Genomic DNA, 72,089 nt, shown 5'->3' with positions numbered 1-72,089 from the left:
TTTTTTGGAGTTGGTAGACTGAGTAGTGTATTTTCTTTTCTTCAGCTGTTATCATTATTACTCAATTACAGGGGAGTAAATTGATTTTCTACTAATTTCAATTATATTCCAAACCTGACTGAACATTCATGTGAGCTCATAAAAGACGGAGAGTAAACTTAAGGATTTGTTTCAGAGTTATAATTGTATGCCCTCGTTGTAATCAACGTAGAATTGAGGATCGAGATCGCAGTAATTCTTATCAATGTCCTAGTTCGTTCCCTTCTTCCCCTCGTCACAGCTGTTTGTAGCTGATCTAATGAAATCCACGACAACTAACCTACTTTGTTTCAAAACATTCTTCAAATTGTGAGGGTTACCATGTTGGTTTTTTGGTTTCTTTTGCGTATGCTAACGATTTTCATCAAAGCTACCAACACTACCTCTTCCTGCTTGTCCTTTGCATTACATAAGTTATATTTTCACAATGAATGTGGTATGAAAGAACCAGATATTAAGCCTAATCGAATAGCAAGGTGGAAACCGTATCAGAACTTCTATAAGTTAAATAATGATCCGGAGGCCTTCTATTAGAGCAAAGAACTGCATATATCCTCCCACCTCAATTTAAGGATCTGTCACATCACTAATATATACTTTTTTTTATGGGTTCTACAGTATGTAATGACCAATGGTTACTCTGATTCTTGATTATTCTCTCTAGGGATTGCTACATTAACCGTAGAATATGAGACGATTAGAATATAAGACAATGTTACAAACTTTCTTTTGAAAATAGGTCAACATTTACGAGAATTAAGACTATGTATGTGCAAGTTGCATTTCTTTTTCGATGCACATATCCCCCAAATAAGGAATATACAGTGTAATAGAGATGTATCCGCCCCAAAACTTTTACGTCCAATCCGAAATCTTAAGGACGCGTCCCAATTGTGGGCAACTTTCTTCCCAAAGAACAATCTTTGTTAAATTACGTCATGTGTACCAGACAGTGACGTTATCATCAATTCCGGAGTTTTTTATTGGTGCAATTTATCAAAATGAATTAATTGTTCAATTTCTAATAATCAAAGAACGATTTTTCAATTCATTTGCAAAAATTCTTTGAACGCGAATAACTTCACATATAATGATGCTAGAAAGCTAAAATGGATGTCATTAGATCCGGGTTTATTTCATTATTTTAATTTAAATAATGGGAACTGGATTTATTCAGAAAAACCCTATCATTTTATGAACTCTTTTTATGAAAGAATAATCCCTCTAAAACCTCTTAATGCAAGGTATTTAAGAGATACAAGACAAAAACTAACAAAATACCGTTTAATTAAATACCAAAGTTAGGTTTATTCAGATTAGGGACAATGGGGAACCCGTCTATTTGATATAATTTTTAAAACTGTGTTAAACAAAACTTTAAATATATAGTATCATTATGAAATCAAAATAAAACTTCTGGGATCTATAAAACTTGTTTTGATCATATACGATTAGTTTTAAAAATAATTTCTGATGATATTTTTTTTTTTTAATTTCCTTTCATAAATTAGATAAATGATAAACTTAAATGCCAATGATTCTTCCATCATATATTATCACCTATTCCCATTCATTGATCATTTGATGCAAATAGTTCGTAACAAGGATAAATAGTCTTTTAAAATTTACGTTGGGATAACGTAATATTTATTAACAGATGATGTTTGTATTATTTTTATTATAAAAAGAAGGTTGAGAGATATACTGAGATCAATAAAGTACGACACGTCAAAAAAACAGCTGTCAAAATTTCATGACAATTTATTTTCGTAAGTTGATAATTTTTTTTTAATTTCACACTGTTTCTTGATGGTGTAAATACCATTCAAGCTAAGTGATGGCTTGAAAAGTGTCATGGGCACTCTGCTCCATAAAGACGATAATTTTTTTTTTTTTTTTTTTTTTAAATAATAATAATTTTGAGTGAAAAAAAACATGTCTTCTTTGTTAATCCCGGGACTTTTCAACTCAGGTGTTAGTTAACATTTTTGGTTATCTTAATGTATCCCTGAAGTTGGAATAAAACCTAAAATGGAGTAAAAAATGTCCATGAAATATTTGGTTGTACGTTTATTTGATGTAAATACCATAAATATACCAGAAAAATTTCCTATTCTTGATTTCTGCTCAAAATTGTTTTTTGTGTTAATACTCAACATACTATAAATACAATTTAAACAGGGGACCCAAATAGTCTACTATGTGACTAATTGATAGATTCTACATACAGAGCTGAGGAAGCACTAAAACATGGGATTCATTGATGACTTTTTGAAATTAATAAAAAATGTAGTATAAAATCTTTTTTCGAATTAATTATCAAGTATTTGATTCCCAGTTCTGACGGACCTACTCTATCAGGCTCTGCGCTTCCGTTTTTGAATGTATCTACAACTTAAATTAAAAAATAAAGATTTTTTTGCTGCTATATGTGCACGGTCAACCGTTCTCATTTGCTTGGGCATGTTCTTTTTTACTTCCTGTCCAGAGCATCCGGGGACTTTTTAGTAAATTCATATAAAATGAGATTTTTGTATATAGGTTTCTCAATTTTTAGGATGTAAAAAGAGGACCTATTCGTGCACAATAAAATGGTTGGTTTCCCTAATTTAATAATATACTTTAAAGATTTTATGTAATAGGTAAATAAAAGTAATAAAAAAAAATTAACTAATTTCAAAATATTTAATATCTCCCGCCTAAAACCAACACTAATTAGGTCACATGGTCTTTTTTTTTTACCATACCATAATTTTAAATCATCAAGTAATGGAGTGGTCATGCCCCTTCTGTATCGTATCTATCTTAAAGTATTACAAAACTCGGCCTTATTTAAGGACTACGAATACAAAATTTAATACTGGCATTGTTATTATTATTTTTTTATTTTTTTGTCAGTTTTATTCACATGGAACTATTTATTTTCTTTATTTGGTTCAAAAGGATTTGATCAAAAAATGATATTAATTTGTCCAACATAACCAAACAGTTGGTAGTAAGCAAGGCTAATAGAAATAAAAAGTTATACGATAAATCACGTACTATTGATATTTGACTTCCACCAGGCTTTTTAATATTGACGTCATAGTGTATGAGTGGTTGTGTGTTTTGTTAAAATCTGTCTCTTTTGGCCAGAAGTCGGTACAGTTCATCAGAATGAAAATTTTAGTATGATGTCAAGGACGATGATTCCGTTCGGTTTTTTGTCAAAATATGTCTGTCTTGTCCAGTAGTCGCTACGGTACATCAAATTGAAAATCCTAGTAAGCCCAATTACATGATGATGTAACATTGTATTTCTATTAACCTTGGTAGCAAGGATAATAGAAATACAAGGTTATACCATAATGTGTGTACGTCTTCCACCATGCTTTTTAATATTGACGTCATGGAGCAATATGGGTTGCGTTTTTTGTCAAAATCTGTCTCCCTTACCCAGCAGTCGGTAGGATACATCAAATTGAAAATTATTGTGATAGTGACGTCCTAGACTATGATTGGTTGCGTGTTTTGTCAAAATATGTCTGTCTTGTCCAACAGTCGTTACAATACATGAAATTGAAAATTCTAGCAAGCCCAATTACATGATGGTCAAAACTCGTATATTTATAAACTTTACAAAGTCGATATAAGTCCACCTTAATTTATATTCATGAAGCAAAGTATGCCTGTATCTATATTGTACATAAATATCTATGGTTTCCGTAACTCATTTTTGAGTCAAACTTGATCTAAAAAATAATAATAAAATCGAGTGCGCATTACATTATAAGATAAAGAAAAAAAGAGTATTTGACCAGAATTGTCAAAAAGTGATATATAAATATGAATGAAATCCCACAGGTCTTCCGGTCAACTCATTTAAGAAGAAAAGAAAAATAGAAGTACTCTACAAATTTAAAAAATGAATGTGACTTTAAATGAGGCTTAATAACAAAGCTAGAGTACTCCTTGGCTTATCAAATCATATCCTTTTTTTTTCTCAAGCAGTTATTATTATTATTTTATTCTTGAGGAGGAAATATTTAAGTAGGTATTGAGTAGCTACGTGTGAGTGTACTCATAAAAAATAGAGAGTAATATCGAGTATTAATTTGGGAGATATCTTTTATATTATTGATGCAAATTTTCTCTGTTCCGAGACAACTAAAAACTACGAGCAATATGAATTGAATAGATTTGTGCTACATGTGATTTTAAGGGAGAGCACCATGAAATTTTATTTTATTACCAGAAACACCAAAATTTGCAAATCCAACAGAAATGTTATTTTGGGGAAATAGCATATTTTCTTTCATTTTTGGGTTTCTAAACATTTTAAAATTAAAATTACCAACATTTTTATTTTGCAGATAATATTTCTTATGTGTATATCTTGCATATCTTATCAATTAAGATACATATCATTTTGATAGTTGAATAGGCTATGTACAATGTGGAATATTACATGTATTAAGAATGAAATACATAAATGGGAAACGTTCTATGAATACTAGTATGATTAATTACACAGGTCGACAAAATGCCCATTTTGAAATCCCGTTGTTACCATTATTGTATCACACAGCTTTTCATCCAAAAAGAAACAAAATAAAGGCCCGAAATCATCTGGTAGCTAGCCAAATAAGTCAATCATCCCAAATGATGTTTATATTTAAGTACTATCACTGTTATATTATTTCTTCACCATTTTAAAATTCATTACATATCATTAAAATCCCCATAGTATTTTATTGGATACTATATTATGATATTGCTTAGTAATATTCTATTAAAAATGTAGCTATAAATTTGTATTTCTATATGATAGCCATAATTTCTTCATATAGATAATAAAATGGCCAATGTGTATATACTATAAAGGACGAAGGATCCACACGAAATTGTACCTTATAACAGCGGAATTGTGTTAACCATTGTGTTAGTGATGTAACACCGTGAAATGGTGTTTCCAGATAGTAGTAGTACAATTTTTTGGGGATTTATGAAGGAGGAACAAATGAAATGAAGATAGAAAAGCTTTCATTTATATTTATATGTTGTGTACATGTTGGAACATGCAAAAGACAATAACGGTACAAGTTGCAACATGTAAATACGTCCCATACAGCTTTATTTGATTACAACATTAGTCAGTTATTATAATGGCAAGTAAGGCTGGTATTTAAAAATAAAATAAATCCAAAATTATCGTGGAAATATTCATTATTTGAAGAATATTTGGATAGAGAGCAGATTAGCCGCCATGACGTTTTATTAAATTAGCTGCAAGCAACCGTAAGAGGAGGGAAATAAACACATATTAATCCGTATATAGCAACTATAAAAAAAAAAAAAAAATCGGTCAAAATTCCCAAAAAAAGCCCCACGGCCCAGCCCCCCACCCCAGTAATAATCCTGCAAACAACCATGATGGCTTCACCATTATATAATTAATTTATAATTTCACTAGAAAATACATTCTAGAACCTGTAGCTGAATTACTCCGATGTTAATCTTCAATTTTACTTCCAGTTCGACAAAGACTTAGGTATTACTTATAGTTCGATGTTCTGACTTCAAGAATTAAATAATAATGATAAGAGCTTTGGAAAATAAAAACCCTGTTTCAATTGCCGACTAGAAACAGCAGTCTTTAGGACATAATTTATACACTTTTGCTAATTGGTAGCATTTTTAAGCTAGATTGTTTTTGTTTTTTTTAGTTGGCAAACAGAACAGTGTTCTTTCTGTTCCTAAGCTGTTATCATTATTTATTTAATTTCTGAGGACTGAACTTCCTTTTCTATTACATGCATACAATTATATATACAAGAACAGATAAAAACATTAGAAATAGCTCATAAAAGACAGACAATAACCATGAGTATTTGTTACGAAGTTATAAGCGTAAGTAATTGTTGGACTCAGAGTAGAATTGTGGTTATACATCGGAGTCACTCTTGCCTATCGCCTTATTTATTTATTTCTTCACATACCCCTTGTTACAACTGTTTTTAGCTGATCTAACGAAACGTCATGACAGCTAGGGTGCTTTCCTCCAAAATATTACTCAAATTGTAAGGGTTAACATGTTGATTTTCGGGGTTTTTTTTTTGGTTTTTTTAACATGCCTATTATACACACAATTTTCATTACTATCAATAATTAACAAATGAACAATAGTCTTCAAAATTTCACCCCTTCCCCCTTGGATATGAAATTGTGTCCCCCTGATTGTTTTAGTTAAAAAAATATATAAATTACCTTTATAACCCGAAACTAGAGTTTTTGTAACCTACAAACTAATTTTTTGAAAATATTTTCTTTCTATTATAGTGTTATTTGTTACCTCGCGTAAATAAAAGACGAAATAATAAATATGGATTGTAGATACATGTTTCTAGATTCAAAAAATATTATAATTATTTCAATATGTTTTTTTTAATAATTATAAGAGAAAATGCCTTGTCAGTACATTTTTTTTTTTATCACAATCATAAAAATGATTGTTTGTTATGAAGTTTGTAGATGATGTAAGAAATTATTTAAAAAAAATATGTTTATAGTCTACACAAACACATATTTCGAGTTACATATAAAGGCCATTTTGAATCCTTGGGCAAAAAATTGTCGACAATGGTTATTATACCCTTCTGATTGGCTTAATATAGACTTATATATTTCTAACATGATGTCTATAGACTTAAGACTCTCCTTGATGATGGTCATAGATTGGTGTATTTTTATATTTTAGGATTTTTAGAAATACACATCCATCATTTTGCAATATATAGTATTATAACTGGAGATGGTTTTTTTGTAAGAGCGCAAGGAGAAGGCGGAAGCGAGACATATAGTACATCTGAATTTTTGTTAATATTAGTTGTCTGCTTTATGATTTGGAGGGAAAAAATCAGGCATATAAACGGAACGAAACATTTTTGTAAAAAAATATACTAATCATTTATTCAAAGGTTAAATAATTTATATTTATAACATGAAAGGTGATATTTCAAGGAGATATTATGGTCGATTATAGGCTTTGAATACAAATTTCTGGGATGAATTGAGATACCAGAGAGTGTATACAGTTATTTAAAACCTCTTTTTTATATATTTGACTTAAATTGGCCCCACTATTATCTTAGAAATATAGTTTATTAATTTTCTAATTCTATAAATGTGGCGAGGAATTTTGGTTATCTAAAGAAGAATTTACGGTGCCCACAAAGGATGAATCAGAATCACTTATTCATTGAAATGAACTATAATTTGTTGGAAATATATACCATGTTTAATTTTGAGAAAAATTATTCTAGCTTCCTTTCGGGTTGACGTGCAACAAATATACAATTTTATTACAATGACTCAGTACTATTAAGAGTTGGTCATAAGTTATATGTAATATATTTTAATAATTAAATATGACTTAATTCATCTTTATTTATGTACATATGTGATTAAAAGGAGATCAATATGAATCACAACGAACATAACTATTCTACTTTTGTGAAGATAAAATATTGATAATTTTAGTCAGCTATTAGTGTTTTGAACTTTAGTTTGATTTTTTTTTTTTTGATTCCCATAGACATTTCAGACAAATAAAAGGCTTTGGCTCCCCAAACATACAAGAAAACTTTCTCGTTTTTCTATATTCCATCTAATTTAGAAAATTAATTTGGAGTATCCCACTTTTTTATGCCTCAAAATTATTCAGCTTAATTTAACGAGGGCACTAGTGGATGTATGTACACTGTACCAGCCTGGTACTAAAAAAAATAAATTGGAACTATGAACAGAACACGGAACGAAATGAAAATAATGGCAGAATGATGAACGAAACTTTTTTATAATGGAAAGCCAAAACAACGGAAGGCTTACAATCCCTGAAAAAATATATCAGTGCCATAAAAATGAGTCTTCTACATTTAAAATTGCTTTACTGCAGGGAAATTATTATGAATATTTTTAATTTCATGTATTTTGATTTATTATGATTTTAAAATCAAAATGCACCAAAGATAGCCGAGAATTCTTCTTTAAGAGTGATATATTAACACACACACACACGACTTATTAAATAATAAAGAAAAAAGAGCACACTCATCCACCGGACTTTGTTTCCTTTTCTAATCGCTATGCTTATTTTTTCTTTACATACATCCCCTGTTTAATTATAATTGTGTGACCTTTAAGAACTTAGATAACATTTGTTAGAATAATATTTGACAGATATCAGATTTTTTGTTTTTTTAATACTGACCCTTCATAATATTCATTAAATAAATGCTGATTATATCAAAATATATTTCACTATAATTTTACAATGGTCCATCGATATATCACCCTCAGAAGTTGGGACTTGAGCTAAAGATAGAACGGAACAACATTTTCTCTGATTCGGGTCTGTTTGGATCTTTATATGTAAATATTCGAGCAAATTTCGGGTACCCAAGCTTGGGGATCAAGATCCAAAACCAAAAATAGACATATATTTGTAGCATTAGGCCCAATTTTTGGACATAAATAAAATAGGATTCGAATTTAGGTTACATTTTAACGGATTACTGATATCGAAACAATGAATAACCCAATGTTTTATTAATGGATGATAATTATAAGTTATTATTAAAATTATTGTTATAATAACATTAGGCACATCATTCTCTGTCTTGTATCTCGCAACCTCTCATCAAAAAAGAAATAGAAAAAAAGGCTCAAAATCACTTCTTCCCACTATGGTATTATTATACAATTTCATTGATAATTGTTCATAGCTCAATAAGAACTAATTCCTATCCAACCAATCAAGAAAAATAATTAGAGGAAAATAAAATAAACATCGAGAGCTGACAACCAAATGCAGTGTATATTTTTGTGTTAGTGAGGTAACGCCATTGGAATAACCATGCGATGCAACTGTTCATGTACATAGATGTGACTCCAAACACTAATCAAGATAAATAGAGATAATAACTTTGATATGGATAATATCTATTTTGTATAACTAGGTTTAAATATTAAGCAATACTATAAGGTTTTTAAGATCCAGAAAATCCCTTGGATTTTTTATAATCCGTCAAAATTCAAGTACCTGAAGCAAGTTTGCGTCAGAAATCTTTACAGATAACATCAGCTTACTTATACGATACCCAGGTACTTTGAATTCAGCTCCAAGACTCTAACTTGAACTCGAGACTGGCGACTCGAAAGATAAAACTCGATATTTTATTGACTTTCAAAACAATTTGGAACAAATTTTCTCATAATCCTTTGTATTAAGAAGTTTATGAAAAGTACTGTAAAACTGTAAATGTTAAAATACTAAATACTTGGAATATATATTTCCCACGGGAAATTTTTTTCAGTCACATCATTTTTTTAATGAATTGAAGTACTCTTTTAAGTAGATGTTATGAGGAATAACTCAAATCCAGTTAGATTCTTTGATTGAATCATGGAATTCTTGAGACCTGGAATAATCACGCATAAATGTTATTCCCATATGAGGGGAATACAAAAAGAGTGATTGTTTCAAAAAAAAGAGCCAACGTAATTTTTCATTCAATTCCTTGAAGAGGGGATACAATATACAAAAAAACAAGCTAAACTGAGTGTCTGATTATTTCATGTGTCCAACATTATATCTATAATAATTATAGACTTGAAATGAATTCGAATGAAATCTAAAGACTCGAAGAAAATATTGAGGACTTGTACCTGCAAGTTATATTATAAGGACTTTTTCCCACCTCCTATGCTGGATGAAAAAATTATTTGGGTAATTACGCACACTTTATTAATTTTTAGTTAATTTATTTTGACTTCAATGTCAAAGCATTTTACATTATACAAATAGGGCTCTGAAACAAATTTTGCTCACTAATGAGAGACATATAATTACCTACATAAGTAAGGAAGAACAACGGATTTATTTAGAATATAAGTAAATACTTTGCACATTGCATTGCAAACTTCTTCTTGAAATATTAAAATATGCATCTAATATGTACAATTTATAAGTATGTATATATGCAATAGAATATCCCTCACATGATTTCTTAGAGTTTCACACCTACGGAAAATTCCTGGAAAAATCCCCCTTTAAATTATTTAATAATATAAGTTTCATTTTACTAAATATCACTAATTCATTAAATTTAATGTCAATTACATATAAACGAATCACTCCTCTGTTTAAAGTTTTTCCGATTTATGCAAATGATGATGCATATTCATCGATAATGAATGATTCTCAAATAATGATGATAAAAATGAGTCTAGCTTAAAATTTATAATTTCTCCTTAAAATACACAAGAAAAAATACTTTTTTTTTGTAGGTATATAATTTATTTTTATATTTGACAAAATCTGTTTCAAATTTTTTCCTTAGAGTAATTACATGGATGTACGATTAATTCGGATTGTTTAGTAAATAAACACGTGTTTTATAGATTATTTAACGAATATTCCTTCTTCTTCTTTTTTAATTAGAAATGTATGTCATCAAAAATTTTTGACGTCAAGTCCCATACTAAATCTTAAGAAAACATCCCAATCAAACCCCAAAAACCATCTCATGGAACAATAATTGCTAAATGACATCACCATACAGATCAGAACGTAACGTCATCATTAATTTTTAATAGATTTGTTGGGAATATTTAGAAGAGAACATAAATGCGTGGTTCCAAACAGCTTTGGCTATCTTTGGAGCTTCAGGACTTGTATTCTTACCAGGAAGTTATAGTAGGTAAGAATTGGTTTTCAATGTTGTCTTAGTTGTCTGAAAGAGGTAAGCCTGTCAGACTTGAGTAGATACACTTAATTTTTTTATCTATTATGTAGTTTAGGGGCTTGTGTAGACCAAGTAACGGGGCAACTATTGGAAAAATCAAATTCCAGGAGTGCCAAAAATTGTCAACAGATTTTATAACCTTGCAAAACTCTCGTGCAACTTTTAGATGGTATCCCAACTACACACATAAACATTATTTAATTACAAGCGCCTAGAAGTCCTCATCGAGAATCAACCTTGAGAAATAAAGAGATTCAATTACTTCCAGTTTGCTTTGGAATTTAAACAACCTAGTGCCCAGTCTTTTACTCTCAAATCCTGGTTATTTTTTGTCATATATCTTCTCTGAAATAAGTGTATCTCATATGATGGGAATTTTTTTTTCCCCATCGTTAACCATTCGGACGCGAGGACTATTGTTTTTCAAGGTTAACTTTGAGTCCACAGATTTTACTTAACCTCTCCAGTGTGAGATTAACTTATTTGATGAGCTTGTTAAGGTATTTGTAGAGCTTTTATGATTGTTATGAGGTCATCTGCATACGAGAGTGATTTATCAATTTTATCAACAATCTGAAACCCCTTTAATTTTTCTATGTCCTAATATTTCTATCGACAATTAGGAATAAAGATGGGGATAAAGTATACCCTTGTCGACAACCCCCTGTGCTAAGAAACTTGGACGTACGTCCCCCTATTTGGATCCTATTAGGGACACTCCCAAGTATCATGGCCATCATTCTCACAAATGTGAGAGTTCGAGCAATTGCCAGAAAATAAATCAGTCAAAAGCTTTCTCGAAAGGTATCAGGTAAATTTGCAAAACTTTTACATACTACCTTAATCTTATAGATCATATCCTGAACAGTATATGGGTTGTCTTCAGAGAATTTATTTCTCATAAAGCATTTCTGTTGATGTGGGAGGATCCCCATTCCTTATTCCCGTCAAAATTTTGTAAGATGTATTGAGCAGAGTGCAGTGCCTACAGTTTTTAATATCAAGTGTATATTTTCATCTGTTAGGAACCAAGACTAGATCCTCTGTACCTGTAATCATAAACTTAGTTATTAATTCCGAATCAAAGATTTCTCTGTAAGCTCCCTCAAGGATGGGGTGAGAACTGATGAAAAGGATTACTTAAATTTCGCAGTATTTATTATTTACTAACGAGATCCCGGGAATTATTGAGGTCAGGCCCGTGACTACGGTGGTGTGGGGAAGTGAGGGGGGATTGCTAGCCTGACTCGAATTTCGTTGCCAAATTTGTCGAAAAGACTATTAAGATTTAAAAACTTGCTTACCTGGAATTGAGAGATCCTAGTATGTTTAAGCTTTGGGTTAATGCCTCTGAAATACATATTATGTAGGTAGGTAAACTGGATTTTTTTGTTGATGATATGAAATATGTGCATAATCCCTTCACTATTCTAGTTTTATACATTCCCTGTTTGTGCTAATATACTATGCTTGTATGTGCAATATATTAATAATTACTCATTAGTATGAGTAATTATTAATACTAATTAAAGTAATGCAGAAGTTTTAATGTATTTTTCAGGTATTTGGGTCGCAATTAATAAATTAACCAAGTATTTCTTGCCACGCCATAAACCTACTTTTTGTCTTTAAAATGAAAAATACTTGGATGAAAAAATGTTTTTACAGGCTTGTGGATATTCTCTCGAGTCTTCGATTTCAGTCTGAAAATCCTAGACCAGTATGAGACCGTTATTAGTTTTAAAGGAACAAAAAATTTGGTCCACTTAATAAGTTTGGCCTAAAAGAAACAATCAATCTATACCAGTGATCAGCAATATAAGACTCTATAGCCGTATGCGGCTTGACAGCCTGATGCTGCGGCTCTGAGATGGGGTTCAGTAAACAGTAACATTTCGTTTTAGTGAATATTTTTTTTAAATTCAGGTGAAGGCATCGATGCACGTCTCAAAACGCGCAAAGGATGACTGAGATGAGAGCCAACACCATTCTTTGTTTTCTACATATATAATTAGAATATAAAAAGGTTAATAGAAATACAAGCTAAGACCATCATCTAATATGGCTTCCTAGAATTTTTAATTTGATGTATCGTAACGAATGTTGTGCAAAACACAAGATTTTGACAAAATATTCAACCAATCATAGTATATGACGTCTCTACTGTTAGAATTTTCAATTTGATGTATCGTACCGACTGCTGGGAAAGAAAGGCAGGTTTTGACAATACATACAACCACTCATACACTATGACGTCACTATTAAAAAGCGTGGTGGAAGTCGTACACCCGTTAAGGTATAATCTTGTATTTCTATTAACCTTGAATTTAAGTTCAACTTTTTAATTCACTTGAAGGAGATCTTTAATTTGGCGTTTTTATTAGTTTTTTTAATAGAATAATTAAAACAATATACAATGTTAGCTTCATTTTAGATGTGAAAAGTATTTGCGGCTCTCAGTTTTCGGGTCCAAATGGCCATTTGAGTGTAAAAGGTTGTTTATCCCTGGTCTACGCCGATTCTATCGATGAATTGTTGATATCTTCATGTGTGTTTTAAAATTGTCAACGTTATATAAAGTTAAATGGGTTGCATAAGTCATATTTTTACATTTCATAATTCCGGATAGATGAGAAAATTGGTCGATAGATTGAGACTGAAAAAACGGTCCACGAATCGTAAACGATTAAATTTCGGTTTACGGTCTAAAATCTTGGTATGGAACGAAATATTGGTTCAAGTCCCTCCATAAAAAATTACTTAAGACCGATCCGAAAAAAAACCCTGACTTGGAGTCTTAACACTAGTTTATGCCCATTTAAATCATCGTACAATGCTCCTTATACCCTCAGAAACACGTTTTGTTGGAAGGGAGACCAAAATTTGATACAAATCTTTAAATCAAAACTGTAGGTTATGTGCACATTTATATTATATTTTGCTGAAATTTTTTTTTTCCTATTGTTAATTAGTCATATTGTATTGTGATTTGTTCAAAAAGTTGTATTAAATTGTGTTCAATGTTAATATAAAAACATGTTGTACACCCATGTGGCAAGAAACCCTGCAGGTCTACTTTTCCAAACCTGCTTTAAAAAGTAAAAAAAAAAAATAATAATAATATGTTTATTTATATCAACATAAATAATTTAAATGACTCAGGAGTCAAAACTACTGCAAGGGAACTTCTAGCATTATTGGGCTAATATGAAAAATATCAAGATTTTAAAAAAGGAAAAAAAGTACTGAATATTGTTTCAGTTGTAAACTTTTCAACTCCTTATGAGTGTTTTAAAGGTTGATTGGTTAAATTAGAAATTCCTTCTTAAAATTAAGTTGTACAATGTACCTTGCAAATTTATTATAGCATATTAGAAGGGTTCTATACTGGCATGTTTCTTCATCATTCAATAGTTTTATTGTCCTAATATAGAATAAATGGCAACAAAATTGCAAACAATAGTATTGTCTTGCAATGATATTACTCACAACGTTTTTATCTCACAATGATAATGTACACAACGATATCACCCCAATGTTTTTGACCACTACCTTTTTACAATCATTTTACAGTGAACTGTATCTTGCAGCCTTTCCTTCAAAAAGAAGCAGAAAAAAAGGGTAAAAATCAGTTAGTCCTCAGCCAATTCCTCTTTCCAACTATGGAATACTTAACCCCCCCACCCCCACCGTCTTCCACGCCTATGGAGCATAGTGATGAAGGTCAAGTATATTATTTACCTCGTCAGTTTTTTTTAAGTTGGCGAACTGAAGAGTAAATTTTTTAAGCTTTTGTCATATTTATTTAATTCCTGAGGAGTGAACTTCCTTTCCCACTACATGCAACATGCATACATACAAAACCTGATGGAGCACTTGCGTGAGCTCATAAAAACAGAGACTAACTCTGAGGATTCGTTGGAATGAGTGTGGAATTGAGGATTGACATTCGAAATAATTATTGCCTATGTCGTTCTCTCCCTTCCTCCTCGTCACAGGTTCTTGTAGCGGATTTAATGAAGTGTCATGAGAGCTAAGTTGCTCTTCTCAAAAAAAAAAAAAATTGTCAGGGTTATCATGTTGATTTTTTTATTTCTTTTTTATTTAACATACCCAAAATACGTGCAAAACTATGATTTTTTTTTTTTTAGGGGCGGCCGTTACTAGGGCTTTTCATGGGGGGGATGCTGTTTTGAGATAATGTTTTTATTTTTTTATAAATGACTATATGAACATTTTTTTTTATTAGAAAAGGATAAAATTTTAATTAAATACCTTTTATATATTTTGTTATCAGTTGAAGAAAAATATTCGTAAATTTTGAAATTTACTTTTATTAAACAATTGTTATTGCTTTAACGATACGAATTTCTCCGAAGTGGTAGACAATTCCCGATATGGTTCCGGCGCAACTAATGATATCACTATTACACCAGAATCATCAAGGAGAGAAACAGAGAGCAGGGGTGTCCCCAGAATTATATATACATTTACTGAAAAAAATTTCAAAACTCCACAGCTATTCACAAAAATAAAATTTTTGAAAAAAAAAAAATCAAAAACTTTTTGAATCGGAGCATCAGTATAAAATAACTTATTACTTTGTTTATGTATCGAAAAAAATAAATTATGAAATAGCCATATCATGGACATATCAAGCGAGAAGAGGGAATCCACAGGTTACAACAAACTACATAGGGTATTTTTTTAGTGTTGGATTTCGGTCAAGAAATCCTATACCTGTCTGAGACTGTAAAGTTTTTGTTGGACCAAACTAATTCGGTCCAACAAAAAAGCTCGGTCTAGACCATTCTGATAGAAAAAATTGGTCTAGATCGGTCCAAAGGAAAATTTCTGTCTAGATTGGTCCAAATAAAAAAATTCGGTCTAGTTTGGTCCCAAAAAAATTGGTTATGCCGATTTAACAAATAAATTGTTTATAACGTGACATGATATATATTTCCAAGTACATATGACGTCATACGAAGTTTAAATAGAGATAGCTTGGATGAATTTTAATTCCATAGTCTCTCTTGGAAGATGAAATTCTGAATTCGAGCATCTTTTGAGATGGATGATCAAGTTGAGCTTCCTTCACTTCACTCTCACTTTCCTTCGTCCTAACTCTTGGAGAACATAAAAGTCCACTTCTTCCTCTCTCTTTGAATTAAGAATGATCCAAGGCTTTAGCAATTGTATATATCATCTACTCTTGAGATTTGTGTGACGGTTGATCTAGAAAAAAAAGAAGAAGGAATTTGATCTAAAAAAATCAGTCCACAAAGTGAGACCTGCAAAAATCGGTCCACGAACTGAGATCACAGTCCGGACCGAAAAATCGGTATAGAAAAAATCACTTAAGACCGAACCGAGAAAAAAAATCACTGCTAAACCGAGTCTCAACACTAGTATTTTTCTGTTAGCGAGGTAAACCTGTGAGACAAGACACAATTGTTTAACCCATTTTTCCCCCTTTCTTGTTTCATCCACACAAATATGTTTGTTGAGAGGAAAAATATCAAAAAAAAAGAAAGAAATAGAACAATTGTCCTACTTTCGTTAACAATAATAAAAACCATAAAAACATCCAATTGAGGTCATCAATCTCTGTTTATAGTTATTTCAGCCTCTCCCTTTCAACAAAAGTAGATACATATTTTTGATACAAACGCTATTATTATATAAGGACAAACATATCACGATTCGCGATGTAATCTTTAGTCTATGCATCTCTCAATCTTTCTTTCAAAAAATGAAAGAAAAAACCAACCCAACATTAATAATTAGTTATCCAATTACTATGGAATATCCCAGAATAGTGAGATAATATTTATATTTTCAAAAAAAAGAAGACGCATGCCCGGAAATATTCGTGTTGTCCTTTTAAAATAATCGATTTGATTCCAGATACAAGATTTTTATTAAATCAATTATTATTGATCGGAAGTATATCTTTTAACCATATTACTTTAATTTGTCTCATCTTATGTGTATTTAGGTATAAAGATGTCGCAAGTAAATACCCATACTCTTTTGTTATAGCGTATTAAGCACATATATTTTGATTTGTTTCTTCATTATTATTATTATTATTCAAACCTCGTTTTTTGGATATCAAGTGTATAATTATATAATTATCAAATAACCCTTGAAGAGTTCATTTATGCCAGAAAAGAAACACTCTTATCCATACAAAATTATCTTTTTGGACCACAAATACAACCTTTTAAATTCTTCAAATGCGACATTTTATAATATACACTGGCAAGAAAAAGTTTGGAAAAAATCTTTTTCCTCATTTTCATGAATGTTTATGACTTTGTCCATATTTTTTTACTTTAACCCGATGAAAATTATTATACAAAAAATTGATCCATAATATATTTTTAATCATATATCAGTAAAAAACCAGCTGTTTTGGGTAGCCTTAATTTCATATGTAATGTTTCTCTTTGGTAAGAGAAGATTGTATATCTATATGCAAGAGAGGCAATCTTAATCAGAATGGTTATCATTCTATCCTGAAGACGCAAGCCATTCCTTTTGGCCTGAGATTAATTGGAAGGAAGTTTTTTACAACAAGACAATGACTCAAAACAAACATTCAAGCTCTGCAAAAACTTCTTGGAACAGAAAGAAGCCTCACACATGGACAATCTCCTGATTTTGCCCCCAATAGAGCTATTGTGGGAACACTTAGACAGAAAAGTTAGAGAAAAGTGCCCCACAAGTATTAATGAGTAGTGGAACATTTTGAAAATGCTTGGAATGATATCACACCTAACTATCTTGAAAAAATAACCGCAAGAGTACCAAACGTCTGTAAAGCAGTTTTAGTGGCAAAGGGAAGATTTTTTGATGAAGATAAAATTTAAACAAAAATAATTTGATTTTTGACGAATAAATATTTATAACCATATTGAATATTCATTTTTCTTCGTTTTAATGGCCTGATTACTATATTACCTGATGATAAAGTCATCAGGTATTTAGGAAAATATGAGAATATTATTTATTTTTTTTTTTCAAACTTATTCTTGGTAGTGAATATAACATTGACGTCCGTTATTTTCCTGTTTAGATGAATAAAATGCAAAAAATAAAAAATATCTAGCGATACCCAATTCAGAACTTTTGTCATTACGGTACAAACATATATGCAAAGTTGATTATCCTAAAGAAAAACGCGTGCAAGGAGAAGGGTTGGGGGAGAAAGACTTATGGTATCATTGTTTAAAATACTGATGTGATTATCAGCTGCCTGATTTATTATGATTTTTAAGGGTATAAAGAAAGTATTTATTAGCAAAATGTTTAATAAAGATATACTACATATAATTGAATTAGACGTTTTTTATCCGTTATGGTAGATTTGAAAACGTAACACTCCATGAAATTGTAATTCATTATGAACCATATTCTCAGAATAATAACTAATGAAACGACGAAGTAGAGTATTTCGAAATATATTTGAAGTTCCAAGTTTAAAAAAAAGGCTTAAATTAAATATAATCTACATAATAAAAAATAAACCATCATACATTTATGTTAAATATACAAAATTAAACTAATAATAACAATAAATTATAAATACAGAATATTGAAATAATAGATTGATCCAAATAATATTTTTTTGTTCTGACATCGTAATTCAGTGAAATATGTCAAAAAGATTATCACCCCTTTTTCCTCATGTGGAAGTTGCTATACACAATTCAACGAATGAGATCTAAATAATTGTTAATAGTAAAGTAAATGTCAAAATCAAAAAATTAGACAATAAATATACTAATAAAAAAAAATGTTAGGATTAAATCCATATCTTCTTCCAATCATAGTACGAACAGCTTTTAGAATTCTACTTTCATTTATTTCATGTTTATCTAAAAAAAGAAAAATTAATCCATGCAGTCAAATTTTAAACCTTCATTACTTATCTGAGATATAAAAATAAGACCCCTTTATAACTGAAAAGACAATTCAGGTAACCATTCTTGACTTAATGTAGTTTTCTAACATGACATCGTAAAGATTTAGAGGAAAAGCTTAATTTAATGATGGTTCCTTGGGAAAGGACGGGTTTACCCGTGTATTTCTCTATAAATTTTTTGAACGTAGGATGATTAGCTATGCATAATGGTATATTACATGCAATAAGCATCTTTGTGAGATCAGAGTTAAAGTCTGACTTGATGTATTCATCATTAACTTGATTTTTTAGATGAATATCCATGCTCTTGATATGAGATGAGGATAATGAGTGGCGTTTAATTCTAGAAGGGGGGACTAAAGGCACATTTATATAGACAAATCCGACAAGCCATCTGTTTCTCATCCAACAAGTATTTCCAAGTTCCTGGGCCTCCATTTCCAAAATCCAGACAGAAGGCGACGTTATTTTAGGCATTTTATTCAGTTCTCAATCGACTATCAGTATCTAATATTATATTAATATTGAATAATAAAGGCGGGAATGATAACGTTCTTGATAGAGGAAGATGTTTATTATTTAAATCAATGATACCATAAGTATTTCTTCCCTTCTCCTCGCACGCTTTTGTATCCTTACCAAAATTATCAACCTTACATATATGGTTTATATCTTTTATCTGTATGTAAATAGGGTATATAGCGCTCCCAGATGTATATCATATACATATTTTTGATCTAAGAAATAAAAATGTAGTTGTAATTCAATGTATTGAAAAATTGAGGCCTATTTCTATTTGTTTTTGTTATTACTCTCTGATCTATATTGTAATTCATATGCATTTACACTACAGTATATTAAATATTTAAATATAATATGAACACTGGTGAATTAATTCTCTCTGGCGTTTTGTATTTAGCATACAAAGAGCACTGGTTTATTTGTTTTTGTTAGGGAGCGCTCTTAAGATTTAAGTACTCATCAGTCATCCCAACCCATTACTTTTTTTTCCGCAAAATCTTATTATTATTCTTTTATTCTTGAGGAGAGAACACACGAATTAATATAAGTATTGAGTAGGTGTGAGTAATTCATGAAAAGCGTAAAGTAATACTGATAATTTCTTGAGGAGTTACGAGTATTTTCTTTACTCTTAATGCAAAATTTGTCTTTTATCCGACGCCTAATGTCGTACTCCGGCAATGGTGGATAATAACACAAGTAAATAAATAAATAGAGACAACATGTTATCTTTGATGGCAGTTTTCATTATCAGGAAGTTATCAATTTAAAGTTTCGGTATAAGAATACAGCTTTTATGAAAAGGGATTGGATAGGGATGTCCTTGGCTTGAAGCACAAGTTTGGACTATTCAATGTTAACCTGAATTGTTTTTACTACAAAGGAATTAATTTAAAGTATGAACAATTAGAGCTTCCTTTAAAAATGGACATTTTATTCTAAAAAGTTTAATTCAGCAGCAATTTCGATTTGATTTTATTAAGCAGAAACTTAAGGAGGATAAGTGATGAGATTATTTATGTCTCCAGACTATATTATATAAGAAAGAAAAAAAAAAATCAAATGTAAATAGGAAAACAAGTAAGTTATTATATATTGTCTTATCAGACATCTTATGGATTCTTTCGTCAATGAAATTGAAAACAAACGAATATTGCAGCTGAACTAAGCCTTTTAGAATCAAATACTCTTTTATAAATGAAACATTCCATGCTTAAAAAAAACTCCTGTGCAGTAAAATCAAAAAGATAAATTGGTCCTTTCTAAAGTATAAATTAACGTGGTCATCCTGACAAGTTAAAGAATGTTTTGGAGGAGAGCAGCTTAGCTGTCATGATGTTTCATTCGATTAGCTGCGAGCTGCTATAAGATAAAATAAATTAACAAAAACGCCACTCCGTATTTAGCAATGATATAGGCTGAAATTACGACGATGTCAATCCTAAATTCTACTTCGAGTCCAATAGGTACTTACACCTATAACTCAACAATAAATCCAAAACTCCTATCACGCACTAAGGACTGCGAACTCGTGAACTCACAGATTTTCTATGTTGACTTACCCAAGCAACAATTTAACGTTGTTTTAACGTAAGCCTTAAGTTGTATGAACGTCGTGTGAACGTTAATTTTGGTTGCTCTATGCTTAATACATGTTTGTGCAGGAAAGTTGTATATGCATTGTATTAAGGTTATCTAATGGTTAAAAACAACTTTCAAATAACGTTGAGTGAACGTTATCCCATAGTTGTTTAATGGGTGAGATCAACCCCTTAATAACCCTATTTTAATGAAAACGCTTTCTAATGCACCGAATATCACGTACCACAATATTATATTTTATTAAATTAAAAATATTAACATCATATACAAGTACATAGGTATAACACCAAGACTGAAATAATTATAACGTATGTTTTCAAGAAAGGATAACACATGTATATATTGATATGATATAAATAAGAAATAACAAGAAGATCATCAAGTGCCGAGTGTTTAATATGGTGTTTCCAAGTGCCCAGTATTGAAAAAGTTCTTGAGTGAGTTTTGCACTTGACTATCCTCAACGGCAGTCATTAGAGAACTCAATAGTATTTATATCTTCAATAATCTCAGGAAAAACACTTTTACTTAATAGTATTCCGATTGGCATCCTATTCTCAGGCTCAGTAGCTGTCAATAGCAATAAGGAATCCTCATTGTTAGAGTCCCGAATTCTGATAGATTCTTGTTGTTTCGATTCAAGCTGTTCAACGTTGAGCACATTGGTTTCTTGTAGCATTTCTCTTCTCATTCAATTTCGGACAGATTCCATCTGTTGATAAACCTTCTTCCACTTCTTGATGTAGGCTGGTCTGGCTAACCCCTCCTGACTCATTGATAGAAAATTCGTAAAAAATAAACTCAATATAATAATTTAGCTTATAAATATAGTTGTAGAATTTTTTTTTTTTTTGAATAACAGCGACACTAATCACTCAAAAAATAACGAGCCAAATACTGAAGGAAATAGGGGGTTTATATATAAAAAAAAAGCAAGCTGAACAACTCTAGTATTGCCCAAGGTAATCTTTTGTTAAAAAAACGTGCTCCATTTTACTTTCATTTTCAAATATCTCTAGTCTTTTATGAATATTGAATTATGAATGATGCAGCTAAAGAATAGCTTCAAAGCGACAAATAAATAGTAAGGGCGTTAGGCTGTACAAGCACCTGTAGAATTTTGTGTACTAAATACATTTGTTTGTCTATTTGTCTGTGTGTTTTAATCAAAGAAAATAATATATTTAGGCAACAGGATGTTTGCCTGGAAAGAGGTTTAACCTGTTGTTTAAGCTATATAAATACATTTATATATTTATAAACTTACCTCCCGGGGTGGGGATGGTTGCAGAAGTTGTTTATTTTGATAAATTTAGAATTAAATAATATTTACTATTATTAAAATCTGCTAAAGAATTAACTTTGATAATTATCAAAGACGAATGAATCCTGCATTATGAGCGTTTCCTAAACATTTTCATTCCCGACATTTTTAGTCCTTTTCTTGGATTATTCTTGATTTCAATCAATGGAATTATTAAAGACTGATATTTTCCCCCTGAATTAGTGGAGAAAAAAAAGTCATTTTAATAATTTTTCCTCTATCTTTCACCCAAGCAGATAATCATGCAATAATAGAACAAATGTCTAAATTTGTATAGTTACGATTTTCTCCGAATTGGATGCTCAAATCGAAAAGTGGATGCCAGATTTGAATTTAGCACAAAAAAATGAGTAAATTACAAAAGTTTTTAGGAACTGCGCAATTGAGCAGTAATTACTTGCGTAATCGTTCTTTATTTCCTATCATCGATTTTGGATTTGATATTTTAATAATAATGATCCAAATTTATAATAACTAAGCTTTTTTGTTATTTTCATAACCGTGAAACAACGTCATAATAACTTAAGTATGATCGGTCAATGTTATTATTAAGTTGTCTCATGTTTATCAAAATAACGAATCTATTTGTTATATTTATAACCATGAGTCAACGTAAATGTAACGTTAGTTTCTGCTAAAGTTCTAACGAACCTTTATTTAACCTTATTCTTTCGTTAATATTACGTTATGTGTTGGCTGGGTAGTGCTTGGACTCAAACTCGGACTTGTCTAAATTTAGTGTGAGTCCCTAGTTCGTCATTATGTTTTGTATTATTCATAAAAGTTTATTAAGGGCCCGTCAGTCTGAATAAAGAGAACTAGTCAAAAATAACAGCCTAACACAATATGTAATAATAGCATTTGAAAATGCAATCATCAATGTCAAGAATGGACATAGACTCCGAGTAGAAACAGCATAAAACAAAGATAATTCTAAGTATTCCTCGGACGTTCGTGTCCTTGCGTACACATTCGTACCAATGCCATCGTCACAAGTGAGAGTCGAACAATTGTTTTCTCCTATCATACCAGAGGGTATTAAAGAAAGATGATCTTCTAAACGTAATCCTTTTCTTAAGAGCAAACTCGGAATATGTAAATACTTGTTGGTTGTTTTTTCTTATAAAGTATTTGAAAAAAGTATACATAATCGAAACGAAAATGTTTAGTTTTGAAGATAATTATTACCTTCCATTTTAATTAAAGTCAAAAATAAGTTATTTTAGTTTCTGTTACCCATATACTTTCGTATGTGGACCCCTCTGTAGGGTATGTCAGTGTTGTGTCCTAGTTTTCATCAAGATGGATAAACAGATTGCAATATAGGTATACACATATCTATCCAAGGGTATGACTGACCATATTCCGGACTCGGACTTGTAATTCCTGTTAATCTTGGGAATTGATCTTGAATTTCAAGTGGAACACGAGACTCGATTTGGAAATTCAAGACGGATTCGGACTCGCCATGAAATTTCAGCGAGTCCACAGCACTGCATACAAAAGTGATTACTTTATACTTATTGTTTTCTCTTCAAGAATAATGTAATACTTACAAAAATAAATAATCTTCAGATTGCAATTACAAAAAGAGCACGATCTTCTATTTTCATATTTTTTTTAGTTTTGTGATATTTAAACATAGGTTTTGATGTTCAAAAATGTATGAAAAGATCCGACAGTTACCTTCATATTTTCAAAAGAATGTAATAATTTAATAATGATTAATATATTTTTATATGAAGGTCATAAAAATGTATTCTGTTTTTATTTTTTATGGAGGAAAAAAAAATCACAATAATCAATAGTTGGATTCGGTAATTTTGGAAATTTTTTAGTCATAAGAAGTATATTTTAGTCGTCGAATCTATTCCTACCACTCACGAAACCTCTCTTTTAACCTCTTAAATCTTTAAACAAAAATTTAATGAGATTATCGTTGCTTTACTCTAAATTCTAATGTTTTTTTTTGTCTAAAGTTAAAATTTTTGGGCCGTACCTGAATTTCGCCAAATTACCTTTGTAACTTTTTTTTTTATTCCCCGTTTTGCTATTTAAAGTTTTTGAGTGATAACAAAAAAGTTATTTGATGGGGAGCTCAAATTATAAAATTTCACCTTATTCTGACAAAATGAAATAAATGCATTGTTTTCTGAAGTGTGATCAAAACCAATGTTATTATGTAAAATGTAAAAGGGAGACCGGGGATAACAGGCCCTTTTCTAGAACATCAAATAACCTGTAGCCACAAAATGTACTGTACAATTGTGTAATATAATGCATAGTTTTTGTCAACTTTTCTTCTGGATTTGGATAAAAACCTATGCACTGGGCTAGAAGTAACTTTTGAAGGAGCAATATTTTTTGTAACTTATACATCTGAATTATTACTTAATTCGCAATTAGATAATATAATTTTCTCTAAATTCAATATTCACTAATGTTGGATCTGCATTCCAAGCCAGTCTTCTTTTTTTCCCTTTAACTTTCAGTCTTTTTTGTAATCGGTCCGGTCTTTTTCAAAATTCATCAGTCTATTAAGGACAAATAAGTGGAACCTTCTGTTCTAGCTATTTTTTTAACTTCTTCACTTCTAGCTAAGATTGAAGCTAGAAAATAAAATTATACGAAGAAAATAATGAAAGATAACTTGAACAATTAATACCAGAACCCCATAATTATGTATATTATTATAAATAACTTACGTATTCCTTAACCATTTTTGATTTTCATAGCTTGTAATGATTGAGAACCAGGATACAGTATTCCGAGAAGTAATCGGCAAATTACGTACATAGGTTATGTTTTAATATATTCTACACCAGTTTATAATCCTTTTAGTTAATACAATTTTTTGGTTTAAAATTCTATTATTTATTCGTTATTACGTGGCTAGAACGTATAATACTTTGAGTATTGTATGTTCTAGCCATACACCTTCTACTTTAAGATTAAGGTATCTTGTTTCTTTGAAATAAGTTATGATAAAATTCCAACTGTGACCGGTCCTAGGACCCAAAAATTAATTAGAACCAGACTGTTACTTTTTTTGTTTTTTTAGACTGGTCAAACACTAGCATTAACTAATTAAGGAGGAATTTAAAATAATTGAACCGAGGAGTGCTCAAGAGCAGTGGTTCCTAAACTTTTATGAGTTTGACCCTTAAAATATGTGGCTAGACAATGTGCGTCCCTACACCTTTTATTGAGAGATGAATATGAAAGTGAATTTATGCAAAAAGATGGCTTTAAGACCATATCAACCCTTTACAGTTCAACCTAGAGGCAAATAATATAAATCCTTTGACTATATTAATCAACAATAAAGATTTTAATCCCATCTATATTGAAAAAAGAAAAGAAATACAATGACGAAATAATCAAATATATTGTAAATATATAGTCAGCGATATATGTACTACTGAAATCATTTATGTGCTTTCAATTATCTTTTTTGCAATAAATAAAGTCAAAATAGAGACTCACAAAAAAATAATATTGGAGGCTGTGGAAGTGCAAATAGGCTTATAAACGAATCAATGTCTTAATGTGACGGATGTGCATTGAGCAATACAGGTCTCTTCTAGGTTTAATTTGGGACACAACAAATCCAAGATCACTCCACTGCCAACAAATATTTTCATGATATTCGGAAAATACAAGTTTGTTTATCAGTAAATTTATTTTGATAAAAAGACAACCAAAGTTTTAAATAATTATGGTAAAAATAATGAAGAAAGATTGCTCATAATACCAACAAATTTAATGTACTACTTGACTATAATTCTTATTTATAAAGTATTACCCGACTGCTTTGTTTCATCTGAAGGTCACAAAATGAAGCCAATTTGGTTCCCCGTTGGATACAGATTGACTTTGCAAACAAAAGTGCTTCCTTAAGTTCACAAGATCCCAAAGGAATCAAAGAAAGCCGATTATTGTTTTCAACAGGACAGGCTCATGCACATACGTCAAAAATTGTGCAGGAGTTGATGGGCAAAAATGTAATTCTGGCCGAAGGACTTCTGGTCACTACAGAGCCCCGGCCTTAATCCCCTTGATTACAGTATTTGGCGGCGAATTGAAATCAAGGCCTGTAGACAACGTCACAACAGTATTGAGTCCCTAAAGGATTCAGTTGGAAAAGAGTGACGATCAATGTCGAAGCACTACGTTGTCAACGTGTGCTAAGTGTTCCGGGGTCGCTTGGAGCGTGTGATTGAGGCTGAAGGTGCTTAAAATTATAAATAATGCTATCTAATGAGTAATAAACAAGTTGCAATGAAAAATAAATCTATAAAATTTCATTTAAAGTCGCTAGGTGTAATTAATTGTTCAACGTTCATTATGTCCCAATACTTTCTGACGGTCCGGTATGTTCAATTTGATAATTTTATGCAAAAGTCGAGTCAACAAAAAATAACAAGTTGATGGATCGAATCAGACTCATACTCAATCAATCCCCGAAGCTTTAAAATGGAATATCTATTTCATTGACATCATCATGTATATATAGGCTAGTTATAGCTCTAAGCAAGGCCATATATCAAAATTCCCTAGTAGCATATTCAAAAAGGGGTTATGTTATACCAGTATATCCACTGGCCTATGAAAGCTTATGACTATGGTCGCTCCTGATGTGAATCTGTCTTAAATAAATGAAAAAGCTGAAAGTAGATACTTCGATCCCGTTGCAAAATATTAGGAATAGAAGCTTATCAATTATTAGTCAAAGGGATTCTGATGATTTATGTTGTAAGTCCTTTAATTTAAACTTTTTGAGGCAAAAAGTTATTAAAAAAATCCTAAGTTATAATTGTGTACTAATTTATAACAAATACTCATAGTCCATGTGAAAAAGTGTAAGAAAACTTCCTGAATAATAATATAATGCACATTCCAGTTTTGAAGTAATCTCTGCTCTAAAGCAATGTACAAACTCAAAAGCTTGCAACAAATGATTCTTGTTCGTCTATTTTTATAGTAAATATAGGGAGTCCCCACTTATTGCAGTTTTGGGAACATTTTAAAACTATTTTTGTACATTTTTGAAATACACGTTGACCGGGGACATTTTTAGTACAAAAACAGGGGCGTCCGTAGGATTATAATTTATATATATATATTCTTTTTTAGGGGAAGGAAGGGCTTAGTTTTTTGAAAAAAAATTCAAAAATTCATAGCTATTATTAAAAAATTATTTTTTTTGGAAAAAAATGTTATAAATTCAATTTCAATTATAAAATTTTTAGTAAAAAAATAAGGATATAAAAACATTTTATTCATCATAAAATATTTAAATAAATGAATGCCAGACAAAATACTTGAAAAATAATTGTTAAATTAATCTTAATCGGGTATTTAATTGATTTTTAATCCGGTCATTTCAATATTTTAAAATTAAAATAATCGGAACTTAACCAATACTTATTAAGCAACCTTTTTAATTGGAAGTTTATACAATAAGTAATAACCAAAAGTTTGAAGTCTAGGGATCAAAACAAATGCTTACAGGATAATCCCCCTCCTCTATGCAAATTTATAAACTTCTATTGTAAGAATATAGAGGCATGGTATGAACAAACTTATCAAAAATTAAAATAATTCATGCTTACCACAATATCTAGTTTTTTACAATATGTTATCATAATATAAAAAAACGCGGTATACGGGGAATTTATCATACGGGAGGGAAGTAACTTGCGTTATTCTGGGACCCCTGTACATGGGCACAAAAGGTTTATCATGCTGTACAAGTGATTGATTTAACTTTAGGAATATATTACATAAAGCAGTCATTTTTATAAATCGGTCAAACTTTTTTATTCGTAACAAAAAGTTAACTTAATAAAAAAATTTGATTAACTACATACTGGTATAATTTTTTAGATACATTCAAACAATAGCATTTTGTGTTTAATGTGAGCGATCCTGAATTAGTCAAACCAGCTCCAGATAATTGAGCCAAGAACAAAAAATGTTGCAGCCTTTCTTACATATATTATTAATGACACAATTTAATATTATAGATTGACAAACAGTTGACTTTGCTCCACCCATTACATACTTGACGTCATTTTGAATACAATACAAAATCTGGTTGTTTGTACATATAGTATTTCACAATGATTATAATAATAATTCATTTACTTCCCCCAATCGATTGATACTTATTATGTAGATATTAATAAAACAGGAAATAGAATAAACGCTCAATTTATTGTTTATAAAAGAAAATTGTCAATGATTTGATAAACGCAAAGGTTTTTACAGCCATAATTTAAAGATAATAACTTTCAAAATGACAAGACAAAAACAATATATATATATATATAAATATCAATTAAATGTTATAACATCAATTTTGTCTAATTAGTAAAATAAGTTTCAAGGGCGTCGTAATTTCTTATTTGTTTAAAATCAAATTTGAATTTATAAAAAGCATGAATATCCCTTTGGTAAACGATTTAACCAAATTTCAGAAAGGTATCTTTTGTGAAATTACATGATATTAATAAAACAAGCACAAATAGTCATAAGTTAAGAATAACATACGTACAATATACTAAATGTATAACTAAATGAATATTTTCTTTTTTGCGGGTTTTTTCCTATGTGTATTTACATTGCTCCTATTTGACAGTTTTTCTAACTTGCTTCCTAAGAGCATAGCTTCTTGGCAAAGTTCCATAAGGAGAAACCTAATGAAAATTATAATATAAAAATTAGTTATAATAATTATTAAGATACATTTCACAAAACGTAGAAAACTCAAGGAGATGGGTAGAATATTGAAAACAAGGATATAGAAGTTAATTAGTAAAAATAATTAGTAAACGACTATCTATATACATAGGTATTTTTGTGAGATTTTAATAAAAAATAAATGAAATTAACTGTTAATTTCATATAAAAATAACTTATATTTAGGTATACATATTATGTCCTGTGTGCAAGAAAATCGAGTAGTAATAGGATATGGTGAGTCACATTATAAAAAAACTGTTATGCTCAACGCTTAGGATGAAGCATTTAAAATCATTGTGAATATTAATGAACCGCATTGTTCCAAAAGGGAGGGATTGTCTTCATGAACAGCAACATATTAGTACGTAGCAAACAACAGTTAAAAGATCATACATCAAGGTCCCAAAGCAAGAAAAATTGAGTTAATTTTCAAGTATGTACTTATTTTAAGTGTCCGTATGCAACATTCCAATTGAGAATGATGATCTATTTTTTCTTATCACTGGTTTTCAATTTGAGATTTGGACACCCTGGTAAGTGAGGCAACCAAGTATGAATGGTACAATGAGGGCACTTTGAACTTGGTGATAAGGTAGGAGAGCTTGATTCATTTTTGCTTGGAATGGGGATATCATCACTTCGAGGAAGAGAAAGGGACATCATGTTCGAAGGTGGTTCGGGAGCTTTATATCTCTTAGGACTTAGTGAATTCAAACTTTGTCTTGATTGTGATATTTTTTCGGAAGCAGATTTAAGAAGATCTTCGGTTGTCATTCTATTGGAACTGTTTAATACATCGGGTGTTCTATCTTCATCTTCAGATGTTACATCAACAATTTTAGATGGTATTTCTTCAAAAGTGTCAGACCAGGCTTCTTCTTCGTCATCATCATCAAGATTATAAGATGGAGTGACAGTCCCTCCAGTGAAATTACTATCGGAATCACTTGCAATCCATGATGACCGATGATAACCCACAAAATCTCTGGGTAAACTTGCAGAATGGTTTAAAGGATATGTTCCATAACTTAACTTTATCCAGAGAATTTGTAAAAAAGCGTGGAAAAATAAATAGCCAGTAAATTAAAATAAATAGAGAAGATGAGCAGAGAGATGAAACATTAGTAATCCTAAATTAATTAATCTTTAGTCAGTCAATTTACCCTTATTTTATACATAGTCTTTTGACAAGTAATTTTTGTCCTAACACCCAAGTCAAATTGTCAATATTTCACAATGAGCAAAGATTTGAGTGTGTAAATAGACATATATTATTTAATATCAATTAATGAAAACTAAGTCTGAGAATTAGCTATGCATTCATGTTTAAGAACATCGCTACAACACTCGTATCCATTAAAATCCTACTTACAATTTGAAATTTATGAAATGTCTTAAGATAAATTTTAAGAATTATATTCTGAAATTTACGTGACTTATAAGCAAACACTTCTATTAAAATGAGAAGAAGAAAAAACCATGCTTAATTTAATATCAGAATCATATCGCATGACAATTATATTGTCATAAATGCATTACTAATAATTGAAAAATTATTAGTAATGCTCAAAATAAAATTGACTAAAATAAACTTTAGTATAGTAAAGTTTAAGTACAAACTATATTTGATTTTTAAAATTGAAATAGTAATTAGAACTCAACTATTTTGTAACTAAAGTGCAATGAGACTTATGAATTTATTAAACAACCATAATGTCTTATAGAAATTGATCATAGAAGGAATATAAACAAAAAAATTACTTTAAAAAAATAAATTGTACCTCTTTTTTCCTACGCGTGTGAGAGCCTGGTTGAGGACCAGTAACAGAAGAAGTAGCACTTCCATTTCGAGATATAGGTGTATATCTTCTATGTATACGAGGATCATATACTTCATAGTCCTCGGTATCTAAAACTTCTCCAAGAACTGGAAGAAATTCGGATGTACTAGAATATCCAGAGCTGATATCACCAGATAAGTACGTTGGAGGTCTGAAAAATAGAAACGCATCAAAAAAGAGCTTTCGAACATTATAAAAAAATAACCAAACAATTCATGTTTGAATACAAAAAGTAATCAGAGCTACAGTGGAAACTTGGTGTTCAAGTCCCCTGCTATAAAAAATGTTCATTGAGAAAAGAAAAGATTTTCTGTATTTTACACCTTGGTTAACGAGTGATAACCAGGCATGATGATGACAAAATTTTTGCTGCGTATTTTACAAATATTCCTATATTTCTACCAGCATACTCTCAGTGTGAGAGTCTGGGAATGAGGTGGAACAGGGGGATGGAACCTTTACTTCAAGTGAGAAAAGATTTGTTTATCAAATATGGAAAGTCCTGCAAAGTTTTGTCAAGAAGCAAGTCTCCTGGGAGAAATTCTCAGTATACCCGTCCCATAGGGAGAAAAAATCGTAAAATAAGTAATACAGATTCAGTGAAAAGTGATTAAAATAATGATGTTATTTGTTTTGAAATGAAGGAAAGTAAATTGTGTCATAAAATAAAGCTGAAATGGATTTTTAACTGAATATTTTGAGTCCGACACGGATTAACTAATTTTCTATTGATTATTACGAGTATTTGGATTATGATCAACCTTCTGAAACGTATTTAACTCATATACCGAGTCACCACACTGTATAGTATATATATATATGAAAAATTTATTAAATGTACCCCCGCCTAACAAGGTTGACCCTTTTCTGATTTTCATTGTCTTTTCCTTCACGAACCACCATTACTTTACCAGTATCGACTATATGAGAAACAAAGTATATTAGTTTAAGTTAAGAAATATATTTTATAAGACAAACCCTCTTGTAAGCTTTGAATGGTTATGGGTCTTTTCTCCTCCGTATCACTTCCACATAAATCTAAAGTTGCTAGATCTGATAGACTATAACTTCTTTTCAAATGTGTTATCAATCCGCCGCCTCCCTGAAAAAATAGAAATGAATACAAAATATAGACTGTTGTTTTCTTTAAATTCATTCTCTTTCTTTTTTTTCTTTTCATAGGTAGTTAATAACTTTAATACTAACCAATATTATTATGTTTTCGCCCAAGATTGATCCATGTTGAAAATGAAAACCTTATATGAGCCAAATTGATCAAAGCATATTAATAAAATGTAATTATTTGCGAATTTAATTAATTTGCCAATTTGTCCCAAGCATAATGACAATAATATATTTATTTTATTTAAATATTAGATTTATCAATAATTATAAGTCATATATTGCTTTATTTTTAATTTCTATAAGCATACAGCTATTCATAAAAATACTACAAAGATTATGGTACTTCTATATCTTAAGGATATTTTTATGAGATTAATAGTCAATAAATAAAGGATATAAGTAATTAAGCCACACAAACACACAGACACACACCGAGCAAACGTGCTCCCCTGTTTAATGAAAATGTTGGTCTAGTCAGTATAATACATAAATATATATTTGTTGATAAAACTTGCATAAGCCAAATAAATAAATAAATTGCTAAAATATTATTAAAAGGCAAGTTATAAGGGGAGTTTTGAGATTAGTTTTGAGATTTGGTTTTTTTCTTCCTTTGCTTGCTAGGAGCTCTTTTAGAAGGAGATGCGGGCTTTTTAGTTCTCTTAGATCGCCTTCGAACAATAGGACTTGACTGGCCCGAACTGAGCAGGTCGTCGCTCAAATCTGAAAACGTGACATCCGTCATTAGTTGCAGAAATTCCTCTTGATTTTCCATTTCGTTTATCATAGGTGGTGGCATCTCTTCGGTAATTTCTGGATAGGTCTAAAATATGCAAATTACGAACAAATGCAGGAAAAGAAATAGAAAGTAGTGGTAAAACATGCACACACCACGCAAGACACACACGATAAGCCCATACAAATAATTTACTTGAAGAATTCCTTACCTTTATGGCAGTTTGCATAACCATTCGTGTAATGAAGTTAAAGCCCTCATTAGCATATTTCCAAAATGTTTTATAGCCTTGATCTCCAATTGTTGAGACGTATTTATCAATTTCCTATATTAAAAAGAAGGAATAAATGTATAAATGTGGTTAGTCAAATCAAATAATTGTGTGATCCCATATAAACATGAAACAGGCAATTCTGACCAAATTTTAATGAAACGTTCCCTTATAAAAGATATGTTGAAATCCAAAATTTCGTCATTGTGAAATTTGAAACAGTTCAAAAGTTATGAGAATTTGATTCTTTTTACAAATTTACAATATTTTTATTACGCTATCCCCATAAAGAAAACATAATTAGCTAAGTCTTTTAAACCATTACAGTTAAAAATTTGACAGAGCGACGTAGCTCAATGGACAACGCACTCGGGAGAAATTATTCTCTTGAACTCAATGTGCCGGTTCGTTACTCGATCGTTCTTAGAGAAGGAAATATACTTAATGTACATGGGCTTCAAAGACAGCTCCAATGTCAGTTATAGTAATTGTAATAAAGTAAGATATATACAATATTTCCTTAAACTTAATCCCTCTATCTGACCAATCAAAGGGACATTTAAAAAATGACATAAGCACATTTTGAATGTAAAATATGATTCTCGACGGGAAAAATTTGATTTTAAGTTTTATTATCAAAAAAGGAAAGACCCGTCAGAGGGAGTCACAGAAAACAAAAATTGCCAGTCTGGCCCAGGGATAAAATAATTAAAAATTTATTTGGACCTTTAAACATCATACACTACACATTCGAATCAATAGTTACACTCATTCTACGCCAAAAAAGATACACGGACCATCCCATCATAATTTGATCAAAATCTGAGGTGGCGGGTGTCAAAAAAATTAGTTTTTTTAAATCCTCTTTTATGGGAAAAGAAATAGCATTCTATTATCTAATAATTATTCAAAACAAACCTCTTCTTTTTTTAGTAGGATAGGATGTACAAATTTCCTATACATGATGCTTGACCCCAGTGAACCTTTAGCTACTGGAGAAAGTAACCACATTAAAAATACAATTTTAATTTCATAATAGAAGGGAAACCTAATAAAAAATAAAAATAAATTAAAATGAATACTAAGCAATTTCAGAGTATCTCTTAAGTAAAATTTTTATTTCAAATTGAACATTTATATTCAATTGAAATTAATGTAAGAGAGAATACATAAATAGAATCAAAACTGTAAAATAGGGAACTAATGTAATAAATAATAATTTACCAAAAGGATATGAATATATCAGAAAAGGATTCTATTCCAGTGTAGATTGAAAACACAATCCAATACATCATCCATTTTACCTATAATTATGAAACATCACGTAAATTTATTGATATAATATAAAGAACTTCAATAAAGAAATGATGTTTATTTATATTACTATAAATAACTTACGTATTCTCTAACATTTTTGGTCCTCACAGCTTTGAATGATTGAAAACCAGGATACAGCGTTCCGAGAAGTAATCGGCAAATTACGTATATAGGATATGTCATTATGCCAGTTTATAATCCTTTAAGTTAATACAAATATTTGGTTTCATTAAACAACTGACACACTTGGTCAAGGCTTCTTCTTCTTCTTCAATGATTAGTAACAAACAAAACAAATATAGACAATGAACAAGTTTAAGTTCCCTAATTTTATATAAACCTATGAATCACAGAAATTATTATTGATTTTTTCATTCAATCTTCGTTTGCGAAAAAAAATTGAATATTTATCACAAGATTAAGAAAATGAGACTGGTGGCTCCTTGAGTTTATTTTTAAGGTAGTAACTGCCGCCGTTATATATTTCGCGTGATGCAACGGGTTTGAATGGTGGCACGCTAAGTACTTCTGAATACGCCTTGTCAACCGTATTTCTTTTTATTATTTGTAACGTCAAAAAAAAACCTCATAGATGGAAATGAGTAATCCTTCAATAGCACAATTTCATTATGCTTATATACAATAGAGTCCACACCAAGATAACTTCTACACACTTGCCCTTGTTGAGATCTCTTTTTCTGAAAAATAAAAGAATAAAAATTATTGCTAAAATAAGTTTCTTCAATAATATGTACATATTTACTTAATAAAAGCAAGCACAGCTGCTCATGTGCTATAGAACAAGTAGAAAGTTATGCTAAATACAAAAATTTTTAATAGAAAATAACCATTGAGAAGGGAAAAGAAGGAAGGTTACATGTTTTTGGCATGAGCAAACCAAGCAAGTGCATTAAATGTTCCTTTGTTACCCTTGAAAAGTATTAAATCCCCCATTCTGCATTCCCTATCTATTAGCAATTCATGATAAAGAGATAATTACTAAGATTTGTGTTATTATTTATTGAACGTTTTCACAAAATGTCATCATTCTAGAGCAGCTTTGTCCAACTTGAGAACCCCATTACGACCCACATTTCAAGAAGTCTTTTCGGCAAAATTATCACCGTCTCATCATACGAACAAACATTGAAAAATATTTGACGTCATCTTTTATTTTCTGAGACTCTAACAGGGTTGCCAGATTGGCCTTCAAAAATTAGATTTGGACTAAAATTAAAGTAAATTCGTATTTAATAGTTTGGTTTTATGTAGATATTTAAACTATTTAAATCTAATTTAATAGTTTCTGCAGTCCATTAAAATAATTCAAGTGGCAATGCAGCCCATTATATTAAATGGTTGGACATCTCTGTTTTAGAGGGTCTGCCTTCCTAGAGATATACACAAAGTGGATTAATGTTAGCCGAGTACAGTAGAAGCCAAAACTCGACCGCCTTAGTACTCGGGGTATTCGGAGTTTGTAAGGGAAAATGCATAGATAGACAAACTTGACTTCTGAGAAAACTAATAGTAATTATGCAATTTCTAAAAATTGTTGTTTTGAAGTGACCAATGAAACAAGTCCTTTTGAATTTTGGAAGTAACATTGATTTGGAACTCATGAACGAACGTCGAGTTCTAGGGTTCAACTGTATTTGTACATCATAGTTCAAGGGTGTCCGAAAGGGGACGCTGTTGCCCCTAAATTGTGAAACTAAGTTTTTTAAATGTCATTTTTAAACAACATTTGTTGTTTTAAAAAAAACAGGTTTTCGCTCAAACCTTTAGTATTTAAAAATTATTATAGAAGTAACTTTTTGTCAAATTTGGAAGAAGCATCTTAGTTACCCCCCTTAAAAAACCTGTAGACGCCTTAGAACTCTGTTGTATTCGAGATACCATCGGGAAAATTTGGACTTTATTCGTGAATAAATAAGAATCAAAATCATTTAAAAGAAGTCAAAATGTTATATGCAACTTCAATTTGTCATAAATGTATAGCATAAAAACTAGAGTCTACAGTGAATTATGTATTTAATTGAAATGATTAACTTGTTTGCATGCTCCATGAAGACTTCATCTCTTTCTTATGTACATATATAGTTCCATAAAACAAGTTTTATAGTTGAAATAACAAAGAGAGAGAGGAGGAACAATACGTGCTTTGATTTGAAGAAGACAAAAAGCAAATGATTTATCACTATAGTAAAACAAACTACACATAATGTAAAACCAGATTTCAAACTAAATGTTATGCTTTTCATCTATCAGACGTCTAAATAAGGATTCATATACATAGAACGTATAAAGTAAACTTCTACTGAACCATTGTGACGCAGATAAGATTTTAAACTGAGAAGATAGGGGGGTCAATACGGCGTAACCTCGCTAACATACAAAAAAAGCACTATGCTTGGTTGTCACCATTCGATTTTTCCTCTTTTTAGTGTTGTTTTGAACCCTAATTGGTTGAATTAAAATTAGTTCCTGCTACACTGTGAACAATTCCTAGAGGTGGGGACTCGAGCCTCGAATTTGACTTCATCTCACAATCAAAGAGTAGATAATTGACTTGAACTCGATAGCTAAGACTCACGATTCGACTTGGACTCAAAAACGAATTTATACTGAACTCAATAAAAGCCTTACAACCCAATATAATAATAATGGAATTAAAATGAGCTTTAAAAAAATTAAAGACTCCATGAAAATATTCAATGACTTGGATTTGTGAGAAAAGCCTTGAAAATTTCAATTTAAGGACTTTTCCCTACCACAAAAAAGAGGGAATGGGACTGATAAATTAGGATAATATTCAGTCATAAACTTAAAAGATAATGACATATTCAAAATAAAAAGGAGGCTACGGAATTAACCTTTTAACTTCCTTCAACAAGGCTATAAAAACGATGAAAAATTACAAAAATAAACAGATCTATATATATTCATATGATATACCTGTGTGCATACAAAGTTTTTCAAGTGGTTGGTAAATTATGTATGTAACAGATGCGAAAATATACATTGTATACTCTTTTATATTTAGCATACAACAGGATATATGTTGTACATCTACGTATAACAATATAGTATACATCATATTTGCGAAGCTAGAGAATAACATTTAGTCATGATATGAATTTGATGACAACAAGTAGGATAAATGTAGCTAAAATAAGGGATAACAATTGATGCAATTCCGACACCAGCTTTAACCCTTTAAGTTGCATTGATGTAGCGTTTTTCGGTAAAACGGTACTATAGCGATACAGGGCTACTGAGGTATTTTAAGCGGTACTATACTAAATTAGTATTAGACTAGGTACTTGCTGCAATAGGTTCAACTTGTTGTATGTAATATAACAATTATTAAACCCATGATTAGGGTTGCATCGGTCTAAAAAAATTAACAAGACTGCAGTCTTATCGGTCGGATCCTAATAAAATTGGTCAGTCCAAGGAGCGGTCCTTCTCCCTCTTTTTGAGAAACTACAACAACTGAAATGACGTAGTTAGTACTAACTACGTCATTTGAGTTGCTGAAGTTACATCATAATTCATAGCATCTTTCAAAGAGACAATACATACAAATATCTGTAGGAGATTTGTGACTAAAATTTATTATTATACGTTTGAGCTATCATTCATCATTTTCTGAGATATTATATTCTCCCATCCTAACTATGAGTGAAGAAAATAAAAAGATAGATAAGACCGATGTATCAGTCCGAAAGACCACTGAATTTTTATAGAAAAATATATATTTTATTTTTCAAATCCAATTATTATTGTTAATTTTTTTTTTTTTTTTCAAATAATCTGAAATTTTGAAACTGATAATTATATTTATTTCTACGACTCTAATACTCCATGGTCTATGAGTTGGTCTCACACACCCTGACCGGCCTGACTTTCGATTAAATTAATTATTTATAAAGCGCAAATCAGAATAATGAACCACCCTCACACTGTAACTAAAAAAATGTTTGAAAGCCTGATTTTATCGCCTTAATAATGTATATTCTGTGTACAAGTTGTAATTTATTTGTCTTATTATGCCTATGGGGCTATATGCAAAGTATGTATGCAGGTAGGAGGGGACTTTGAAATGAAATACTTCATAAAGAAAGCGGATTAAAAAAATGTGTACCAAGTATTAACATGGAGGAGAGGGGGACAAAAATTGCCAAAATTTACATACATACTTTCTGCGAGACCCTTATTTTATTGCAACATGAGCCAACCTAATTACCAGCTACTAATTGATACTATCATTTCATTTTATTTAAATAACTATTATGTATTTTCGAGTAATATAACTAGTGATGAAAATCCTGTGTATTTTGGGAATGTTAAAAAATGAAACCGAAAATCAAAAGGATAACCATGACAATTTGAAAGCTGTCAAGACGTTTCATTAGATCAGCTATAATCAGCTGTGACGAGAGAGGAGGGGAAGAAGGATATAAACAAGGACATTGGCAAGAATTAATCCGATGTCGATCTTCAATTCTACTATGAGACCAACAAATACTTACAATTATAACTACGCGGCCAATCATCAGAGTTACTCTCCCTCTTTTATTAGACGACACGAATGTCAAATACGGTCAATGATATGGCTCCAGTTGTATATATGTAGTAATAAAGGAAGTTCACTACTCAGGAGTTAAAATTATAATGAAAACAGTTAAGGAAAAGTAAATTCATTCTTCAGACTGCTGACAAATATTCAAGATTTACATCACTAAATAAGACTGTGAGCATTTGAACCTTATATTGTAAAAGATAATATCTACTCATCAATGAGCCATTTTTACTTCATGAAGTCATCAATTAAATCACTAATATATTAACCACACTAGACATATTCAATCAATGCAATACCTTCACCAAAAGAAGTGTAAATTCTTCATTTCATTTTTGAGTTGCAACTTGTACGCAACATAAATAAACATTATTTAGGTATTTGTGGAATTTGCAGTCTTGAGCCAAACCCGATACTTCATCCCAGAGCTGTAATCATCAGGGAACAATGCCCCCCCCAAAAAAAAAAAAAAATTTGGAAGTAGTATTTATTGCCTCAATTAATGGCGAGTCATCCGTAGTTACTTCAACAAAGCCCCTCAATAAAAAAAATCGTCACTATCGCACGGCATCCCAACTAAAAATGCACTGATGATGGACTTCATTTTCACAAGACAAAAGTGACACATTGTAGTATGTACACTGCTCAAATAAACTCCATAACTACAAAACAAAGTCAGTACCATCACTGGGAAAATCTTTAATGAACTTGAACAAACGTTTTAATCACTATAATGACACGAAAACGTTTTATTATTTTTTAAGGATGGGATAGGAAAAAGATCAATACAGGTAAGTACCTATTAGCTATTATTATATTTCTACACTTATAGAGCTGAGGCATTTCCAAAACAAGCCCAAGATACAAAGTTTATTTCGTATTCCTTTGTACTATTTTTTTTTATTTTTAAAGAGGAAGTATTAAAAGGTTAGCCACAAAGAGCATACATACATCATGGAGGTGTGACATCTTAAACCTCAACTCATTTTATTGTAGGAAAACCATGAAAATTTATCGAGGTAGGTATTTCTTAAACAGAATGTAAGTTCATCACACTTAATTTGTTTGAAGTAAACTCCCAACAGGCAACTTTTATGACAGTGATTCCCAACCTTATCATAAATGCAGAGACCCTTGATGGTTTTTTTAAAGTGAGCATCTAATTTTGAACGAATAATTTGATAAAGGATTTTTTTTTAAATAGATTTTTTGATGACATTGATAACCTGGCGGAGCCCTAGACGATACACAAGCCTTTGTGCTCCACGGAGGCCCGGTAGGGAATCCCTAGTGAGTTGAAATTTTACATGGATGACTATAAAAATATCAAGATGCTTATAAGCATATTTCAAATTATTAATTTTCTATGATAATTGCAAAAGAAATCAATGCAAATATTTTTTAAAGCCATAGCTAAGATAGCAATAAATTTAAGGAAACCCAAGCTATAGAGCTTTTTCATTTACATTGTGGAATCTTGGAAGTATAAAAAATCGAATTTGATATAGATAAAAACCGCTTTTTTCTTTTTGATTAAGTATAACGGTGAATTATTGTCGGGTATTTGGATTTCATAGTAATACAAACATAACAAAGACTGAACAGTCTATCAAAAATAATTCAAAATCTTACAATTAAATTGCAATTAGCAATTATATAATTACATTTTGTAGTTATAAATACATCCTTTGCATTTTTAATATTTAATTTAAGAGCTTAACAACCCTGATTTATATCACACAGAATGCACTTATCGAGGAATTAGGTTTTATTATATATTAGATCCTAATACAAGTTGCGATTTTGTACAAGTTGCAATCTAAAAAGGAGATCAATAATTTTAAATGAAGGATATTCAGTACTTGGGATGAAGAGCGTCCAATAACTGAATAATATTCCATAGATGATTGACACATTAATGGTCTAATTTGCGACTATTTTAATATATGACTAAAATATAAGTATTCTGTAGCACATTATAAAGTCAAATTCTCATAGTTAAACTACTCACAAATACATAATGATCACGTCATTTTTATAGATCAAAAGGAAATGATAATATAGTTATTTCATCATTTTACATATACATTGTTTAGCAAATAAATTATTTATTTATTTTGCAAAGGTCAAATATTTTTCAGCGATTATTATACGACATTGCAAGTCCCAAACTCATTCGAAACATAAAAACAGCCAGCCATTTCATTGGGATCTTCACCACCTATTAATTTGATTATATTCAAATATCACTGATATCATTTAGCTTCAAGGCATGCAATATAGTAGATATATTTTCAGATTACGAATAAGTTAAAGGAAATCCCAAACATCGGTTCACTGTTAGGAGTAAAAAACCACCAATTTTATATTTTCTGTACATCTTTAGTTATAATTACAGACAGATGATTATTAAAAAACACATAAAAAGCAGAAAAGTGTATTGACTATTTTAGTCTTTAGAGCACTCACTAACAAACACAAACAAAGCGTTTATATTTAATTCGAATCCTAACATACATTACTAATTCACATAAATTATAATATACTGAAAAGGCCAATAACAAAAACAAACAGTGCTCTTTGTATATGTAAATGCACACGCCTGCAATATTCCATTACTACAAGTACACTATTATTTCTTATATGAAAAATATGTATATGATTTACATAATTAAACATTATGTAGAGTGCACCCTGCATATACATGTTCAATGGTATATGCACACGCCTTCAATATTTAATTAATAAGACTACATTGTTATTTCTCAGATCAGAATATGTTTATGATATACATCACGGAGCAATATGTACAGTACACGTGATTACTTGTTGCCATAAATATGTTTATGATATACATCATGGAGCAATATGTACAGTGCACGTGATTACTTTTTGCCATACATTTAGACAGATATACAAACTTGGCTTTATTAATATAGATTAGACGAACCTCATCAGCTGATATGTTATCTTTCAGGAGGACATTTTTAAGACATCTCAGAAGTGATTTCTATAGACACCGGGGATTGCTCTAATTTACAGCTCTAAATTTACAAGTATTCAAGGCTAAAAGAACTTGAAATACCATAAATATAAGGTAGGTACTCCAGAGAGGAAAGCAATAAATGTCAAATATGATTATATAAAAGATAATCTGTATAATATTGATCATATCAGTTCTTTAGGTGTTCATTTTTATATCTTTTAAGTGCATGATTACTTAGATAAAAATGTACTCATAATACTACTAAAAAATTATTGGGGTAGGTCTCTTCAGTGATTACAACCCTGATAGTAAATGGGACTCTAATTATGTACCACCCCGTATAATATGTATTCTTGTAAAAGTGAAGCCTAAATGTCAAACATATTCTTTATTTGATTTGCTTAGGTAATATAAAAAGGATGCTGAGATAAAACGTAGACAATACAAAAACTATGTTTGAAAGAAGAATAAATATCCCTTGCAATAAACGTAAATATCAATCAATTTAGATACAGATTATGATAATAAATCATTTAGGAAGGAAGAATTAAGTGCATTTAGATAGACAACATATATGAACACTAAAATAGCTTGAAATAATAATATCTCTGCATTAATTAAAACAACATATCTAGGGGAGATCAGAGACGGTTGTAACAAACCCTTTTTCTCAAAAGTCAAAAAAGCAACAATTACAAAATCTACATCACAATTGTATGATCATATGATGAAAATTGTTGTAAAAAAAATCAATATATTTTTTGTCAAATAATCTTCGAGATATTGGGTAAAAGTAATTTTTTTTCTTTTCCGAAGCATAAATGTATTCAGGTTTTCATTGTTTTTAATGTAACCTATGTATATGATTTCAAATATAATCCTATTGCTATCATTTGATATAATTTTATCAAAATTAAGCATTCACTCATGGAAGAGAAATTTCAGATATATAACTAGGAGTCAGTTGCACTAAATGTTGCAATTTTCCATCTATTCTTTATTATATTAAACCAAGCTTCCCAGAAGGCATGTTTGTTAGCCTGGGCTAAAGAGAGCTGTGTGAGTGGATTTATCCGATATATAATATAAATCTTATTGTATCTTTGTTTGCTATAATATATTAAAAGTTAATCATTAATGAAAACCTTCAAAAGTATAGTGCTTTATTCCTCAAAAAATATTATTTTGTCAACTTTTATCAATTTACAACTCAAATTCAAGTCTATTAAAATGTTACCAGCGTCTCTGGCTACGGGGACAGTATTAATAGTATTTGAGAGGTTGCAATCAAATCCAATTTGTGCAAAAACTACTGGATTATTCATTCTCCAAGTAGATTTAAACAATAGCAGACAGATGTTTGTATGTTGTTTTAAATTTTGGCGCGCCTGAGTCAATCTATCTCCGTGTAATTGAGACAAATGTAATAAGTGGTGCAACTTGTTCACGATCTTCCCTATTATCTTAATTTGCCTAGTAACAAAAGATTAATTCCCATCAACATTCGACTCTTTGTTTCAAGTAACGTTTGTAGGGAAAACAACATATACGAAATGTACGTAATGCACTTATTGATAAATATATTCACATATCAAATCATTTAAGTCTATCAAATCTAGAAAATACGTCTTAAATATTAAAAAAACAAAACTCTGTATAATTTAGCCAATTTTATTACTTAGTAGAATTTACATAATAGGAGAAAGTGTATGCCTATTGCTAAAATATATCATTCAAAAAGTATTCAAGCTTACATGGATAATAATTATAGTACAATTTATGTAATTGTTACAATAGACCAATAACAATAGTTTACATAAATCAAATTATTTTGTACTACAAAATAACATAGGAAACATGATCAAATTTCGTAATTCAATGTCATTTAAAACGTTTGATATAGGTATATTTAGTGATGGATTCGAGTTATAAATCACAAAGAGCATAAATAAAATTAATTTAGTTACCATATTGTATAGTTATTAACATCTCAACCCTATGATCACTAACAATACTATTTTTTTCTTTTCGATAAAAATTCGATTTTTCGATGCAATTCATCTATACTATAAATATTTCAAGTTTAGTCGAGCTTTCCAAATAATATTAGGGGCAAGTTCGAGCCATTTTCAGACAATTGTTGACTTTAGTAAAATCAAGTTTTTTATATGCTCCAGTTATTATTCGAATCCAACTCTAATTATATTCATTAATATGAAACTTGCAACGCAGTCAGGTTGACGCTAGCTGACAACTTTTTTGATGTATTGTGTTATTATATTATTGATTTTGTATATTTATTTGAAAATTTATGTTCTGACCTATTTTTCATAAAAAACAGCCGTTAACGAATTTTTTTACAAATAATTTCAGTACTGTAATCGTCGGAGGGTAAGAATTTACACTAATAGTATTGTCTGATGAGAAAATAAAATACCATATTATGTATTAATACAATTTGTTTTCATTCAATTTCCTCCTAAATTGGCTTATTTGTGACGTCATCAAAATAGTCAGTGCAATTGTAAACAAAAGCAAAGAAATCTCTTATCGACACACCTTATATATACTATCGTCACATTCCATACGCAATTTCAGCTTTTGCCGATATGGACCGGTCCTACTGACAGTCCGAAGGACCGGTCCTAAGAACAGTTAGAACCCGTTATAAGAATGGACTAGACCGAATAGATAAGGACTGACAACACTAGTTAATAATAATATTTGAAATAACAACAAATGACTGCATGGATATATATATATAGTAGATGTAAATCAATTTTTGCTCGTGTTTTCTCCTACTCTTGCTTCACCAAAAGAGAAAGCAATAATAATTACTTGCCCATACAAAATAGAATAAGCATTCGAAGGTCAATATTACTAACAAAACAAACTAACTAAAGTAATTAAATTAGAGGAAAAGGGATTGTGAAAAAAAAATCAAGACTTTTAGAAAATACAACCGAATTTTTTTTTGTAAAATAAAAAAAACCACACATTTGAAAAACCAATATAATGTGATAACGGATTCTTAAATATGTTAAATATACTGTTATATTTAAAAAAGAAACGCGTTGAGCTTGAAGAACTCTTACTGAGGTGTTTAATTTAATGTACTATGTTATAACATTGCATTATTAAATCTCTGGCTTTCCTACGTATAATTAACAGACTATCCAAATACATAGTAGCTATAAAAAATTTTGTACTACCTTTCAATTTAAAGACTGTTATTATAGTTGGACGATATATTTATAAAAATGCAAACTTTAATTTAAAAAAAACGATCAAAAAACTCTACAAACACAGGTCAAAGAAGCAACCATTGTCAACATAACTTGAGTATAATAGGCAAAGATTCTTATTAATCCAGCTCAAATCATTGAAATATAGTATTAGACATCTATCAAATCCAGAGTTGTCTAATATTAATAACATACATTAAAAATGTACAATAATAAAGCACTCAAATATATTTACAATGGCTCTAAAGAAATTAAATTTTTTCACATTGACTTATCAAATTGTGAATGGAATTATATAAGATAATATGGGGAATCATCATGTTTGAACATTCTTTCATTCAACTCTAAAATTAATTATTGAAAAAGCCCGTCCCATCTCACAAAGTTAATGATCAGGTTTTATTATGTACTTGTAAATCAGACCTCCTAATGATAAGTTGGGTCGATATTTTCGTTATTGATTCATTTTATCGGTTAGTCGAGTGATTCTCAAACCGTTGAGAGAGATTTAGAGTAGCAAGGCCCTTGCGTTGATTTAAAATGGGATATAGAAATAAAATAAACTCAAATTTGTCAAAATATTTTATAGAGTTTGTTTAACGGGGGAGAGTAACAAAATTTACCGCTCAAATGAAATCAGAAAATCCCTTTGATTAGGGAGTAGTGAGGATCGTCATCATGATAGCTAAAATGGTTAGAAATAGTAGATGTAGCCCTTGAACCCCATGAAAACTATTATTCCACATTGCCATGAACAGTTTTTAAAATGGAGGAGCGAGGCCGGAACGGAGAGGTTTGGTGAGTAGTCAATAGGATTCTACGTTGTTGTTGATTTGCAGAAAAAACCCTCGAAAATGGGATTTACGAAATAAAGGAGTAAAAATATACTTACATAACAAAAAAATGATCCAAACTATGTAGTTGTCACAGACCAAGGGCTTTAATCTTGACAAAAGGTAAAAGGGAATCACATAGGCTGACAAGCGTCACAACAACGGAACATGAACTACCTCCTCTAATTTATTTTAAAAATAAATGATTGAGCTCGAATTCCTGAGAACCTCAAGCGGAAGAAACGTGAACTACACATTAACGAATTCAAGGCATGACGACAAGCGCGCTGACGTGACAGCTAGCTTGCTCTCTTTTCCTCTTGTTCAACTCCTTCCCTACTTGCTCGCCCGCTCTCCTTCTTTCTTTCTTTCATTATTCCCTCCTTTTTATTCTTCAAAAAAAAAAAAAAATCTCCTGAGTTCAAGACAAGTTTATAAATTAAATTTATAGTAGTGTAATAACAAGGTTTTTGTTTCTTCCTTTCTCATGCCTGACTGAAATAAAAAAGAGAAAAAAGACAGAATTGCAGTTTTTTTGGTTGGTTTGGTTGTGGAGAGGTTGCTGTTGATTTTTATTGTGCTACGAGTTCAATTAGACGTTTCTAAAATACATTTATTAATAGTGAAAAACACGATAAAAAAGACATTCGGTATTTTGTCACTAGAAATTAGTATATGGTCATAAAGGCCTCTTTTAAAAAATATTAATAGGAGTCGTAAGAAGGATTAAGTTTGTAATTGCTCTCTAAAAAACTAGTTGCTATTTTAGTGGTATTGAATATCAGATACAGGCCTATAAAAGAGAGAATATACATAAAAGTGCATTTTAACAATCATTCTTCAAATTTGCAACATGATAATATATTAACTGCGTACTAGTGTTGGGTTTGAGTCAGATTGGTCTGAGATCGTCATAATTTCAACACATTCGGTCCAACTTTTGTGTAGATATTGTAATAAAATAAGGATCACGGTGTGAGTTTCGGTATGGAACTAAATACCATTCCAGATCAGTATTTAAAAAATCGGATCTTTTTATATCTAAAGGATTACACTTCCAAGACATCTATCCCTCAACATTTTACCCTCTATTACTATAAGTAACAACCAAACATTCAAACTTTTGACAATACGTAGTCATTAATATAAATAAATAATATAGATATTAATACTGGTGTTTGATTTTGGTTTGGAAATCCTAGACAGATCTGAGCCCATCATAATTTTAACTAATTCGGTCCAACTTCGGTATGGGTTGGTCTCGTACTAAAATTCGATCTACGGTGTAAATTCCGGTCATAGATAAATATAGATTGCTTGAGGGCGTTTGCCTTGCCCAAGATCCCTTCAACTGTTGTATCCACCCGCTATATGATAAACTTATACTTCAATTTCAAGAAAAGAAATAGATAAATTTTTTTATAGATTATTATAGTATAAATACTCCGACAATAGCTGACTCCATGTCGAGTCGATGACAATATCCTCATTAAAAACTTTTTTTCACCTATAAATTATAAATGGTTTTTGGTTCCTAAGGCTCTTACCCCCCTCCCGGATACTACCCCCCCCATCATTTTTACCCGATAGGATTTTACTTCCCGAGCCATCTTCGTTCCAGCATTTTACCACCTATTACAATAAATAACAACCATACAAAAAATATTCAATCTTTTAACAACCATACAAAAAAATATTCAATCTTTTAACAACCATACAAAAAAATATTCAATCTTTTAACAACCATACAAAAAATATTCAATCTTTTAACAACCATACAAAAAATATTCAATCTTTTAACACAAAAAAATATTCAATCTTTTATCAACCATACAAACGTAATTATTAATTTAACTTAATATGTGGGTATTAGTGATGTACATTGTTTCTCTTATCATCATAACTTGTCACTGCAATTTATTTTAATTTTATTATTATTTTATTTGGGATCTGGAAAGCCTCCATTCATTTCATGCTACGTGCAACATTGTTTGTTTTTTTCCAAAATATTTTTTCATCCTGTTTTTAATCTTTTTGAGCATATAAAGCTCGTCTATGTGTTGGCAATCCGTAGAGCTACCCAAAGATTTAGGTGAAGCTCACATGTTATCTCATGTTTTTATAAATAAGGGGTGAAGAGGGACTGAAAATTTTAGTAGTCCCTAAACCTCGGCTGCTGATCATTCAACTGAGTAGAAATGTCCACTACTTAATTTTGTATAGACCTTAATAAAAATGTTATCCCATGTCTGGAGCCCCCTTTTTATAATTTAAGAAAAGATTCTGCAATGAAATGGGCCCCTCAGACACGGCGTCGAATGATTTCGCCTTTACATGAAAATTGCCTTTTTTTGCGTCTACTAATCAGGGCTACGGAATCGGGCTCGGTACCTTTTTTGGTGGAGTCAAAAAATTTGTAGCGACTCCGGCTACAAAAAATGTTATAATTTATGCAAATAAAACTTATTTACCATCTAAGTATTACACTGAGTGTTCGTAAAGTTTTTTCCCAAATGGTTATAAATTATAGGTATTAAGTACTATTAATTTATTAAACTATTTAAGTGAACTAATTTATAAGTCTAATTCCCAAATTTCAAATGTGCTCTGTAGTCGTCTATATAGTCACGATTCCCGAACTTATCTTAAGTCTAAATTAACGTTGCAGCGAGAGGTTGTTTGTATTGTTGGTTCTCGGTTACGAGTTCATAAATTATTTTCCGAAACTTATGACTGTATTAGCAATAGATAGGATTTTGATTCATTTCATTTGTTGTTCATCTTGTTAAATATCTTATATTCCAAGTATTTTCTTTATACCTGGCACAATTATTTACTACCTAGAACTAATAACTACGCATAGCTATCGATTAGATATATATTTATAGTCTCTAGACTCCCTATGACTCAATAGTACTTACATAGGCACTAAAATAAATTATTAAAACATTGATTGTTGGATTGAGAATCGAGAATTGGAGTCGGTGACATTCAAAATACTGGAGTCAGATTTGTCTTCAATGTGCCGACATCGCAGTCCTGCTCCTAATTAGTAAATATTTTCTAATTCGAACTCAAAAGTAGCATTATCCAACAGACACTCCTAACATCCATGACATATATTTAAGACTTTGGCCCTCTATTGTTTACTAGGCGTACTTCTCAAAAATAATTATAATAAAGTATAGGGGTAAAGGGTTCGGGGAGTGAAATGTTAGGGGGTAATATTAAGGGAGGTGGGGGGTGATAGGTGACCTGTTCCCATGGTTTTGGTCTGGAACGAAATATCGGTCCAGATCTGTCTTTAAAATATCAACTAAGACCGAACTGAACAAAAAAAAATGGTATTGGATCGAGTTTCAACACTAGTACGTACCTATCAATGTGGGATACTTGCAGAATAAAAACGAATAAATTGGCAATTTCACTAAATAACTAAGTGATTTTATGTAATTTGTTTCCGGGGATAATTAGATCAATAATAGGATGTACAATATGAGTGACACACACATTTGAAATGTATCGATTCTATTGGATTTAATATACCTTACCATGCATAATTAATGTATAAAAGTACAATTAATTTAATACCTATCTACATAAGCATAGTTTTGAAGGTACATATGTATGTATGTATATTGTATAAGAAAAAAACAAAGATATTGTACCTAGATGCATGCACAACAAAGTGTTCATGATTATGACTCATCCATCTTTCTTCGTAATAGACAAATTTGCCATTAGTTCAAGTCTTTTTATAATTCAGAAAACGTGGTTCAATTCCTTTATCAGGGAATAATTGCTTTAACAGGGGCGTCCACAGGGCTTGGGCTGGAGGGGCTCTATCCCATCCTCCAAATGAAGGAATTTGTGCTTTTTACTACAATTTTTTTTCGTCAAAAAATGTAATATTTAAAAAAAAAATCCAAAAATGCAAGTTTTCAATTTTTTTTAATAAAATATTTTATTTTTTGTAAATAACTAGGGATTTTCAAAATTTGTTTTAATTTTTTTTTATAAAAAATATACATAATACTGTGGACGGTCATCTGTAAGATATTATTATACTATACAGGATCGTCTTGAGGCTACTGCAGCCGCAGTGGACACTACATTTCCAATAGGCATGGCGATTGATAACATCAATCATTAACATGATAAATTTATTTTCCTAAATAGTCTTATAAGAAGTAAAACGTCATTACACGGGCACTTTGTAAAAAGATGACATGTTCTGGTAATAGAGAACAGTCGGTCACTCTAGAAATGACTAATTAATTTCCGACATGTTTTATTTCCCTCTTTAATAACGGATCGTCTGCAAAGGAATTTTTGCTTTTTACAAGAAATTTGTTTCGTCATTTGGGTAAATTATGCAGCAGAGCAAAAAAAAAAAAAAATTTTGAAATTTGTTTAAAAAAGTAATAATTTTTTCAGGAATAGCTATAGATTTTTGAATTTTTTCCCCAAAAATTCAATTTTTTTAAAATTTTCTGTGAATAGCTATGGATTTTTGAGTTCTTTCCCCAAAAATTAAATATATGAAATGTAAGTTTTGAATTTTTTTACAAAAAAAATAAATTTTTTTGTCAAAAGATGTGGATTTTGGAAAAAAATTTCGAAGAAATGTACTATTTGAAATTTAACTATTGTAATTTTTTTACATAAATAAAATTTTTTGGTGTTTTTTCAAAAAAATGATAACCAAACACGCACCTTCCCTCCCCCCCCAAGAAAAAAACAACAACAACAACTATAAAGTCCTACGTACTCCCCTGAATAAAGCAATTAATGTAATGAAGGTCGCCAAATGTCTAAAACATAGGAAGAGGTAGGCTAAACTATTTTTTAGACTGGTGATCAAATTTATGTGAATTGCGTTAATTATTTTAACCATGGAAAATAATCTTATCCCGGTCAGTTTTTGAAATTGTGGTCACATGGTTTGTGTTGCATGGGAAGAAGTTATTTGTCCTTCATGTGGATTTAATAAGTATGTCATTCCTTAGTTTTTGAGATCTCTATCTGATCTCAATAGTGCATGTCAATAAATAAATAAAAAGATCCATGATATATTATTTTTTTAATAATAAAAGTACTTACAGTCTTTTTTAATAATGTAGAATATAATGGCCATGTAAGCAAAGCAAACGATATTCAGTAGTGATGGGACGGGTCTTAAAAAAATTCCAATGCCGATTTTTTAATATATTAAATAATAGTTAAAGAATTTCAAAATATTAAATTTTTTGAAAGAAAGTTTCAAAAACCCATGGCTATGCTCAAAGAATAAAATTTTATATATAAGAAAAAAAACAAAAAAAAAAAAACAGCAGGTGTTCATACAAAATTCAAATATTAAATTTTTGGAATTTTTTTTAAAATAGACCCTACTTTTTTATCATAAAAATTACAAAAAACATATATTTTTAATGTAAAATTTTTTTAAAAGAAAGTTTAAATATCAAAAATAAATAAGTGTTCACAGAAAATTAATTTTTTGGAAAAAAATTTGAAAAATTTAATTTTTCCGAAATTTTTTTGGTTGAAAAATTGAAATAATTATTTTGAAAAAAAAAGAAATTTACATTTTCTAGTAAAAAGCAAAATTTGCTTCTTATAGATCTATTTTTAGAAAAGTAATAAATAGTTTAATAATAAGAAATAAAAAATTCAAGCAATCAGTTTCTTTTATTTTTTTAAAGCCTAGAAACGTAATAATAAAATCAAAAATTATAATATCAAACATCACCAAAGAAACGACTTTTTAAAATAAAGTTCATTCTAAAAATGTCTGCATAAAAAGTACATCGTTTAGGGCACGTAGAGTGGTGTCCTTTTTTATTTCCTCCCAAACATTCTTCAAATTGTCAGGATGACAATGCAGTTCTAAGAAATTAAGAGCATATTTAAAAATGAAGCGCCGGCAACATGAAAACTGTACAATATTAATATAGATTCTATATAGGTCATACCATATTTATAAGTTCTAGGGAATGTACGTACACATCTCAGCGTGACTATTGTTAAATGTTCTATGGCAATGGTTTTCAATCTTTTTATAGTGTGTATACACACATCAGGAAATTACCTAAATCTCCAAGTATTACCATTAAACCAAACTGAATATACAAAAGCAGAGGATTAACTTATTTATAACGTTCTTCCATCTACACTGAGAGGAAGCTCGTATATCAAAGTTTGAGAACCGCTGTTCTTGGTAGAGGTAGTCTAAGGGATTATTATCCTGCTATGATTTTTGTGAGTACTATTAATTGTGGATTTTTCTTTCATTTTTGTTCCGTATTATTGTTTAGGCCGATGATTGGTTGAACACACACTAGTTCTCGTCAAGTATCCTTACTATTATTGAAAAGTGATAGCACAATTGGGAAGAATTGGCTAACTACCAACGGATTTATGGTTTTTTTTTTTTTTGGAGAAAGAAAGGTACATTATGAATATTGTCATAATTCTTTTATTTATTCAAGAACATATGTGTCGTCATTTTTTGAATATATCCATTCTGTCAGAAGAAGTCAATGGGCCCAAGGTTAATAGAAATACAAGGTTAGACCATCACGTAATCGGGCTTGCTAGGATTTTCAAACTGATGTATTGTAACGATTGCTGGGTAAGATGGCCAGATTTTAACAAAACACGCAACCACTCATAGTCTATGACGTCACTATGCTCAGAATTTTCTTGTTAATATATCATACAGACTGCTGCGGAAGAAAAACATATTTTGACAAAACAAGCAACCAGTCATCTAATATGACGTCAATATTAAAAGCTTGGTGGAAGTCAAACATCACTCGTACACGCGTAATGGTATAACATTGTATTTCTATTAACCTTAAATGGCCAAATTTAATAAACTTTTTCTTTTCTTTAAGTTTTTCTTTCTCTGTAGCTAGTGATGAAAATCAGGTGCATTTTTAGCTCGCCCGTTTATTTGTTTGTTATTTTTTTAGTTCACAAACTGAAGAGTAATTTTTCCCCCAAAGCTATTGCCGTATTTTTTTAACCCCTGAGGAGTTAACTTTCTTTTCTACTATACACAACATATCATTGATATATATGAAAAACGGATTGAATGTTTTGTGTCCTCATAAAAGACGGAGAGTAACCCGAAGGAATTGTTGCAGACTTATAATTAAAAAAACTTTTTTGAACTCAGATTGGAATTGAGGGTCAATGTTGGAGTAATTCTTTCCAATGTCCTTGTTTAGTTCTACTGCTCGTCACAGCTGTTTGGTGCTGATTTAATTAAACATCATGTCAACTAAGTTGCTTTTTTCTAAAAAAAAATCTTCAAATTGTCAGGGTTACCATGTTGAAGTTATGTTTCTTTGTTTTAACTTGCCCAAAATACTCCCGATTAGTACCACTGTCTATGGCAATGGTTCTTGGCTGGGGGGGGGGGGAGGATTCCCGCTAGGAAATAATTGCATGCTAGGGGAGGGGGGTCTCGAGTCCAAGCCTTGCTTTAAAGTTCGAAATCACTTTCTCATATATTTAAGTTTATTAAATTTAACAGCCAAAAAAAAAGGTAAAAAAACCTGGTGGAGGATGGCTCCATTAAGATTCTGAATTTGGGTAATTCAGTTAAGAGCCGCTGCTCTATGGTATAATGGACGACTACAGAATTGCGTTTTTCTACAAGTGTTAATAAGTAAGAAGATTTGTGAAAGTACTCATTGCCTTTAATTTCAGTTTAATTCTTTATCTAATATTTTATTATATAAAAGTATGGCAGCACTAGTAAAGAAAAGCTAGACACATCTATTAAGAGTTACTATGCAAAGTTTCAGCCATTTTGGACATGCAGTTGCTATTGTAACAGCCGTATGAGTGAGTTGTCGGGAGTGTTTTTGTGAAAATGGACAACATTGAGTATGTAGCTCCCATTAAATTTTTTTTTTTTAAAGTGTAACCTTTACTTAAATAGATTACAACCATAGCAAACATAAAAAGTCTTATTTTGTTAAAATTTGAAGCGTCTAAGTCAATCCAAGTCGGAGTAATTGAGCCAAAAATAAAAAGTGTCTCGTAAGCAATTATTTTGCAGAGGAAAACGCGGAGTACTATATGGACAGGTTACAGAGATGGAACATTCCAGGGTAGAGAACTGCATAGAGCTACAAGGTAATTATGTTTTTAAAAAAATATCTTGTATCTTTGTTATGTCGGAACTTTTTCAGATCCCCCTTGACCATAGATTTAAAAAAAAGAAGCGGAAAAAAAGGAATATGAATCATCTGATCAAAAACTTTTTGTTATAATTTTTTAGTTAGATATGATCCATATGGGAAGGAGAATTTAATACTTTGAACATGTGACTACTGAATATGCATAACACGGAGGGTTACAATTTCTGAGCTTCAGCTTTTTTAGTTCTTCTTTAAGATTATGTTTAGTAAAAAAAATTGCAAGAAAGAAACAAGTTTAAATTTTTGACAATAATCATCTCTGTGCATTTGCTCGTGGTAGTATTATTTTGCTAGAATGAACAAAAAAGGCTTCTTCTACGTCTAATAAAAAGGATAATTAATCACTTAATATGTTATATTTGAATCACAAATTTAAATTAAAAGTACTTCGTTTAACTATATGTCAAGTAGATTCTTCATCTTGGTTTTACCTCTTTCAATATAAAAGAGTTTACAATTTTATGTAAGGATTTATAGGGCCCAAATGATTGACCGTCTATCTTCTCTCGTCTTAAATTTTAAGGACGTATCTGATTTGGACACAATATTTCCAAAATAGCGTCAATTTTAATCAATTTTTAACCAGACTAATAAAAGTAATAAATAATGTAATTAAGCCTTAATTATATAAGAATACTAGCTAAGGTTTACCCAGCTTTTCTCAGACCAAAGAAGGAGTGGGACATCACATTGGCAATGGTCATTGTTATTTCTTTTAATGTTCAGTGTTTAGACCCCTTCAGTGCAGACTAGTATTATAAGATGTGCATAAATTATTATGAATTAAAAAAAAAGTGTTATAAACTTCAAATAATATACCAATATATATGCATCAAAACATTTGTCTAGATGAGAAATCCATCTTTTATTATGTCAAAAAAATTGCCAAATCAAATTTTGCAAAAAAAAAATCAACTATTTTTGCAAACAATAAGTATATACAAGCATTATTGGCATTATCAAAAGAAAAACAAACCTACTAAGATTTTTTCGTACTTGCAAAATCAAAAAAGTAATGGAAAATGATGTGGTCAAATAAATAACTGGTTTATTTTGCAAATATTGTATAAATTTTATTCCGGAAATTGAAAATACAATATTTTATAATATTTATATTTATAACTTAATGTCCAAAATGCATTGTTTTGTGGCAAATTTTCTTAATTGAAGTTTGATGAAAAAAAAAAATGAAAATGACAGATATTTCAGTGAAGAATCAATTTTTATATGTCAAATTTATACGAAAACAAATTTACAGACAAATTTGTAGAAGCTTATTTGATCTACGAATCCAATGTTTCATTCGAAATCCATCTTTTAACACCTCAAAAAAACAAAAACGAAAGGGCAATTTCCACAAATTTCTTTTTTCGCCCATTACTTTTTGATTTTGAAATTATTTAGAAAATGTATTTAATCGTGTAGTTGTTTTTTGAGATGCCAGTCACTTTTTGATTTATATGTCAACCCCTTATATAGTCTCCTTGAGCTCCGAAAAACAATTTTTCTGTTTTGGATATAGAAAAAGCCCCATTATATACCCCCCTAAAAAAATCGCCACTTTAGTCTGGCAAGGCTCAAAAGAGACACCCATGCAATGTTTCAGCCTCCTAGGTCCCACGGTGTGCTCAACCATAAAGGATTCACATAGAAACTATATATTATATATATATATATACAGATGGGCAAAATGTTATCATGTTTGTAAGATAGGTACAAATAATTTTACTAAACTAATTCAAATGGCAAACTGAGAGATTTTAGCATACTAGTAGTTAAAATGATGCCTTTAAAAATTGAAATAATTTTCTAGAACCAATAATAGGGTCCGGACCGATTTTAAGTTCCCTATTATGAACCAATACAATCCTAGAAACACCAATCCTACTCTTTATATTTTAGGGTTATATACGTCGGAATTACTCCGATGTCGATCTTCAATTCTAGTCCGAGTCCAACAAGGACTTACACTTATAATTATCTAGCAAACTTTCTACTCTCCGTCTTTCATGAGTACATGCACAAGTTATTACTTTATACTTAAATGTTCCCTCCCCAATATTTATACAATAATGATAGAAGTGTTGGGGGAAAAAAAAGTCTGTTTAGATTGCCAACAAGAAATGGCATCTCCCACTTTCAAAGGACATATTTTATTCACCTCTGTGTATCAGGTAATAATAGAAGAGTTAGGGATTACGGTTGGTAACTTACCTTCTTCCACAGATGCACTTGTAAGGGGCAAAATCTGAGTACTCCTATTTTCATACTTTATTAGGTACCAGCTGTAGAACCTGGCATTGTCTGGAAATATTAGGTGTATTAATGTAGAGGATAACTCCCCAAGAAATCCTCAGTGTTACTGTCCGTTTTTCATGAGCACACTCAAACTTAACTACTCAATACTTAGATGTTCTGTTCTCAAGAATGAAATAATAATGATAAAAGCTTGACAAAAAAATATATTGTTCAGGTTCCCAATAACAAAACTCGCACACTTTAAAAAATGCAAAGGATTTTCAACCCTAAATATATGTACTCTCCTTGTCTTTTCTTTTTTAATATGAGGTGATGAGCCTAAACACACTCCTTTGCTTAAACTCATCTAAAGTCACATTTATTATTTTATAAAATGTTCTTCCATATTCTTTTCTTTTTTAACATGAGTTAGCTACACACCCTCCTAATTAAAATGAGTCCCCAACTCATATTTTATGTAACTCTACACAGTCTACCTAACAACTGGCGAGATTTCATTCATTTTTTACGGCATTTTTATACATATGACTATAAATTATTCTCTTTTTTTTCTTTTTAATATGACGCGTACACTCAATTGTATTTTTATTTCTTCGATAAAGTATTTACATAGCACCAAGGTTAATAGATATACGAGGTTAGACCATCATGTAATCGGGATTGCTAGAATTTTCAATCTGATCTATTGTACCGACTGCTGGACAAGATAGGCAGATTTTGACAAAATACACAACCACTCATAGTCTATAACGTCACTATTACTAGAATTTTCAATTTGATATATAGTACGGACTGCTGGGGAAGAAAAGCAGATTTTGACAAATGACGTCAAGATTAAAACTATGGTGGAAGTCAAACATCAGTCTACAGGCGTTATGGTATAACCTTGTATTTCTATTAAGCTTGTATATAGAACTAAGTTCTTTTGAGACATCGAACAGAAAAACATACTGAAAGATAGAAAGTCAAATTTGCTTGACTAATATACCCAGATTATAATATATTTACCCTACAGTTCCTATCTAATTCTTTTGAAAAGAAGAACCAAATTGTAAAAATGGAGTTAATAGTCTATGTAGATTACACAAGATAATTATACGCCATTGAAACTACATAATATGTATTTATGTGAACTGAAATGGCATAATCAAAATACTTAATGATGACAAAATAATAGTAATACCTACCTATGTACATTCTACGGCCATAAATCAAAATTAGCAAAACAACAAGGTAACGCAATTATAACCCCTCTTTGTACTCATTGGATAATAATAATAGAATCAACCTTTGTAGGTACTTCATCCTAACAAGTATCCTAACATGTATGTATTAGTGTTGGATTTCGGTTTGAGACTGTTGTTTTTTCTTGTGGAGCAAAGTAATTGGGTCCTTTAAAGAAGTTCAGTCTGGAGCAGTCCCAAAGAAAAATTCGGGCTAAATCAGTCTCATATAAAATTCGGTTTTGACCAATTCGATAAATGAATTGTTGGTGATGTCAGTTCTGTTTCAAAATTGTTGCATAAATCAGCATTTGTATAGCTTATAAATCAGGCGGATAGGGGAAACAAATGGTCCTTAGATAGAAACAGAAAATGATCGGTCTATACATACATTGAGACCGCAAAAATTGGCCCACGGTTAGAAATCGATTAAATTTTGGTGTAAGGTCCACGATCGCAATTTGAACCAGAATATCGGTTTAAACAGGTATAGAAAAATTAAATTAAGATTGAATCAAAAAAAAGAAAAAAAAAAAGAAGAAAAATCGGTCTCGGACCGAGTCTCAATATATGTATGTACATTGTAAACACAGTAAGGCAGTTCGTTTTTCAACTTTTTTTCGAATTTTGATTATGGTCTTTGTGGAAAGCTGTGTTATAGTATGAAAATTACCTATGCAAAATTTTATTGACCTATGAGGTCATCTTTATGTGGCACATCTCGATCAAATTATATAAAAATATCTCTACTTAATAAATATAGGTACTAAGAAGACATTTTTAGTTAATTTGCATTAAATAGCTTTGATAGAGATTTATTTCCGCTATAAAAAATGTTTTTAAGTTTTTGTTTAAAATTGCGGTGGAACAAATTAAAGGGGAAAAAAGGTAGGAAAGTTTGATGATCCGGGTTAAGCGTGCATCCACTTTTTTATATTTTCAGAAAGGAAAAATCAACATTTTTTATGTTATTATCTCTTTTTGCTCCAAAAGATAGCTTTAGAAAAAAAAAAACTTTATATTTTATATGTCATAAATTAGAACAGGGGTTCCCAAAGTGGGGGTTGCAACCCCCTGGAAGTGTAACAAGACACAGATGCAGGGTTGTGAAAGGCAGTGCAAAACAAACAAAACAAATACAATTATTTAGACTCCTTGACTCTCAGTGTTATGCCCAGGGATCAGAGCATGAGGGACTGCTGTTCCATACTGAAGTCCGATGGCTCTCATGGGGAAATGTGCTCAGCTAACTGTATAAACAGTGGACGACGTGCGGCTTTTTCACATGGAGCATAGGTCCCAGCTCGCCGACCACCTTAATGACCCTGCATGGATAACAAGGCTGGCGTATTTGTCTTGCATATTTGAAAAATTAAATGGACTTAATCTAGTAGTGTAAGGTGAAAACACTAACATCTTGTCGATGAATGACAAAAATTCCGCATTCAAGAGGAAACTCGAGCGCTGGTCAGGGCTAAAGCAATAAATTTTTACAGGCCTGTAAAAATTTAGTGTAACTGAGTTGCCTTTTTTTCTTACAAGATGTAGCTTTTGAATCAACATTCTTGCATTACACGTCGTTATCTTTATTTATCACGCAACCTTTCATCCAAAAAGAAACAGAAAAAAAGGCCCGAAATCATCTGGTAGTTAGCCAAATAAGTCAGTCATACCAAGTGCTATTTATGTCTAATATACTTGCAGACTATCAATGTCACATTATTTCTTCACCATTTTTAAAATAAATTACATATTAAAATCTACATAGTATTTTATTCGATACTGTCTTATAATATTGCTTAGTAATATTTGATTAAAAGAGTAGTCATGATTAGTTATTATATTATTTTTATGAAGAAATAGCCAAAATTTCTTCATAGAAATAATAAATTGGCCAATATATATTGTTATGTATTGTTTTTTATTTACTTTTATCTCATGACGTAGGGATTTGTTTTAAATAGATAGTAATGTACCTTTTTATTCAGTTGAGAGTTTACATGTTTATACATTTAAGTAGTTATGTCTATGTATATCCTTTAGTATGAATCCCTTACATAATATATATATTTTAGTGTATGATTGTACCCCCAATCCAAAGGTCTTCTTATTGGCTTTACTCCGGTCCGTTACTTCCGTCTGTTGGTAGTGTTCGCAGTACACTACATATATATTATATAAACGACGAGGGATCAATAAGAAATTGTATTTATGTTCTTTTGGAATCGGAGCATATGTATAGAATAAATTATTACTTTGTGTATTTATGGAAAAGAATATATATTATGAAATAGCCATGATGTATCAAGGGAGAAGAGGGAATCGACAGCTGACAACAAAATCCATAGATTTTTTGTGTGTTAGCAAGGTACAATTCTATACATGATGTATAGAATTGTGAAGTAAGAATAACATGTAGGATAAATTGAAGGACTCTAGGGAAAGAGTGGTTAAGGAAAAAATAAACAATTCAAATCAAAAGAAAATAAAGACTATGTTCCTAACACTAACTAAGCTTTAAACCAAGTAGCAAAACGAGCACGAAAACAATACACAAGTTCAAAATGTCTATGTCGGAATTTACTTTTTTTATCCGCCAGGGGCATTATTTGGCTATTATTTCTATAACAACAACTCTAGTTATAAACTAGAATGTATTTGCGTATTAATAAAAATAGCTAGATTTTAGTTACAAGTGTAGAAAGTATAATACTGAATATAATCTAATTCACAGTGTTAATAAATAACTATTAATTATAGTTTAATTATTTTAGTAATAAATTATGTGAGGTGATAAGATGAATGTATGGGAGTCTTCCGAGGATGGTCTGCTTTGACTGCTCTGCAAGTAGTCCTTCGAGGGAACGGATGAGCTTTTAGACCATATCAAGAGTAATTTTGGAAAATAACTCTGGTAGTCAATTGACTCCTACAAGTACTGTAGGCTTTGCTTCCCACTGTCGGAGGATGCCATAGATAACTATAGATTGCTTAAGGGCGCTGTCGTCGCAGGATTTCATTTCAGCTATTCTCGGGGGTAGAAAATCAATCAAATTTATTATTATAAGAAAGAAAACATGAAGTGATCGTACAATACTTAATACTTTTATAATAATACAATAACTCTTTGAATAACATTTATATGAGTTATGACGTATTATAATTTTGAATGAAGAGGTCATGGAAGCAATTATCCTTTATGTGTACTATTATTATCTATTCACAAATTTAATTTTGTATTGCCCAGAAAATATAAAAGAAGTCCTTTATCTATCCGTGATTGAATTAAATAATTCAAATTAGTTTCCAAAATGGCTCATAGTTGTGCTGTTTTTGACTTTTTCCCAAAATTAGGATGATATTTTTCAATATTAAAATAACTAATAAGTATAAAATTCACTTTTTTTTTAAATATTTTATTTTTAAACATAAATTACTAAACCAAAATTTCATCCATCGTTTGACGAAATTTTATAAGGCTAGCATTAACCATTGAGGTAAGTTGATACACGTTTTTGGTTTTTACGTCCTCAAAAAGTTCAATTCAATTCAGAACATAACTTTACCCCCAACAACAGCTGACTCATAATCCACTACTGCAGCACCATCAACTTAAACTTCGTCCTCTTTATTATATTCTCTATGAATGATACCTACTGGAACATTAGTCTACATGTTTTCCATGTTTTGGAGTAGTTCAATTCTAAAATTAACCAGGAGGTCCTTGAGGCAGATGAATTGAGTTTTTTTTTTCTCAGACAAAGGCTTCAAAATTCAATGCTCCATCCTTTAAATCCTTCATGCAATAATTTGTTGGGATCTCTCCGGAGGGGGAGACATTGATGGAAATTCATGAGGTTAAATTGGAAGTTGGAAGAGCTAAATACTGCCCTGCAAAGGAAATGCTCGTTTTTTAGACGGAAAATAGGACAAATGGACCCCAGACTACATGTGACTGATATTGATGGAACCTTCAAGACGAAGCTACAGAAAAAGCCGTTATTGAATTCAGAATGTATTAAAATTTTAGAGTATACCTCAGTTGAAAGATATATATTACATAATAAATTAAAAGAAATAAAGCTTATAAATTATGCTTGAATTTTTGTTCCTTTTTTTCAGCTTGTTTGCTAGAAAGCTTGTATTTGCTTTAAAAGGTTTAGATTTTTTTATGGGAAGATAGTCACTTCACACATGTATCGCCATCGGAGAGGATCTTCCCATGAAGATGTAAAACGATTTAATCTGCAGTGATAATATATAATAATTGAAACAACATATCAACAATTGACAATTTTAATTAATTTTTAAAGGGGTTTGATATTAATGGCGTGTTCTTTTAGTTTTTATTAGCTTATATATCTCGTTCATGAATATTTAATGTACCTAATAGTAATTTGAATTTATATTACAACATTATATAGTCTTAAGTATCGCATGCTTCTGGTATAAGAGCGCATTTAAGGTCAATTTTCCGTGGAAAATTCTTTATATATAGCCTGTAAGGCGATCTTCGTGTACAGCCACTTATCAAATTCCATGGGGAAACTTGGCACCGAAAGCGAAGTAAAGGAAGATATATTGCCACATTATGGGAGTGAGTGGATCACTTCAAAGAAACATGGAGTTCAAAATTCATTTTTCTAAGGCGATATGAAGAAATTGGGGCCTTAATAATAACATAAAGGATGTTTTGAACAGCATATTACTCAGCCTCCAATAGCATTGCTAAAACGGTGCCTTCAGGCTTCCTGATTTCATCTCCGTAGGGTATACAATTGTAATCTTCAATGATGGTATTGACAAATTTGCAAATAATTTGAGCAAAAGTTATGCCTTGAGGCATATTGATGTTTAATTTTATCTCCTCTAGAGATAATTCTCCTTGCTCGAACCCACATCCGAAAAAAAGATCCAAACCTAGACGTTTAAGATCAGTATTAATTTCAAAATATGGATATAACTCCCAGAGACCATCATTTTAAGTAACTCAGACTGTAGGATGACAATCTGATTGATGGTTTATAAGGGGCATGAAAGCCCCCTTTATAAAGATCAAATTGTAGAGTACACATTGTCCACAACATAACTAAAAATTATATTGTCTACTTGGTAACCAAGACGTATGAGTTTAAGCTAGCTTGCTTGGGAGCAGAGGCCCGTAATAACAGATCATCATGATAGATGCTGCCACTTATATGAAGTTACGATTTAATGATATCAACAACTGGTCTCATTATTTAAAATAAAATAATTTTAACAATATAATGAACTAAATTTATAACTTTTTTAAGACTAGAATATGATATAATATAAGATATTGATAAACAAAAACACGTGTTACCATCTTCAGTATAAATAAATAAATGAATTCATAGGAAAAAATATCTCTATATCTCTATTTCTCAGGCTTACAGTCGCGTTTCCCTACTTGGTTTAAAGCTTTAACACCGACCTATAATATCGTGTTATTTTTGTGACGTAGTCGCCCTTATTCTTCTTTTTACATTAGGGGTGTGGTGGGTCGAGACGACCCGTTCAAGTGTGTCTGGAGGAACATGTAGCATCTTCTAATTTTAAGCTAATCAGAATTGAGAACAAATAAATCCTACCTTCTTGCCTTGAGTGTCCACTCTTTGCCTAGAGTTCTTTAAGATAAATGTTATTAATATCATTCAATTATTGTTGAAATTATAATCCATTCAATTCTACTTACTTCTTTTTTTCATCATTACAAGCATTTAATTTTATATTAGTTTCATTTCTTGTAAGGAAGGACCTCGTGTAATTTAAATAAATTCTATCAATTGATTTATAGTTGCTCAAATAATATGTATAATGTTTCTCGCCTAGAACTTCTAAGAAACCGGAAGTATATAACTATTCTAAATACCATTGAAAATAAAGAAGATAATTTTCAACCAAAGGTAAATTCTATAGCTAAACAGTTGAACAATATATAAAAACCAAAACAGAGAAGATACTCTATCCAGTTACTAGAAGTCTTTGATATGACAAAACTGTAGTCCTGATCTCTATGGAAGAATTGTACATGATAGCTGTTTTTGTATGCTAAGAATTTCATACTTTATAAAATTGTCTAGAGTTTTAAGTTTAAGATCAAGGATATCCTCTTCTATAAGCACAAATCTCAATTCCTGGTTAGAGCCGTTTCCTTCAGAACATTGAAAAGTAACAATAATTTGTTATTAACTATGCTATTCTCAACACAATTGCTAAATTAAATTCAGAATCTTAAATTTGTTGTCGGTTCTATTTCAATAAAATAAACATATTTCAGTATAATTAAATTATTACATCAAAAACATATTGTAAAAGTTTAGAGCTATCCATATACATAGTCCGTATTTGAATTTATTTATGTCTTCTGATCACTTAAAACGCTTACTATATGCTAGGAGGAGTAGAATGAAACTGAAATAATGTTTAGAACTAATTATACATGACCACTATATTTAATTATGTTCCACTTTATCACAATGACTTGTTCTTTAATACAGGGAGTGATGACGAGGCACGATCTTTTCTTAGATTCAATTCATGCCAAAGAGCCTCTATCTAGTATCTTTTATTTGATGAAGAAGGGTTATGGTAATTGATAGGCATCCTAACAAATGAGAGTCAATACAAATTACTAATGAGTAATTACAATATAAATAGATGGACTATATCTGGTATGGGATTGAATGATATAATTGATAATGACAAGGCTGAAGAGTTAACGCAGAATAATACTTCAATTTAATTTCCCTATTGGATTTGAGTGAAATCAGACAGTCTTCTTCGTAAATTGTTTTGACAGACCCGGAGGAGCGACTCCTAATTCATCGAAATGAAAGAGGATTGATAGAATTGTGAGATGAGATTCTAACCCATGAGACGAATATCCTTCACTTTAATGGCGGAAATATTGTTTCCTAATGACCCGAAGGACGAAGTAGATGAGGAAGATGGATGACTGAATACTTAGAAGTAGACATCGACAACTAATTTTCTTTCTAGACCCACCCTCATGGAGGCATTGAGTGAAGTCAAATTCTGTAGAAGTCCCCATTTTTATAGAGAACACATTTATAGAAAATGATTTTTTGAATCTAATGATGTGACAACCCAACGGCTTCACAGCAGTATTACTACTAGTGATGTATCCCAAGTCAAATTTGAGATTCGAGAAGTAATGAAGATATGAAGACTCCAGTTTTTTAAAATTATTCTTTTGGAACAGCGAGAATTTTCACAAGGAGTCAGATTTGTCCATACATTTTTAAGGAATATTAGAGCATTATTCAATATCGAATATTCGCGATACATCACTAATTATTTATTTGCAAAAAGTAAATATTTATTAGCTGTAAAAACATCAACGACTCTAACGGAGAAAAAGTTCAACGAGTGTCACTTTTTATTAGACAAACCTTCATGAGTTGTCTTCGATGCACCACTTTCTTTTAATGCTTTAGTCAGGGCGACTGAGAGTGGGGAGTCTAGATATGTTTTCTGAGCCTGACGACTTTATTGAATAAAATGCACTGAGTGTCAAAAGCAGTGCAGAAGTAGATTACAGCGTACCATCTGTCTCTTTTTGGAACACTTCAACTAATATTTTCCGGTGGAAACGGCTCCAGAGAAATATGACTGAATAAGATTCACCGTTAAAAGGGCTGATCACACATCCGACCTGGAAGACGCATTGGTTGAAATGTCAAGTGACATTACCTTACAAGCAGCATTTAACAGAAAGACGCTCTTGGAGTTTTGTATTTCGGTCGAGAGGGAATACGCAACAGCACTCCAAGGCCGCTATGCATCTCCTGATTCCATTTGGCTCTACTTAAATGTGCGAAAAAACGTACTCAGCTCTGACCCACATAAAAAATATATACAGATCGCAGCTAAACGTGAACAAATATCTATGAGTGGCCGTCTCTAAAATAAAGCTCAGAATGGTCTTCCTCTGCTACAAGAATATTGTCCACACATCTCATTAGGGGTTTTTAAGAAATGTAAATAATAGGCTAAAATGGAGTAATAAGGTGCCTGTTGCACGTTGTAAGCGCACCGATCCTGTGTTTGTCAGACAAAACTTACCTGCGCACTTGTTTATAATTTTATGTTCACTCAGTCCTGCTTTTTAAAGTTTCCCAGTATTCTGGTTGTATTTTATTTATCAAATTACAATTAAATAATTTCATCTCTGTTATGAAACCGGTAATTGTTATTTTATTTTGTATTGTATTCATGCCCGTTTTGCATGGGCCAGGCGTAGGCAAACTTTACTACCAAAGAGCCGTTTTGTGCCCTCTTCCCCCAAATCAAATTTGTTTGGAGCCACAAAACATATTTGATTACATAGATCATAAAGTTTGATATATATATATATTAAAACTAAAGTTTGTTGCATTTATAAAAGTAAATACATATAGAACGACAATACTGTTGACATTTTTGTAGTTTTTTTTTACCTGTGACAATAACGGAAAATACAAAACTCTTCTGAAGAGAAGAAAAAAATAAACTTGCAAGAATAAACTTTCTTTGAAATAAATTAAACACGGAACTATACGCCTATTTGATTCCTCCCCATATATGTGGGCATATGCATGAAATGTATAAAATAAGAAGTACTCTATTTTGAAATAACTAATATTATACAGCTGCAGCCTAATAGCACACACCATAAACTCGGTACATCCCACCAGTAGCTTATGCTATGTTCCAGAAGCTGCTGCGCTGATCTTTGAGCAGCATTGACGAGAAAGAGACTCTGTATTTTCACTGTTTCAACTGTTAAGAAGCAGTCAGTCATTGATCAGCTGCTTCACATGAACGAGTTCTGATCTCACTCTGTGCATCGGTTGAGTGAGCGTGGCCTCTTGGCTTGTGTGCGCGCGCTGTCTTTGAGAAAAGACATACATTCTAACTAATAGTCAATTGAAAGTATTGATTCATCATCTACATATATCAGTGGTTCTTAATCTTGTTGTCGGTATTAAACCCAATTTGTTTCAAAACATAAACGTACCGGAGCTCTGATATTAGGGACGTCACAGCCTAGTTTAAGTCTGACAATACATATACTGGGGAATTAAAAAAATAAAGTTTTTAATCACCTGCTATATCTGTATGAGTGTAGGTGTTCAAATTATAAAAAGAACAACTCAGTAACTCAGTTAACAGGGACGTTCGCAGGATTATATGGGGAGGGGGGTCTTGTTTTTGAGTTTTTAAAAAGCAAGAAATTCTAAGATGTATAGCTACAAAAAATTTCAAAAATGTAATTTAAAACTTTTTGCAAAAAAAAAAATTAAAAATTATTTAAAAAAAAAAAAAAAAAATGTTTTTGCAAAAAAAAATATTGAAATATTGAATTTTTTGAATAAAAATTCAATTCAAAAATCCATAGCTCCTGTCAAAAAATGATATTTTTGGAAGAAATAGCAAATAGTTAATTTTTTGAAAAAAATTCTTGCAAAAAGGAAAAAAACCCTTAAATTGGTAGGGGCGGGGGTTAAGGTTAAGCCCTTTTCTTCTTTTTTTTATTGTTGATAAAATCAAAAACAAAAAATTCTTTTTTTTTCTTTCTTCCCTTATGAAAATGAGACCGCCCCCATTTTAAGACCCACACCAGGGACGTCATGTGAGGTCCCTGACATCCCATCCGGTACTTCTATGGTTTCATATGAATACTCACCGAATCCTTCTCACAAATAATATGATTTTGATGTATGAGTTGACCTCTGTCCAAACTCCTGAGACGCACTCTCCCAACTTCTAGCTTCGATCGAACCCAGAAAAAGTAGTATAACTGCTCTAAAGGAAGTTAATGTATACATAAAATGAATTATAGTACATAATTCAAATCCAAAAGACAGCTTGCACATTAAAGTAGAAAAATATACACAACGCCCACACTACATCCTTCATGATGAGACAATTGTCTTAGTATAAATAATAGTATGTTAACTCGGCCCGAGACTTTGCCGGTTCGGTCTTGTATGATTTTGGTTAACCTATAATGGCTAATATTTTGGTCGAGATTGAACACGTTTATTGTTCCTTGTATCTCGTAACTTTTTATCCAAAAAGAAACAGAACCAAAAGCCCAAAATCGGTTGGTAGCGCTACCCCAATTCTTTGCAACTATGGAATGATTGTTCAATAACTGATAAAAAACCTTCACACCTTGACAAAAGATAATTCAAGTTCAATTAATAATCTCATTAGAAATGTGTCCGATTTTTTTATAGGGCCGATCTAAAACAAATTTTTCTATGTTACTGATCCAACCCAAACTTCTTTAAATAAAAGTTAGCTCTCAGACACCTAAACGGTGTCCATACCAAAGTTTAATACTATAAAGTTTCATTTTATTTTTGGGGAACAAAAATTTTCCCTATGAAAAATAGCACAAATTCATGGATGAAAAAATGCTTCCTTCTATGCATGTGTTGTTCAAGTTGTCATTTCTGTACAAGTTGTAAATTGCATACAACTCTCAACTTGTACGTCTAATAACAATTTATTTGATTTCAACAATAGTCATATTAATGACAAAACAATGCCACTACAGAGTGGGTACACAAAAGTTTGAGTAGCATGACTTCATTACGAAAATGGGGATTTTAATGGAATGAAGAAAAGTCCACTCAAAACCAAGTGGGGATATCTTTAAATATTCTATTTAGCTACATTTTTGCTCAATATGTCCTCCTTCACAAGCAATAACAGCCTGGGCACTTTGGCGAACAGATTGGCAACTCTTCACAATGAAGGCAGTGTCCATGACGTGCCAAACTGTCATGATGACAGCTGGGAGCGCCAGATATTCTTCTCTGAGACCTTTTAAACGGCAAATACCAATAGTTTGAGGTCAGGGCTGGAGGAAGTTTACACGGAGTCAGTTCAGAAGTCAGCCATTCTGTTGCTCCAGAAGTTTTGGTTATTCTTGGCTGGTTGGGATATAGCGCCCCTTAATGGAGTTATTGATGCTATAGGCAGTCCAGATGGAGATACCAACGTTCTCTGCAGCATTCTTTGGACTAACACCAGCGTGAAGGAAATCGTAAACGCTTTAGTTTTGTTTCAGCTGTCGTTTGTTTTCGTAAAAAAATCTCGTAATTAAAAATAACGGGGATAAAACCTTAATGAAATGCTACTTCCACATTTGTGTCCCAACATTGTAGTCGAAAATATTTCAAATTTATTTTGACCAGAGAATGGGATGGTGTGTCCCTAATTGCTTTTACATAAGGGATTTGATAATTTTCGGTTTTCAGATTTAATAAAGTATTATAATGTTTTGCTATCTTATTTTGAATTGGATAAAAGGTAGTCCAAAAATGTGATGTAAAATCGGCCATCTCTTTAAAAGTCTTATACATTCGGCATTTTTGATCACAACGATAAAAATAGTAGTCTGTTGTCAAGTGAAGACTTCATTTTTGAAGAAACAGCACCTTTAAAAAAAGTTAATATTATAAAAGCTATCTAAGATTTGTTACTGAAAAAAAGATGTATGATATTTATATATGTATATAACTATCGAAGTTTGTTAACAGTATATGAAATATTGCACTCTGTAGACTAGAAAACAAAAATTTGTTGACTAATCTAATTGACACTATAATTTCATTTTAATCTATTGAAACTACTTATTTATTATTGAGTAATATTATAACTACGAGCAATTGAACCTTAAAATGTACCACAATATATACTACACTTATTAAAAAAGTCATTTTCATAAAATTAGTGAAAAATAACACGTCATTAATGATTCTAGAACACTTTGCCGAATGTAATTTTGAGGAACGGACATTTTTCAAAAAAAATAAATAAATATGTATTTTATGATGATTCATACTACAATATTATATAATTATCAATTAGACAACTCCAATGACAATACATCTTGATAATTATAAGGTCAGAGACAACCTCAGGATTGAAGAGTGTCGTTCAGGACTTGATCAGATACATAGTAGCTCCAACTGAATCGATATAAACGATTTATTTATTCGCTTCTTCTCTTCTTTAAATATTTTTTCATTTCTAATTTATTTGTTTAATTAATTATAGGACAGTTGTCATGATTTTTGTCCTCCTAGCGGTTTGAGTCATCTGTTGAAGAAGGCGTATAACAAAATGAATTAACTGCAAGGTAACTTGATGTGGAAGGTATGTCAATAACCTACATTCGGCCAGCCCTCCTTTTTAAATTGTTGTACTGTAGCGACTGCTGGCGAAGCTAAATAGAAGGATTAATTTTGTGACGTCAGAGCCGATATGAATAATTTATATAATATTAATATTGTATTTAAATCGTATTCATAGTAATTAGATAAAATTATTATTAATAAAATTTTCTATACCTCTATTTATATAGTGACTGGTGATGGAGTCCCGCAATAAATCTTGGATCTGTGTAGTTGCCATTTGTGACTCACCCAATAATGTGGTTTACCAGATTTCTCTAAGGATTGCTCAAAGAGAAAGATTTGGGAAAGAGCTTGTCATGGAATGGGTTGCCTTGAAAAGACACCCAGAATTTCTGCAAATCATTTTGAGGACAGCTATAAGAAGCTAAAATCTTATTCATATTTCCTAAAGGTGATGAATAGAGGAATTGAAATCACATTTACTAAGGTTGGAAGTAAAATCATTGTCAGCTGGAAGAATCTGTATTGAATAAAGAGGATATTATTCTGGGACTGGTACTTAAGTCTCTCTCCTCAAAAGGTTACAGATACATTCAAACAAGTGACCTTCTTCTGACTCCTTGTGTATCAACTATAAAAAGCTGGATACGAAATTTTAAAACAATCCATTATTATGTGTCTCAACAATTTAAATCAAAATTTAAATCCTAAAGTAGTATTTTATCTTTCAACCATTTTATTTGATATAAATTATTGTGATAATTTATTGTTTGTTAATGATTTTTTGGCTTGAAATGTTTAAATTTAATATTATGTGACTTGGAATGATCATTATCAAAATCCCTTTGACATATGACTTGTAAGAAATATTCAATTCCTAATAATTTGCAGCCAAATCAACGTATATATTTTCCGACTTTTTTATCATCATATCTTGAGACAGATTAACACCAAATTTGAATGTAGTCGTAAGATCCAAAGGGCATCGTATAAATTGGTTAGCGCTACAGATAGTTTTTATAGTATTCCATAAGTTAATTTATATGATAATGAATAGTCAAGCTTGGAGCTATGTCCAGCTTATATATCCATAATGACGTCAACGTATAAGAAGTTCCAATTTATATATTGCATTTGTGTTATACAATCCTCAACTCCTAAGCATTTACATAACCAACAATACAGTTATCATTTCAATTAATATATTGTAAAAGGTATAGCAACAATACTTAACATTTATAATAATTTATTTTGGGTACATCTTTGTATTTATTTGACATTCCCATCAGTTTGTTCCAAAGGGTTGCCGAGATAAATCCGGACAAAATTCAAAAGTGTCTTTCTAAAATTGTAGACTAGATAGAGACGTAAGCAATAAAACGACAATTATTTGTTTGGCATTGATGTATTATTTTATTTCATGTGGCTGTCCTCAGCGGCAATCACTTTCTCGATCCTCCCACTCCTTCTTACATTCAGGCTGTCCACGCAGTTGTAGTGCTTTGAGCAGACCTCTCTCTCCAACTTTCCCTAGAAGATATAATCCAACGGGTTGCAATCGGGTTGTCTTGGGGCCCAGAAATTATAAAAGTTTGTTCTGATGAACTCTTGGCTGATCTTGGACATGTGACAGTGGGCAGAGTACTGTTGCCACACGTAGGACTCAGGGACGTTTACCTGCATCCACAGAAGCACAGTTGACCTCAAGCACTCTATATGCACAGTAGAATTGACCTTTTCTCCCTTCTTGAATAAAAATGGTGGCATGACCTTCCCTGTGCTAGTGATGACGCCATAGACCATGAAGGAGCTGGAGTTCTTGGACTTGAGCACATAGGGACATTGTCCTTGGACGGGGAGAGTCATCAGTCATTTTGAGACTTCATTTTGCATTCAATAGTGAATATTTTATAATCTGAGGAAATGATGGTGACACCCGCATTTTCCGTCTTGAGCCTAGAAAGCAGAGTCATGCAGTGGGCCAATCTGACTTCCTTTTGTTTCTCCGTCAACAGATGACACAAAAAAAAACTTTAAGGAGGTCATACCAAGCTCCCACAATGCATTTTGGAGGGTGCTGCGAGGCACACCCTCCCCCCTGGCCAGTGTTGCCTGATTCAAGGATGGATCAACGATCACGGTCCTTTTCAGGCCAGCCATAAACCTAAGAGTGACTTTACGATCACTTCTGGCACCATGTGGGGATCTTTTCTCCTTTTTCTCATTTTTGAACCTGGTGTAGTTGTCGTAGAAAGTGCTCCTGGGGTATCCTGTGAGCTTGATGAATGCTCCATGGCCTGCACGAATGAGTTCGATGATAGT

General features: G+C 31.1%; 1 protein-coding gene across 2 annotated transcripts; it reads right to left on the bottom strand.

Moving 5' to 3' along the window:
* Positions 1–28,401: 28,401 nt before the first annotated feature.
* Positions 28,402–46,387, bottom strand: LOC121122403 (uncharacterized protein T19C3.4). Of its 2 annotated transcripts, XM_040717383.2 has the most exons (10): positions 45,950–46,387; positions 34,320–34,936; positions 34,146–34,225; positions 33,840–33,969; positions 32,862–32,975; positions 31,768–31,891; positions 31,631–31,709; positions 30,730–30,940; positions 29,390–29,980; positions 28,402–28,902 (listed from the first exon to the last, which is right to left on the bottom strand). In XM_040717383.2, the coding sequence occupies exons 2-9, from the start codon at positions 34,419–34,421 to the stop codon at positions 29,435–29,437; spliced, it is 1,386 nt and encodes a 461-aa protein (XP_040573317.1). In that variant the 5' UTR covers positions 34,422–34,936; positions 45,950–46,387; the 3' UTR covers positions 28,402–28,902; positions 29,390–29,434. The 2 variants fall into 2 exon arrangements, with proteins under 2 accessions (XP_040573317.1, XP_040573318.1); XM_040717384.2 differs by lacking the exon at positions 29,390–29,980 and having other exon boundaries at positions 45,950–46,386.
* Positions 46,388–72,089: the final 25,702 nt, after the last annotated feature.

Source organism: Lepeophtheirus salmonis, chromosome 8, assembly GCF_016086655.4.
Source record: "Lepeophtheirus salmonis chromosome 8, UVic_Lsal_1.4, whole genome shotgun sequence".
NCBI lineage: Eukaryota > Metazoa > Arthropoda > Copepoda > Siphonostomatoida > Caligidae > Lepeophtheirus > Lepeophtheirus salmonis.
The sequence above is the reverse complement of the archived record's forward strand: the minus strand, read 5'-3'. Positions and strand labels throughout refer to the sequence as shown.

What these genes read in the sequence shown, in the direction of transcription:
- LOC121122403 (XM_040717383.2), bottom strand. Translation starts at nt 34,421, where the DNA reads ATGACATATCCTATATACGTAATTTGCCGATTACTTCTCGGAACGCTG. An exon ending in TCCTACTAAAAAAAGAAGAG is followed by an intron (nt 32,976 to 33,839) that starts GTTTGTTTTGAA and finishes TTTTTAATATAG; the next exon opens with GAAATTGATAAATACGTCTC. An exon ending in GTCAACCTTGTTAGGCGGGG is followed by an intron (nt 30,941 to 31,630) that starts GTACATTTAATA and finishes TCTATTTTTCAG; the next exon opens with ACCTCCAACGTACTTATCTG.